This window comes from Amblyomma maculatum, chromosome 1 (assembly GCF_055883805.1).
Source record: "Amblyomma maculatum isolate TAMU_Amacu chromosome 1, ASM5588380v1, whole genome shotgun sequence".
Lineage (NCBI taxonomy): Eukaryota > Metazoa > Arthropoda > Arachnida > Ixodida > Ixodidae > Amblyomma > Amblyomma maculatum.
Window position 1 is genome coordinate 338,468,452 of NC_139344.1, and position 56,008 is coordinate 338,524,459.

Genomic DNA, 56,008 nt, shown 5'->3' on the forward strand with positions numbered 1-56,008 from the left:
GTGTGTGTGTGTGTGTGTGTGTGTGTGTGTGTGTGTGTGTGTGTGTGTGTGTGTGTGTGTGTGTGTGAGAGAGAGAGAGAGAGAGAGAGAGAGAGAGAGAACTCTTTAATTAAAAGTAGAGAAATTAGTCCGCGTTTAGGTTTCGCTGACGTGCTACTCTGCGTAGGAAACCATGGTCGCGCTGTTAACAAGGGATCATCAGCAGCTAGAAAAAAAAAACGAATAACTTAATTTGTTCTGAAGAGATTAAAGAGCATGCCGCGAGAGAATTGATGAAGAAGAGAATGAAAGAAGGGAGAGAAAAAGAGGCGTCATGGTAGAAGCTTCGCATAAATTTCGCAGCAACCTCTAAAGAAGATGCAGGGGAAGACGCCTGGCGCAGTTACGTTGCGGTTGCGCTGGCGAGATCTGTGGTCGTTCTTTAGGGTGATAGACTGTAGACATTCTTTAAGGTGATAGACTGTAGACGTTCGGGGTGGCGCAGCAATATTATCTTATTAATAAACACCTGCGCTCCATGTTGCAAGAGGCATCTCCGGGTTCCGGCCTCACTTCATTGCAGTACTGTCCCATGTGCCATTGCATTTCGTTCTACATTACTGTAATCGCAATGTCATTATATTTGGAATGCTGGAATTCTGTCTATCCAACTTGCAGCGTTAGCTGGGTGTAAGCTAACATGTTTAATGTAGCTTTAAATAGTATGCTGCTAATAGCCTTAATTAAGTGGGGCGCAAGAACGCAAGCGGAGAGCACCGACGATCATCTACAACTAAGAACATCTCCGTCAACATCTTCGTCCTGCATTTTGTGCAGTGATGCACTGTGACCGCTCAAAAGCAAAATCAAATATAGAAAAGAAAAGGACACGGAGCGGGGCAGTGAAACTTGCATCAGTTAACGGCCATGGCTGAGATGGTATTCTTCATACGGGTGCGCATCCAATTTTCTTTTAGTTGTTACTAAATGGCACTGAAAGTAACACATTCTCTGTACTCCGAATGCTTAAAAAACATAAATTGGTTCTGAGTCTACCAAGTGTCTTAATTATTTGCCTTTCGCTGGAATCAGCCAACTTGTTTTAGCATCTGTGGGCTGCCTGCATGTAACACTGACACGACCGCTGGGACGCATATTATGCTTTAGCAAACAGCATTTGATTACAAAACAAACAGTTTCGGTTCCTTCAGCACCATTATTTTCTCTGCTAAGGCCGTGGCAGGCCAAAACCCTTCCTCGCTGAAATTTCTCGCGACACGTTTAAATACGAGGCGTGCCCTGCTTCTCGCAGCAGTGCCTAAAGCAACGAAAACGGCACTTTAGTGGCGGGGGTCGTACTTAAGCACCGCGATTGCTTCTGCTTGTTTTTGTCGTTTTGTATAAATATGGGTTTCATGCAAGCTCACATACTTCCGTCAGGACTGAGAAAGGGTGTGGCGCCTGGCATCGCATATCACCGCAAGGCCCACTGGCTGCCGCGTGACACTAGCGATGCGTAGCAGCGGAAAAGGCTACTGGGAAAGCCATGGGAAATCTGGCTATACATTACAAAGCATCTACCGGTGATCACAAGTTATCGGCAAGGTTACGCGTACGTGTCATGCTACTCTGCCCTTTTAGACCCCTAAATGCTGATGTGGGATACAGGGGTCACTATTAGACCGGTTAGCAACCTTGTGACATGACATTAGGTGCTTTGACGATGCCAAACACCTCGTTCGTTCAATGTGATGATTTGGACGAAGAGTTCATTGATCATCGAACTTAACAAAGGGGCCCGCAACAAGCTAAAGGGCATGAGACTAAAAATGGAATTGTAGCATCGCGAAATGCGCGCGCCCATTTCTGTTAGCATCAGTGGAAGCAAAGTAAAGGAAATAGAACACGATAACCAAATAACTTTAGTCAACGTCACCCAGCCGCCCATTTACAACGCAGATGCTGCAATTGGTCTATTAACATCGAGTTTCCATAACTTCGCTGATATTCGTGATGACGAAGGTAGTGCATGAGGTACATTAGCGAGCTATGAGCTTTGCTGTGTTTATGACACATGTCTCCAAGACCCATAGGAACTGCAGAAAGGATTGATAAAATTGTTACATGATTTTGCAGTGCAATACAAAAAGTCACGAGCTTGCCTTTGGCAGTTAACATGGCCTGGCGCTGATTAGCAGGAGGTGCACTGGCACGCAGACAGTCTGTTCTCTTTCGCTCATGATAGAAGCCGCTGAACGTGTAGCGGTCTCTCCCCGTCTCCGAATCTGTTGTATTTGTATGCGATGATCGATGTAGGCGTGTAAAAAAAAAACGGTGATCGTAGATTAAGCAGTAGTAAAACTGAGATTTGAGCTAATTGGTATAACTTCGAACTTCAACAGCTCCTTTTAAAAACGACCCTTAACGTATATGTCACTACTTTATGCAAGTGATAGCATATAATTATTTAGTATAATGTATGAAATTAGCGCTCAAGCGTATATACCGCATTAAACTTATTGATAGTCTGCGAATTTTTAGTTCTAAATCACTGCTTCTTGTGGTAAATACGAAATACCAAGAGAATTCCGAACTAGTATTTTCTAATGTTATACTAGCCACGTTAAACTTCTGCATTTTTTTTTTTTTGTACTTTTCCCGAAGGCTCTCTCAAACCGACTCATCTGCTGTCGCGCTAAAATTACCGCCTGAGCCAGTGTGTTTTTACACCAACGATCAAATAACCGTAATACATTCTGGTTCATAAATGGGCATCCCGCATTAAGCATTGAGACTAGCGCACTACCAGAAGTGTTTCATGAAATCTTTAAAATCCAATGATAGAACTTTAGGTGGTTTTAAGCGCATTCGCCGCATTTATCTTTAATCTTACCAGAAAACGACCGGCCACGACGCTTACAGCAGTTCCTTGTACGAGTGTTACCCTCTTGCAATCATCAGTGATCTGAAGTAACTCCCGCTTTGCTCATCTGCTGTTTTGCTTTCGGCCTTCGCGAGTAGACGCTTTTCGCTTTTCAGAACACAGACACGGAATGCTGCGCGACAACAGGTGCTCTTTGGTGGAGGGGCATCTTGCTTTGGACTCGCCGAAAAGGAGACTCTCGCAAGTGTGCACCGATCCTCTTCGCAACAATCACGAACGCGGAAAAAAAGCAGCAGCCCCATCTCCTCCCCGCAATCTCTCCTCGCCTTCCGTTTCTTCCGCTGCCCTCACCGCGCCCCGACCTGGAAATAGCGCGCTCGCGGATAGCGTGGTCGTACGACGGTTCTTCTCGCGTCGATATCTCGATCTCCGGGCGACGTTTTTCTTCTTCTTCTTTCTTGTACGAACCGCACGACATTTGCATTCTGCTAACTTGCGAGTAGACGGGAAAATCCAACATCCGGCCCACTTGCAACTGCCTACTCTGCACACATTGTAGCCCATCAGAAAGATGCTATTCTTCCACGGCCGCGATGGATGCAAGTAGTTTTATAGCTTTAGCGAATTGGAAAAAAAAATTGTTGGGGTTTAAACCTGGTTAACCCTAGTTGAATTGCGATAGCAAACGGCGGAAGTTTCTTTTGCCTGCTACATTGTTCCCCTATCACGCCCTATCAGTGTAAGGTGCTACATTATTGGGGACACCTAAGCTCATCCTTTAAGAGTATGACGCGAGAGCGTAAGCTACCAGCCCACATATAAATGAGAAGGGTTCAATGCTGCTGAGCCCAATGTGGAGCGAAAGCATTAGCTACAGGTGACGGAACGTTCTTCTTGGCTGTTCAAGGTCAAGCATGGCCCTTCCCGGGACGACGCGACGGGCCAAAACCTAGCGCAGTATTGCTATCGCAATCAAAATGCTGATTTTAAGAAAAGGAGAGGTTTGGTTTGGTTTGGCTAGTGGGGTTTTTGAGTCCTAAATCGGCTCGGTCTATGAGAGGCGCCGTAATGGAGGGTTCCAGAAATTTCGACAACCTGAGGTTCATTGCTAGAAACTCTCAGTTCTCCGTTCACATCTCAACCTCACCGCAAAGGAAGGAGGCATGTAAGGTCAGTGTAGGTACGCGGTAACGTGGTCAACGTGCCAAGCGTCAGCCCCCAATGTAGTAGTGGTTCCTTGTGTGTTCATTGTACAAGGCGCCTGTCGACAGTGACGTAATCGCACGGGGCGAGGTGAGCGGCAATAGCAGCGTTGACATGGACCTCACAGGAGCGGGCTGACTTGAGTTTACGGGTCGAAGTTCATGTAAACGCTGTCGGGTCGGGTCGAGAAGCCGGATGATTGAGTGAACTCTGGCACAGGGGGTGGGTCGGCTCGAATGGACCCCCTGCAGGAAACATGTAAACGCGGTCGAATTGAGCCGGGACATAGTGAGGGACGAGAACAGTACGGAAAACGCTAGAGATGCGCGGAGAAAAAACTGTAATCGAATGCCGTTTGCTAGTTCTTCGCCTCGGCGCCAGACGCCGCCGTAATTGCCGCCTGTCGATTCAGGTTTATATAGATCCGGTCGGGACGAGTCCACTCAACTCGACTCCTCAACTTGACCCTCGCAGTCGGATCCATGTAAACAGGGGTACTGATGAAATACGTTGTAGTGACAGGCGTAACAGGCTCTAACGAATCGTTAGTAGAGGTTGGAAGGACCAGGCTCCTGTATTACAAAGGAGAACCATAACCCTACTGGGACGAGGTCCTTTGCGTCTCTTTTCGGCAAATATAACGCGCTCGCCGGGGAGAAGGTCACCGAAGTGATAGATTTTGTGAGAACCGGCGGGCCAATACGACGGCCACTTATGCATGCAATGGCGCCAAGAACTACTGGAAGGATGTGTCGAAACGACACCCCCAATGTGGCATTGACAAATGGGGCGTTGAAGTAACCAGGCTCGATGTTGACTCGTGGGCGACACGGTGCGAAACTGCGTTTTTGTGGTAGCTTGGGGTAACTGTCCTTTGTGGGATTTAACTGTTTGATGCTCTTTTTACTTGCATGTATTCATTAGAAGAACGTGCCAACCTTCAGTACAGTTGAAGGGTTACGGTAAGCAGTAAGAAACCAGTCAGGTTAATATTTACTTCAGTTGACTACGATTTGAGTTTGGGCTGGGCCCTGAGGCATTAAAACTGGCCCCCCAGAGCCCCAGAGTTCTGTGTATAAACTTAAGTTCATCCCTTAACTCTCGTTAAGTGTCGTCGTCTTCCATTATCATCGGTTCTCACATAACAGTCCCGGACAGCGCTAGAGAATTCACTTGGGAAAAAATATAAGAGGAGGGAGAAAGAAGCGCCGTAGGGGAAGGATCTGCTTAAATTTAACCACGAGAAATTATTTAACATGCACTGATTTTGCACAGTACAGGGGCATTTTGTGTTTCGCCTCCATTGAAATGAGGCCGCCGTCGCCTCAACTGTGAAGTAAGGAAAGGGATGACGTGGCGAAAAACATAAAATGGGTAAAAAGAGCCGTTACAGTCTTGGTTAGAAGAGTCCGATCATGCAGTTCAAGGGTAGTTAAGACAACCCTAAAGTCGCAGTACACAACATGGGGTGAATGGAGAGAAGTCTGTGCGCCAGATGCGGATGAGGGAAACCTCCCTTCGCTTGCGGCAAGGTACTGAGGCAGCAATAAGTGGCGGTCTTTACTTTCTTTATTTTTCTAAAGTAAAAGAAAACAAGAAAAAATGACATTGTTGTTTTCGGTGCTTAAACTCAGAATCTAGCATGAGTCTAAAATTGCAGAATTCCGTCTGGTAACATAGTGGCAAAGTAGAAAGAATATTTAGTGTCTGAACTTGACAAAACCCTTCGAACCTTTTTATTACGTAAGTAAACAGTAGGACTGCGTCAACCTGAGCCAAAATCACTGACAACCACTCATTATTGAAATTCGAGATATTTTTATACATGAAATGCTTTTAGCTCTAGATGACGGTGACCTTGAAGAGACATCGAAATAAATCCGAGAGCCAACATTCAGGAAGGAAGAAAGTATAACTTTATTATTGAAAGAAAAGGTAGGGGATTGGGAAGGTAACCAGCACGTGCATCCGACACAATGAAGATCCCGGGCTACACAGGTTCATATCTGGGAACCAGTTCTTTTTCATCCTGGCACATACTATGCTTCATCCGGGGACTGATTTCCCTTCGACCGGGCATTGAAATGTGAACATCACGGGGCACCGAATTATATTTCCCTAGACAGGTTGGCTCTTCAGGTTTCTGCGCCTTCCTCAAGGGTAATGCCACGGCAGCGGACGGTTGTATGTACTCTTAGGAAATACTTGAATGGGCTGTTTCTCCTGAGTTCTTGCCAGGCCAGCGACTCTTCGTGGCCGCATACAAATCTGCATTTTTCTGCATTTCAATGCCGCCATCAAAAGTGCTGAAGCCGAGCAATAGAGCCTGATCAAAGGAGAGGTAGGAAGCGCCCTGCGCACAGAGGTCGCTTTGAGAGTTATATGCCAAGGCAGAAGACTGCTGCTCCGCCGGGGTGGCGCAGTGGTTACGGCGCTCGACTAATGTGCCCAAGGATCTGGGATCGAATCCCGGCTTTGGCGGCCGCTTTTCGATGGAGGCGAAAAGCTAGGCACCCGTGTTCATTGCGATGTCAATGCATGTTAAAGAATCCCTGGTGGTCAAAATTTCCGAAGCCTTCCACGACGGCATCTCTCATAGCATGAGTCGCTTTGGGACGTCAAACCCCAAAAACTGAACCAGAAGACTGCTCGCCTCTTCCGACAACGCCTTGATTATGTGGTGACAAGTAGACATAAAGGTGACAAGTAGCCACGGACCGCAACTGCATGCCTACTAAGGCCGCACACTTGCGGGCGATCGCTTCAACACGACGAGATAAACGTGCGACAGACGCTACGCTCTCCCTGTTGGAAGAAGAAAAGCTGTGGTATAGTGGGCTGTGCTGTTTACGAAACCCTTTTCTAGGTTGTGGATATAGTGCCATCTACAATCAATGCGTTGTAGGCGTAACCATTTCATTCTTACATCTACTCTCGACTACGGGAGAGGCAGTAATGTTGAGTGACAGACATCTAGCATGGTCATAAGCCCACCATTCCGCTAAGCGCCGATAATAATTTGTTAAGGCCAAAGCCCTAAATAGCTTATGACTTGCGAGCGTGTCCGTGCGTTAGCAGAAGTGCCCGCGAGATTCCGCGGGATACCGCAAGACTGGTACATCACCTGGTGACGTCATAATATGTCATGCACTGACGTCATGATGACGTTACGAATTATCATGACGTCACCAGGCGATTCACACTGACCCCGGATTATATGGTCGAGGGTCCCTCTCTTCCCACAGTGCTTGCATTTATCGTTTTTTCTATCGTCTATCTGGACATAATTTGCCCAGACCGGGTTTTCAAAGTTCCCAGCTTGCAGGCACCGCCATGCGACTGCCTCCCTATTGTTTAGACTTTTATCCGGTGGTGGCACCAGTCTCCTGCTTAACCTGTAATTTTGAATAATCTCCATATAATTTTGCAGACGAGCCATACTTCAGGCTTCAATTCAAGTTTTCTGGGGATCGGTGTTTTTGTGTGATATACTGATTTCTAAGGAAAACAGCTATCTAAGCAGTGCATTGCAAAATGCCAGAAAGATGTAAATTTTGCTTCTCCGACCTAACATGGAAGATAATCTTGTAAGGAATGCGCACATACTCAATATTTCTAAGCGCATTTTATAACATGAGATTATATTGTCATAAGTTGTGGGAATTGGCTCTAGTTGTCAACCATGGGTGTATGGTCCGGACGGTTTGCCGTGCCGGGTGCGACGTTGGATACTATAGGATGTGGCCTAGCGGCAGGTGGAACCAACGCAGTCTCCAGGGATGCTTTCATTTCTGCTGGCGTAAAGAATGCCGTTGCAGCCGGTGCCGGAGCGGCAGTTGTACATTCTGCCTTAACCTCACCCACAACCAAGTATATCGTTGGAGCCACGACTATCCTTACCTCGCTACTAGTTATGCATAGAATAATCAGGTAGCACACCGCAATAAACAATAGTTGAACCATTTGCCGTGGCCAGAGTGAATCACTGCATAAGAATAACCACAAGCACCACAACCAGCTACACCACCAGCTGAACCTAGGCATAGCCATAGCTATTGCTTTCGCAATTACCAGGATTAACCAAGCTAAGCCACTGCCAATTTTGTTTGCTATAAACCAATTATATAACGCCGGTGAACTTTGATGCGTTCCACGGAACGCCGGTTGTGTTCGACAAGGGGCGCGCGGTGCACCGTGTCCAAGCAGCAACATTCAGGCTTTAGCATTTCTTCACTGCAGACTCTGTAGTGCTCTAGAATTTTTTTTTTTTTTATGGGGGGGGGGTCTGGCTTAGTTCTTTCGAGCCATACTTCAGGCTTCAATTCAAGTTTTCTGGGGATCGGTGTTTTTGTGTGATATACTGAATTCTCAGGATAACAGCTATCTAAGCAGTGCATTGCAAAATGCCGGAAAGATGTAAATTTTGCTTCTCCGACAGAACATGGAAAATAATCTTGTAAGGAATGCGCACATACTCAGTATTTCTAAGCGCATTTTATAACATGAGATTATATTGTCATAAGTTGGGGGAACTGGTTCCAGTTCGCAGTATTGGTCCGTTATCCGGATAGTTCCATTTGCTGTGTAGGTATTGATGAACACTGAAGAACTATTATATGTGATTGTTGCTATTATCGCACCTTTCGTTGTCCTCCCATGTGTGTACTACAGTGCGCGTGTGTGTATATACAAGTACCTATGTTTGTGTAAGACAATAAATTCTCTATTCTCGCAATGCCGGCACTGCTCTATTGAGTGTCATCGAGTGTCGTGTGGTGTTTCTTCTGAGCGTCCCCCCACCCCCTCCCCTCCCTCCCTTCTTTCCCATCTTTTTTTGAGAGGGATGTTGAAGTCTTAACACGTGCATGTTGTGTGCTTTCTAGAATGGAATTAGTGCAATGGTCATTGTGCAGGACGGACCTGCAGCTTGTATATCATTGATATAGTGTCGGACAGAGTGTATATGAGCATGCATCTTCAGTTTTAGGAGTTGCAATCAACTTCTCTTCATTTCCTTGACTGAAGTACCTTACGTCCTACTTGGGGATTTTGTGTGCTAGACTCGTGGCGCGACATCCGGGGGCCCGATCAAAATGACCTTAATTTGTGGGATCCCTCGGCTTACAAGATGCTTGGGTCGCCCTTCATGGAGGCGAATTTGTGGCCACGCGATTCAGGATTCAATGCCGAAAAAATTAGCTCCGGTTTAGCTCTGGTTAAACCTGGTTAGACGCACGCACTTTTGCGTTGTATGTGGCGCGGGTTGCGACCATTCCACGTCGTACGGCCGGTCGCCTCGCGTCTCTCTTTGGCGCATGTGTGTGAGATGGCGGCACAGCACTTGTCGCCCGTCGTTTCCCGGACTATCAGCAGTGGTTGCCTCAGGACTCCCTGCTTCACCACGCTGACGCGAGTGCTTGCTCTAGAGCTTGTAAGCACCATTCGGTCGAATGAGCTGTAACCCTGAGTGGTCCCTGATGTTATACTGGATGAGCACGGCACGGCGCGTATTCAATAACAGAAAGACACCTTGGTCCACAAGCGGAAACACCACATCCCTTTTAAAGAGTGGTCGCCGGATTGAAAGAATCTATTGATTCTGAGTTATCGAATGTCAATTTAGCCGACTTGCTTGCCACACGTATTAGCGAATTAGTTGCCTGCTCCAGGCTCACGCCAGATGAGCAAAGTAAGACCGCTGTGATTAAATGAAAAGCGTGGGCAGCCGCCTGCCAAATAGTGTAAGAGACTGACTTGCAGAGGCGTTGGGTAGTTTTGCCGGTTGGGCATCGTACCCGATAACCAATGTGTGAATTGTGGCACCACCGAGGCTGTCAAGCATGTGCTTTTTGAATGTGTTAATTGTAGCACGGACTTTCTGGCGGCTTGAGTACCGTATGTTTCAATTTCGACCACTCTGCGACAGAAGGTGCCGAGGCGAACCATTTGTCCGTTCAATTATTGCAGCCGCAATGTTCGTCCTGTGGCATCGTCGTTGCCTCGCTGGGGCTCGACGAACTCCGGCTCGTGCAATGTACCCGGCGCTGCATAACCTGCGCCTTGTCGTCTGGAAATACTTGTCTGGCCAACTCGTAGCAGTCGGAGAGGAGCAGTTTCTGCGGCGCTGGCCCACTTGTTTCTTTGGTATCTATGACAACAAGCTGGAATTGGGGACTCTAGCATACTAAATGAATCCTCCCTCACTCTCTGTAGCCATTGTTTCTTTTTGTAACTAAACTTGTTACTTTGACTTTTTTTTGTGTGCCAGGATATATACAATCTCTAATATAAGGACTTGCGTTTCGTCATAATTAGACACCTGTGTGACTGCTTGGCCTGATTCTTTGGTAGAGCAGTTACCCTTGCTTTCTGTTTGCTTTTTCGGGCATTGCCATGCCTTTGGTTTGGTTTTGTTTTGGGGTTTAACGTCACAAAGCAACTCAGGCTATGAGAGACGCTGTAGTGGAGGACACCGGAAATTTCGACCACCTGGGGTTCTTTAACGTGCACTGACATCGCACAGCACACGGGCGCCTAGTTTTTCGTCTCCATCGAAAAGCGTCCGCCGAGGCCGGGCTCGATCCCGCGTCCTTGGGCACAGTAGTCGAGCGCCCTAACCACTGCGCCACCCCAGCGGGGGATTGCCATGCCTTTATCTTTGTGTGTACCCGTGAAATATTTGTCGCAGTCTTTATCCATTGTCACATGTTCGTACAAGATAAATTTTCTATTTTGTGTCGTAAATATTATCTAATACATGTCTCATCACCACCACTTCGTTAGCCTTTTCCTGCAGCTGATGTATTTGTTTGGTACTCATCGCCGTAGTCTAATGCTTTGCTCCGCGGAGAATGGTGCGCCCTCTTCATAGACGCCCTCACCATTCCTTGTCGCAGCCAAGACCTACTGTATACTCTATTTCACCACTTGCTTGCAGCGTTGTGTAAGCTAGGAGCCCTGTTCAGCCAATCACGACGGATTATAAAGTGTGCTCATCCGCGCCGCATCGCCTTCTCGTGGCATATGCAGATGTGGCTTTAAAGGGCATAAATAGATCCTGCCTATGTACCAAACCTTGAAAAGAGATTTGAAAGTTTTAGAATAGGTTCTTGAGTAACTTACACTGTTTGTCATATTTCCGCTTTTAGTTCATCGTACGCATCGAAGCCGCGATGGCAACTTCAACCTAGTAGTGCCGTCCGGGTTTAGACTGCAACCATTTTTTCACCGGCCCGACTTTCAGCGTGAGGGCCTGGAAGAGGTAGAATCATAGCCCGAAATAAAAAGAAAATGAAGCGAACTGAATGCCTATTGATGTTGCAGTGAGATGAGGCCACATGAACATCGGGCGCACAATTTATGACCAAAGCAAAAAACCCCTGTAACAACTGCAAGTTGACTGCGAAGCGACACAGCCTGCTTCGAATTCGCACGCCGTCATGTTCAAAACGTGATTGCAGCATACTGAAGAGCCGTAAACTCTAAACTGGGGAAATAGCGTATATAACTCGGGTATGCGTTAAGGTTCGATTATAAATACCATTTCGCGAATGCGTGCTTCAATACGCGTCATCCCATGTGCTTTAGGGCCAATTTATACTGGCAATACACTCCGCAACGACATATCGTCGCCTCTGCACGCAATCGCAGCCTCGGTAGTGCTGCAAATAAATACTGATATAGAGTATAGAAAGCATGTTTTCTGATGAAAGATGGCGCGAATTGAGCGCTTCGAGGTTGGGCGATGCACTCGGTCGCGCGGCCGCAAAACTACAACTCCCTTTATCTAACGTGTCGCCATTAGAGTGGAGGAAAATCTAATGCCTTCCAAACGTCGTCAGTGACTGCCGCTCGCTTATTAATGGGGGCGTCTTTTTGGCAGGGAAGTCGTGCCTGAAGAAATGTGCGGTAACTACCACGGATCAGAAACCCAAGCTCATGTCCTAGAAGAGGGTGTAGTATCGCGCCCTTTTTGCTACATCACCACGCCCGCTTTCTCTGCGCAGGTTAAGCAACCATGAAGGACGCGAAGCCCCTTTTAGCAGTTGGTGGTACACTGCGTCGAGCCACATTGACAGCCAATTGTTTTTCTTGGGAGAGGAGGTTTTCCTCAGGCGGTGTTCATCCTCAAACATAGAAACGTTTCACGGCGTAGTGGCCGTGGTGCGGGCATCGCAGAGGAATATTACGCTCTGCTGAGCTTGCCCGCTCTTCCTCCTCTTTTGCAACAACTTTATTTATTTGCTTTTTGTCCTCTCCCGCGTTCTCTGATGACGGAATGTTGTTCCCTTTTGTCTAGAAATTTCTACTTGCACTGGAGCCACTCCTAAAGCCTTTGTGAGCCAGAAGGACTTCTTGGTTGGCAGTGTCTAGGACGCTGAGTATCAAAATGTTCCGCAGGACTTCAGTTTATATGCTTATGGTCGTAGACCATCCTATTAGTTTCTGATGATGACTGCGGTTTTCAACTTTGTATATCATCTATGCCGCAAATATGAAACCGTGAAGCTATGTGCTCCTTATCCTTCTGTTACAAGAGTAACAAGGATGTCACAGTTTCCTTGGAACATTGTATTGTAGTTTTGGCGTCTGTAAATAAACTTCCCTGAAATATTTTCCTTTCATCTTCCCTCTTGCCTGCTTGTGCATATAAGAAATCTCCAGTTTGTTTTTAAATTTCCTTTAAGAACATGATAACTCTTTCATGCCCGCACTTGATAATAAAATGCGATCATTAATGGTGTTTAAAACCAGCGTGATGCACGCAGTACAGAAACAAAAAAGGCAGCCTCTACTAAATCGCCGTATAGCTTCAGAATAATACCCACGATTATATTCCCCACTCGTACCGTACATCGTGCGGATGAAATTAAGCGCTTATTTATTTATTTTATTTATTTCAAAATACTATCAATCACTAGAGGGTTTGTAACAGGGGTGGGTACAAAAAAAATGGTAGACTGGTTAAAAAGAGCAAAAAGTAAACAAATATACCACAGGACCTAAGTTGCGACATTTAGTAAAGTACATGAATGAGGCGACCTCATCGTTAATAAAACATAGTCAGCTCCTCACTAAGCCGACTTCCTTTTGTTAATGGCGGCGCGAGTGAGTGACGATTGTATTTTTTTTTTTTTGAACAAGGAACCCATATTGGTTTCGAAATGTCAGCTAACATTTTGGCACAGCCAGCAACGAAGTATTCTTTCCACGCTGCTATTATCGCACTAAATTTTCAGAGTTATTTTCTTTGTTACTGTCACCGCTAAAATAGTTGTCGTACTGCTTTTCACCGATTGGATTGAGGAGAAGGACATTGTAGCCTGGCATTGAAACTTTCACCTAATGGCCGATGAGCCTGTACCTCAGGTAACCCTGCCTAGGTCATAGCGTTTACGGTGCCTCATTAGGGTCGCGAATTCTTATATAAGTAAAGTGAAAATCAATTGAAGCTGACCTCATTCATAGAATGCGGTATTATATTCACAAATAGGCTCTTTCTGAGTATTCTAACGCTTGTAGGGCAGCTAAAGAAAGCGTTTAGGACTAGAGAAATTTTAATTCAAAACTTTTCCGTCACTTGATCTGAACTCGCGACATCTGCACTTAGCTAGGCGGACTGATAGCCACCGTTTTCAATTAAATGGTGCTCTAACAGGGGCTCTCAGATATGATAATTGTTGGCGCACGCCGTTTACTTGTGAAATCAGACGGCAATGAACGCTCCGGTATTTTGTTTTCTACATATTTTCTGCAGTTTATAACGCTACGTACTCAGTTATATTGACCTACCTTTCGTTAAAATACCGTAGTATGTCAGGCTCACTTCAAATTGTTCTCAGTGTCTTTATAAGGAGCGATGACCTTCATAAAGCCCCGTAGCCGCTACGATCGAGGATTATCTGCTACGTGCTTATTGGCCTATGGAGGCAGGCTCGAGTTTCTGGCTACTACATACCTGTACTACGCCGGTGTCTCTTTAAACACATTGTTGTTGCAGGACCCGTCAGACATTTGCCATCAATAGAGAAAGCAAGCCAAGAATCTGACGGTCAACTTCCAATGTGAAGTCTGATGCTTTGCCAACTGATCTACGCGGCCATCAGAGCCAGCATGTGGTCGGGCTATGAAATGCTACCGGTTGAGTGCGTAATGAACCCGTTGCCGAAAGCTGAAAATCCTCCGAGTTTGTTCTGTAGGATAGAAACACGAAGGTAATAAGAAAGGAGTGCTTAATAATGTAAAAATTTAGTGCGTAGTTCTACTCGTAATTACGGATTAACTTTAACTCGTAATAAGGGGGTAATTACTGACATCCACCCAAGCGCATCCACAAGGCTACAAAAATCCGACTAACTTTAACTGGTTTTATTTTTTATTTTTGTCTTCTCCAAAGAAGTGGAGAGGGGTCTAGACAAAAACGCGTAGCCTCTCGAACAGGTTTTGCGTGAGCAGACAGAAACTTTGCTACACACCATACTATGGAACAACAGAGAAAGACACATAAGAACATTTGTACCAAACCAACACACTTTGTGAATAAACGTCATGTACGCTTAAAGCTGTCCCGACGTTGACGCCTACATGCCATCGGTGATCGCGACCACGCAGCCGACTGCTGGTACGGGGTATGGAGAGCGTGAGATGTCCGTTTCACTACCCAGTGTTAGCAAGGAGGACACCTGCTTGCTTATCTTTGGGGCCGAGTACGGTTCGGCGCCAGGAGCTTGCAGATCTGGACCGCGCCACCGGAAATAGCGAAACGGCCGCGCCGGCCCGAATGTCGGACGCGCGTCTCTTCCCCTTTACGTGTACCCTCCACGACGCTTCTTCGCACGGACACCAGCGCAGCCGAAGAAATCGAATCCGCGTATGCCGGTATCGTCCTCCGGATCGCTCTGCACTCTCTGGCCCTTTCCGGCGCCTATAAGATGGGCGACAACTAAGGCGACACGGCCCAGTTCGACACCAGTGCGCGCGCAAAAAAGGACGACGGTCACACTCCACTGCTCACTGTTGGCTGCCATCGCACGCACGAAATCGACATGAACGCCGTAAGTGCGACGTCGCTTTATTTAGCTGCAAATGGTCGGATCGCGCGCAGTTGTTGGCCTCCTATTTGCGTCAGTGAGGCATGTTTGTGGAATCCCGGGCATCACGTGGTTGTTGCTTTGGTCTATAATTGCTCTAACACGCGTGGAGACATTTATAGTGACTTTTCTGCGTCAGGGTTCTCCATATGAAGGCCCCTTACAAGACTGACTGCTATAATAATAATAATAATAATAATAATAATAATAATAATAATAATAATAATAATAATAATAATAATAATAATAATAATAATAATAATAATAATAATAATAATAATAATAATAATAATAATAATAATTGGTTCACGGGAAAGGAAAGGCTCAGTATCTGTCACACTTGTTCCGTGAACACCTGAAGCGCGCCGTAAGGGGAGTGAGGAAGGTGGGAATGAAAGCGGAAAGAAAAAGCGGTGTTCTATTGGAGGGCTCCGGAGTAATTACGACCACCTTGGGATCTTTAACGTGCGCTGACATCGCACAGCACACGAACGCCACTCTGTTTCGCCTCCATCGAAACGCCAGCCGCCGGCGGTCGGGGTCGAACTCGGGTACTCTGGCACAGTAGTCGGGCGTCTTACCACTGCACCAACGCGGCGGGGCTCTGACTGCTATGTATGGGCTGAAAATAAAGCCGCCGAAAAGCAGGGTTCTAGGATTTAGTTTAAATTGATTGATTTATAGGAAAGGAGAGGCGCGGTAACTGTCTCACTTGTTTTCTGTGGACACCTCAACCGCGCCGTAAGGGGAAGGGAGGAAGGTGGGAGTGAAAGTGGAAAGAGAGAAAGAGGAGCCGTAGTGGTGGGCTACGGAGTAATTTCGGCCACCTTGGGATCTTTAAACGTGCGCTGACATCGCATAGCACAGGGACGCCTCTTCGAGGATTTAGTTTAACTGAGGAGTAGCACTGAGCTCTATTGTGAGGAGGGATGGAAGGTGGAAACAAAAGAAGGGAAAGGAATAGAGAAGCTGTAGTGGAGGGTTTCCGATGAATATCTACCACCTACCCCGCCGGGGTGGCGCAGTGGTTACGGCGCTCGACTACTGTTCCCAAGGACGCGGGATCGAATCCCGGCCTCGGCGGCAGCTTTTCGATGGAGGCGAAAAGCAAGGCGCCCGTGTGCTGTGCGATGTCAGTGCACGTTAAAGAACCCCAGGTGGTCGAAATTTCCGGAGTTCTCCACTACGGCGTCTCTCATAGCCTGAGTTGCTTTGGGACGTTAAACCCCACAAACCAAACCAAAACCAAACCGAATATCTACCACCTGGGAGTCTTTAACGTGTGCACATCGCACAGTAAATTACCGTCTTCTGAAGGCTTAACGTTCGCTTGCTGTCAAACTCTTTCGGGCTTACTACACGCGAGAAATAGCCAGTGCGTCCGGGTAAAAAAAAAAATAGAAACGTGTCACTGGTGCGTTGTACAACATGGCTACTTAAGATTTCTTGCTTGTGTCTCATAGCAACCCCTCGGTTATATCAAGAACGTCCTTCTGAGACGGACCACATGATGGATCTTTATTTCATGCCACAGGTCGCCGTTAATTATGCACTCAATTTAAACATTGTCAGTTAATTATTTACTCCCCGACAGCGCTGTGAAACCGTGGACCACGCTAGAATAGGTGGCACATATCATTAATAGTCATGTCTTAATAAACCAATAGACCAGCAATAAACGATCTAATTGAGTTCCTTCGAACGTGTGCGCCGTCATACAGACAGGCAGCCACATACCACTATTTAAGTCAGCACTGTCGATGGAAAACATATATTTAGCGCTTCTTCCTAGTCACACCTACGAAAGAGAAAGTAAGGAACGAAGGTAACCTGTCTTCAAGGATATATCGCCCGCACGCTCGTCCGTGCCTTCGGCTCCCCCTTTGGAGGAAACATACTCGAGGCGCTGCACTTATCTTTCTACGCAAGTTGGAGAAATGGCCGGCCCGCCCCAAGAAGTTCATCTCGCGAAGGATGCACCATGTAGACCTCTCGATCGCCTACTCGAAGGGCTCGCCGAGGTGAACGGCACCCTTGCTCCAAACGAAGGAGCACATATTGAGGAACCCGCCGCGCTGACTCAGAGGCTTCGGCGCTCGACTGCTGATCACTAGGACATGGGTTCGAGTCTGGCCACGGTGGCTTCTTTTCGATGGGGGCGAAAGAAAGGCGCCATGTGCGATGTCAGTGCACGTTAAGTGGTCGAAATTAATCCGCAGCTTTTGAGTGAGGCATCCCTCATAGGCCGCCTTGTGTCGTTAAACACCGCACACCATCCAAAAACTACTCATTGTCACCTGTTTTCTAGAACCCTTCAATCCTTATTGTTAGATGGAAAATGAAGTGATTTGATTTGATATTCAGGGGCTGGTGAGAGCCCTCTCCGCTGTTTGCGGTAGCAGTGATATCTCCTCCCTCCGATAATAGTAGATGTAGCGGAATTGCTCGTATTGTGTATGTTGCTGATAGGTGATCTTGCCTTTCTGGAAGAACGGTAGAAGACAAAAAGTTCTCACAATCAGGCCTCTTGGTTAGGAGGCTTCAAGAGGAACAGTAAGGTCTGCGTCCTCGGTAATAATCTGAATGCGGGAGATGAAATAATGTTGTACAGATAAATACAGCCCTCGATAATGTCAGTAAAATCAGAGACCCCTGATCGTCAGTAGCGCTGAAAGAAAAGTGTTAGCCACTGAGACGGGATATTGCCGGCATTTTCGTTGCATTTAAATACTACAAACGTCTTTCAACAACACATCAATGGCGCATTTGTCTCACTATAGTGTGGCTCTTAACTGAGGCTGTTCACGCGCGGTTACCTGGGGAGTAGTTCAACAACTTTGAGCCTTCACCACTGCTGAGTACGGATTTTCTCTTACATAACCTGCCACTGTAGACAGAGAGAGGGCAGTGTCGTCTGTAACTTGTATTGATGACGTCCTGGAATCAGTAAAAAGGAAGAAACCGGCAGGGTGGTACATGTGCTGCAGTGAGCAGCAGGTAAAAAAGTGGATTCAACGAAATAAATACATAGGAGGATGCAGGGGATGAAGTACGCAGATTCGGTAAGAAAATATGGCGGGGTTTACTCTTATTTCGCCTTGTGCACGACAAGTCTAATTAGAGATCTTTAAAAAAGGTGTTTGCCTCAAAGTATACGTAATCGGACGAGGGTGAGCATTCGCCTGGATTTAATTCTTTCATTTAGCTTCCTGCGTACCTTATCATGAAGTACTGTGTTTCTCTTTTCTTTCCTTTTTTCACTTCCAGTGGGTCCTATTGGCAGCCTTCTGCGTACTGGGCAGCGCGCGCGCCCAGTACACAGCCGTACGGGGCCACTACGGCCCGGCTCTGGCCCTCACGCACGGGTCGGCAGGCCTTGCAGGGGCCAATCAGTACGCCGCCTTCGGTGCCGGTGGAGCAGGTGGCACTCAGCTGACGTTCGCCCCCGCGGCCGCCATCTTCGGACACGCGCAGCAACAGCCGCGTTACTTGACTGCGGCACCTGGCCTCTCCACGGCATCAGTCCTCGGTGCGGGATACGGTGCCGGATACGGTGCCGGATACGGTGCCGGATACGGTGCCGGATACGGTACGTCTGCCAATCAGTTACGAGTGGAACGCAGCTGACCATGGATGCTACTGCGGTGCTAAGACAGATCGGTGCTACAGCACATTCTCAGAGCTGCTTTAACCTTTCCTTCGCGAGTGCAGCGACCCCGAGAACCTGGTGCGCAATGCACCAAGGCCAGATCAGAGGCTCCCGGCTCTAGCATCCGGCTTGTTTGCTGGAGGTAGCGGGCTTGATCCGGATGGTGGTGGCTGCACTTCGATGCAGGAGAAATGTACAGGTGCAAGCGCAACTTTTGTGTTATGGCATCATAAAGCCTACAGCATTGTTCTAGCATAAAAATCGATGTCAGCGGTCCTTCAAGAAAACACTGAATTCTCACCAAGACATGCCAGAAGCAATGTGGATAGCAGTACGCTGCCCCTTTGATCTCTTCTACCTTGCTCTTTTTCCAGGAGGTGCCCCAGGAGGGGCATCCGTGATCGTCAGTCCCGTGTTGCACCAGGAAGGAGTCGCCGGACTCATGCCTGCAGGCGTTCCCAACTTTGGTCGCTCCGCGGGGACTCAGTACGCCAGCACCCAGGTCAGGACATTGCAGCCTTCGGCGTACGCGTTGGGCGGCGCACACGCCGCAGCCGCTAATGCTAGGGCCCAGTTCCACTCGGCCGCTCAACTTTCTTCCGGCACTCAGGGTACTCTGTACCGTGAGCCGAAGGCACTGCCTTCGCTCAGCTCATTGCACCAACTTCAGGGGGCGGTCCAGGGCCCTGCGGCGGCCACTACCGTCGTCCAGGAGGTGGGACAGGCGACGCAGTTCGGCGCCCTGCAGGGCTACGGAGGGGCAACGGCGGGTCTCTACTCCGGCTACGGTGGACAAGCTGCCGTCGCGCAGAGGCCTGCTGCCTACTCCTTCGGGGGTGGCCTGAGGACCTACCACTGATGCAGCAAGGCTTTGCCGTGAGTTTTGGAAGGGAAAGCGTTTCGGGGCAGTACTGTGGAGAGCAGAACAAAATGCTTTGAACAACTCGCCCTCCTTGTAAAGCACCGCTGTAGGCGGCCTGGAGCGTTTTCGGTTAATGTAGGGGTCAGTGAACACTGAGATAATAGAAAGAAGAGGGAAGGTAAGGTGAAATGAGAGGTAGAAAGGAAATGTTTATCCCAAACACCCAGTCCAGCTTCCGAAGACAGCATTACCGCTCATATATCGGCTTATAATACTTATGCCGGATTAGGAACTCAATAAGAGATGTTGGAAGTGTTCAGTTGCAAGCGAAATAGAAGCTGGAAACATTATAGAAAGAATCATATCTGTATATAAAGTAACCTGCCCAGTCGCAGCTTCCTTGTAGTAAGCTCACCATCACCATTATGCAAAATTATTCGTCGAAAAATGAACATACAAGAATTCCTCAGAAACTATCATTCATTTGCTTTTCTTCTTTGAGAGACGAGAGTACAGAGAAGGAAGGGAAGGGCGACTGAAAGAGGTCTTACGGCTATATGAGTGGCAGTTTTTTCTAAGACGGAGGCATTGCGTTATCTCTCGAAGCAAAAAGCGCTTTCAGGAGAATGTGAGCAACGAACTTTCGATGTAGTCACACACCTCCTCGTTTTACAGAATTAGCCGACGTGTTTATAGCAAAATAATATACATTGAGAACACAATAAAGAGTAAACCGCAGTCAACACTCAAATATTATACGCATTGTTGTGGCGGATCAACGAGCATGATGTTCCCAGTGTCTGGATCTGATCTAGACATTACGTATAATTTCCCTCCGGTGCAGAGGCGTATGAGATAAGCTTTCGAGCGTTTACGCGAAAACATTTAACTGACGTCTAGAATGAAAACAAGCTGCTCTTTATTAGCAGCCTTCATAAGCTTCTTTGTGAATTGGGGCAGTTGTTTCGTCAACCTAATGCGTTTAGACCCTATTCATTATCAGGTTTAGCAGGCGGCAGTTGTGGCAACCCTGTATTGTGGAGACTCCATAACGTTGGGCGGTTCGAAACTCGGCGCAGGTCTACCGGCGTCCTCCCTGCTGCGCGCCATTCATTTGTCGGACACTTGAGAAGCCGTTTGCAACGCCGTCCATGCCAGAGCTCGGATTTCACCGACGCCGTGTCATGATTCACCACATGCCTTCTCTCTCTCTCTCTCTCTCTCTCTCTCTCTCTCTCTCTCTCTCTCTCTCTCTCTCTCTCTCTCTCTCTCTCTCTCTCTCTCTCTCTCTTTCCCCCTCTCCGATGTTGCGTTGTGCGTACCATGGTTGCCAGCAAAGCTGCAATGACGTCACGTGAATAACCTCTATAAGTTTCACTTAAGTGGAGCGTAATGTGTACCAAAACCAAAACCGCCGCTGACAATTTTGTGGCCTCCCTTATGGGATGCCGCAAAATTGTCAGTGACGTTAATGCCAAATCAGAGTCCATAATGAAACGCCATTGCCTCCGTAATAGAAGTAATACCTTCTTTTTTTGCATGCTTTTTATTTGTTTTCTTTTCAGAAAGGAGCGTGAAGAGGACTGTTTACGGCAATTATTTATTGACCACGGACAGCGAATGCAATAATGAGCATCACCTCACATCGACATTGGGACGCAGCAGTGTGCGAACACTGGTGCCTGGGTGCTGCTGGGAAACCGTGATAATGTTAAAAGCAAAAGGACATTAAACCCGACATTTTCTCGACAAACGCACTTCTGTCAAGTCTCTCAGCTTCCTGCCCGCAGGAATTTCTTGAAATGCACAGCCGGGCACCGATGTAGCCACGATGATTACAAGAAGACTTAGGAGGGAAACAAAAGCGCCCGACTACGTTATTTTTTTTTATTTAAGCTTTTGATCAAACCTAAACTCCATCCTTACGACCCCCAACAAAAAATAGAAGCCTCAAATACAATCATTCCTAGCGATCGTGCGAGCTAAAACATTCGTTTGTATGACCCCCCCCCACAATATGGTCTCGGGACACTCCGTAACCATTCTTTGCGCAGCAAATGTCCGTGTTCAAAATGGGCAGACGCCTTCACTCTCATGATGCGACTTGAGCCTTCATGGAAGATGACTTTTTTTTTCTTTCTTTTCTGTGTGAACATGAGAAGGGCAAGGGACAGTGTTGGGGTCGTATCTGCAGCGAAGAACTCGTGTGCAAATAACGCGCCAGTATGTGAAATCTGGGCATAATTCAGCGTTGTTTGCTAACTCTATATATACATCGAAGGAGTTCAAGGCGTCAGAGCTGCGTCTAAATGAAAGTGACCTCTCCAGCTCTAAATAAAATAATAAAGAAATGCAAACGATAATATATCTGCTTTGTACACGCAAGCGCATAGTTCGCAGGCGTGGCCGTTCTAAAATAATATTTTTTTTTGCGAAATCAACCCACCTGCAAAGGTAAAATTGATTATAATGGCCCCTAAAGAACGACAAGTGATATTTCGCACACCTTGAAGTTCTGATATGGAGCAACCAGCTCGTTTTCCCACCCTGCTCCATTTTTAAAGTGCAGTGCGGATCTTCCATGTGATTTTACTTTATGTAAAACCTTGTGTTGCTATATAATTACTGTACTGTTCAAGCACGTTTGCTGTTACAGAGCTTACCATTGATTTATTTAGCCTCAATTATGCAACTTTAAAACAGTCGTTATCTGACGGCTCGATGTGCACTGATGTCGGACTCCATGAGGATGCAAAGCGCAGTTACACTTATAGTCGGCATGAAGAGACAGCTTACGGTAACGTCATCGTTGATGTTGTTGTGGCTGTAGGAAGAAAGAAAAGAAAATGCGCAGGCCTGCTACTGGCTCTATAGCTGAGCCACCTCAGCTGCCTCGGGAGGACAGAAGAGAAAATAGAGAAGAAAGAAAAAAAAGAGGGAGAGAAAGACGCGCGCCGCAACAACAGCCGTCGTCCACCACCGAAACGGTGGTAGGTGCAATAACGGCCTACAACAGATGAAAATTCTATGGCAGGCTGGCCCCCGCCGCAGTTAAGCGGCAGTGGCCAACCTGTCCCAGCCCCAGACTGATGGTAACCTAGCCCTTTCGTTAGCATCCTATTACCAGATCTATAGACTTCCAAAATGGTCGTATAACGACTCGTGTCCTAGGAGGAGGAGAAACGGAGGGCGGAAGGCAGGGATGTTAACCAGAAAGAATGAATTCCGGTTGGCTATCCTGCACTGGGGAAGGGGAAATTCGCTGCGTACTGCACAGGATCGTCTGGACGCTCACCCTTTAGAGGAAGGGAAGATCTTGGGACCATGGCCACAAAAGTCATCTGCGCTAAAAGCCTACAAGGCACTTCTTCGCTTTTTAAAAGAGACTAGCCTGATTGACAGACCGTGACTCGTGTGCCTGTATACACAGCCAGCAATAATTAAGATACTTTTACAAAAACGAGTTCGTTACACGAGTTGTGTACACACAGGTCACATTTTATTCGCACGCAACAGTATATTTTTTTTTTCTATACAACATTTACACACAACCTCTCACAGTTTTGAGTGAGTATTTTGTTTTTTATCTTTTCTTTTTTTTTCCCAACTCTCAGTCGACGCCATCGCTCACTCTTCCTTTCACCTGGCGAGTGGAACTCCTCCTCCCGTTCTCTGCGCTTCCGCCTTAAATTCTGCAATGAAAAAAAGTGACGAGCAATAGAAACAGTTATTCGCTGATGATTGGCTGCAAAAGATTGGCACGGAACTAGCACTTGTGCATAAATGACTCGGTCATTGCTTTCTAGTATACCCTCAATGTTGGCAGCATATCCAGCCGTTCATCAGATGTGTACAGGCGTCTATGGCATACAGAGCGAAATACGAGGCAATGGTGTCTAATGTAACATAAAAGTATTTCATATCTAAAGAAGGATAGAAGGTGCTTAATGCGCAGTGGTTGGCTTGTTGGTTTATGATGCAGAAGAATACAGCTCAGCCGTGACAGGGACAAGAGCGGCGCAAACACAGGCGCTGATTAACCTTAGTCAGCTTCATGTTTGCATCCCACTTTCTTGTCCCTCTCACTACTGCGCTGTATTCTTCTATATAAGGATAGAATCTCTGTGTCCATAGATAGACCGCCGCAAAAATGTCTAATGGTAGCAAAATACCAGGCCTACGTCCCAGCTAACGGTAACCATACTTTTAAAAAAAGACGAAGTATCCAATAACCTAATGAAACTGACTAAGGGCTGTTGAGAGGCCCGTGGTCTAGCCTGCAGTATATTTGTTTTGTTTTTTTGTTCTGCAATGTTAGTAATGACTAATCAGCCAACTTATTAATTATTGTCTTCAGGATAGAAGCTCAATTCTGAAATTGAAGATCGTCTCAGAATACTGCTGACTGAGATGTTTGTGATGACAGCGTACAAGAAGACTTTACACCTACCGTCATCATAGCAGTATGTATCCACGAAACCCCGGCGTACCAAAAACATACCGAAAAGTGTTGGCTTGCTTTTCTCTGATATTTTCGTCAGATAGGTTTTGTAGCACCTATACGAACTACTCAGGGCTTCAAGAGCGTTTTTTTTTTTTTTTTTCTGTCTTCCTAAAACGGTGCGAAGCACGACAATGTGCTTTGCTGTGCCGAATGCGACCGCTGGACGCTGGAAAAGTAATGCGCAGTATAGGAAAGCAGGTGATGGAAAACGACGGCCACAGCCTCTAGCGACCTTGGTTTTACACGCCCTTGTGACCCAAACTACGGTGTGCGCAGGTGCTTACAATAGTGCTTGTATCCACCGTAGTAAGGACCCGCGGCGTAGGCCGGTCCGACGATCTTAGCGGCGGGGGCTGCGTAAGCAACAGCGCCGTACGGTGCAAGGCCGTAACCGTAGCCGTGACCGTAGCCGTGACCATAGCCATGGCCGTAGCCATAGCCGAGAGCGAGAGGGGCGGCCACGGCCTTCACAGCAGGAGCGTAAGCCACGGGAGCAGCGTATGCCAGAGGAGCGGCAACCTGCGCAAGAAGGAAAACGTTACACAGACCTGTTGCAATCTGCTGGTGAGAAACAAACCAGAACAGCAAACTGATACCACAGTACATATGTTAAGGCTGGTCTAGCGCGCAAACGAATTGCCTAAGTGTCATTTTGGAGCGGAAGCGTTAGTACTGTCATCACGCAATCTCTTGGCAAACCTTGAAAGAGTACATTTTTAAACCCTGTACACCGTTATAATTATAGAAACAGAGACCGGTATCACACGGGAGCAGCCTGCCATGCTCTCAAGAACATCAAATCTAGTAACAGGATCGACAGCTGCATATTTTTACGGACTTCTGCAGTTTATATGAAATAACTGTCAATATTGCTAATATCGCAGTAATTAATACTGTGAGTGCTTCGAGGAACAAATCCCTTGGCGCATCGAAGTTGGAATATAGGCACTGGCTCGAATAAGCGTTTCGCTCCGAGTACATATACGCGTAGGTTCACATGCAGAGGGGCAGTCGCTGCAACCCTCCCCTGCACACCCTCGCGATTTCTCCGCTAACCGTGGCTGCAGCCCATATGCTTGTATTTCTTGGTAACCGATCACAGCTCCGCGGAACAAATAAACAGTATGCTTGACTGGCAGCAACTATCCAGTTCTTATGATTCCAGGTAATACCACGATAGGAGCTATTACCATGAAACCGGAACTTACAAACAACATTCTCGCAATGTATTCAAAATCGGAGTCGCTTGCAAGGTCAAAAATATCCTCTGTGCAGATTTAAACGCGTATTGAAGTAACAAGTCCTTAATTTCCTTGCGAACGTGAAGACGCTCGATCGCGCAAGCCCTTCTTCCGGAATTTGCCCCGGAGAAGCTGCTCCCTCACCTTGACGGCGGGTGCGGCGAAGTAGGCCGGTGCAACCACCTTGGCCGGAGCGGCTGCCAGCACTGGTGCCACCGAGTGTACCGTCTTGGTGGCATACGAGGTGGCCACGGGGGCTACCGCGTAGCCATGAACCACGGGCGCTGCGTAGGCATAGGCCGGGCCAGCCACCACGCCGGCACGCACAGCCGTGCATGAGACGGCCAGCAGGACCAGGACGCTGAACTGCAAGCGGGAACAGGGATAGATAGCAGAAGATAAATGAATAATGGATGTGGTAGCCTGGTGCAATGCCGGACTAACTACTCCAGGGGAGCATGATAGCAATCTACTGATAAACACCTCGCAGCAAACTACACACACATTGTTTTCATACAGAGAATTAATATTGTGTTTCTCAGAAGCTTTAAGAGTGCCTCCATTGCACGTATTGCTAAGGCCTGATTGTCCAGGGAGAAAGCGCGCTAGCCAGACTGTGTAGCGTGCGTGCTGACATGAAGTTATTTATTGCCTCAGGGCAGATTTTAAAATCTTAAATTCCGAGATGAAGGACTACGGTTGCAAATTAAGTAGACAACGTTTTCGCGTACTGTACGTACGCATTGAGCACACTGGGGTTATCTATCTTGGCTTGGGTCCTTGAAAAGACCCGAGGTTAACACAGGGGGGGGGGATTCGTGTCCTGCCGTCCACTTAAAGCGGGGAGGAGGGAGTGGGGGAGGGGTAAGTAGGAATTGACGCTAAAAAATATTCTCTCCCGCATACAAGGCTCTCTGATGGAGTGCAGTGATAGCAATAACTACTTAAGCCTTTAAGTACCCCCCCCCCCCCCCCTCAAATATATATATATATATTTTTTTTTTTTCACGGCGCAAAAGCTGCTGAACTATTCATCTTATACCCCATTTTATCATTGCAATTCAGTCTAGTGGTTATAACAAACGAGGAATTGCGGATATTAAACTATGACGACGGGATGTCGAAAATGTTCTCCTGCTGCAAACGGATTAACTAAGCCTCATCATCACCATGAAAATGTCCTTAATGCTTGATGCTGCTCAAGACGAAAGCTGGGCTGATATTTTCCTTTGCCTTTTATATAAAAACAAAATGCAGCTATTGGCGTCAAATGCGCATCCACGAAGAAGAGGGAAAAAAGTATCGTGCCCGTTCAGAATGTCTTCAGCCTAGGAGCGCTGCTCACTCGAGCGAAACGAAAGGTCGATGCTTCCTACAGGCTCGCTTCTAAGTTGACTTGGTCGCACATTCGGAAAGCCGTGTGAACGCGCCTACTATACGCACTCGCGAGGAGCACCCTTCATCGCTGGAATCTATTCGTCTGTGACACATTCTTCGACATGGATCACTGGCTCCGTTCATTTTCGCTTTCCTTTAAGGGCTCTGATATCCAGCTGCAGTCTCCCGGTTGGTATTCTCAAATATTTAGGGGACTGAAAGATTTAAAGACTTTCTCGTCGCATTTTAATTGCTTCAGTGAAGATTTTACAAAAGGTGCCTAACTGGATGTTATCTCCAAACCTTGAGTTATATAGCTGAGCTATGCAGATGACTGCATTATTATGCTCCCCCCTTCACACTAAGACCTTTGAAAGAAAAAGAAAAATGAACACGGAGGACTATTACAATGTGGTGACAGGCACTGTTGTGAAGGAAATAAGCTTGCGACTACTCATTGCTGGTGATAATTTTTTCAGTATCGATATTTATAAGCGACCAGTGATGTACACCACTAAGGAGATTGACGCAGGTCACTAAGGGAGTCTCATTGGCCCTGTAAACAATACCGCAGATGCTGCCACAACGCGTGTTCCAGAACTGTCCAGGTACGCGATTTGAACGTCTCCCTTACTACGCCAATTTCCATTTTTCTACGTAGTTACATAATTCTCGTGCGTCTGATCGGATGCGCTTAATTACCCAGAATGACATTTATAATTTTGCTTGTGTCCTAGACAGGCGCCTTTCTTTTTTTTTTTTTCTCGGGGCCTTGAGGAACATTTTCTACGGAGAGGAAATATATTGCCTGAAATTCCAACCACTTAAATTCTTGCTAGCCTATTTTAAGAAATACCGCGTATGCATCCACATGGGCACCGCAATTCCTGCTGAGACTTCGTGGGATACAAGGCGAACGTGGCATGCCGCTTAAAAAGGTGCGGCTACAACGAAGGACTTGTCCCTCTAACGTAAAGCTGTGCTTGTCTATATTCGGCCACAGCGAAGTAAGGCTTCTAACGAATAAACTGGTTAGTTCCTTTTGAGTCGAGATCCTGCGTACCCTGGAGGAATAAATACTTTCGTTTTACGTGTAAATTGACGCTGGGCTTACTGCATCTCTTTTTTTTTTACCCTGACGGAACCTAATTTAAATTTCAAGCAGTGCATCCACCCCCTTCCTAGCGTTGAGTCATAAGTTTGATCAACTTGTATATTTCTATCATCGAATACTTGAGCCCCCTTGCTCTATAATTGTGGGGTGCTTTAAATAATATGAAAGCTTAACCCATTAAAAGCACCGTGCAAGTTCTATAACGGCTGAGCTCTTCTCGGAGGACACGAAATCCACCACATCGTATTAATATGATAAAATCCATGCATGGTTCCTCGTGGCGGCATTCCTACAGCTGGCATTCCTACACAGCGCGGATCCCGCATACTTACGCTGTTCATGATGACGGGACTGGGATGCTGATAGCCTTCCGTGTAAAAGAATGGGTGGCGGTTAACACACTGCGGTGGGCGCGGGGTTGGCTGTAGTCACACGACTTGCGGACACTGAGGTGGCGATGTCAGAGCCTCGCTGATGGGCCGCTTTTATACAAAGCCCCGCGCTCGTGCACGGTCCTTACGCGGAGGGGCCACCACCACGTGACCTCGCACCTCTTTCCTCTGCACCTTCCCCTTTCTCTCTTTCCCGCTTTTGGTCTTGGCCTGTCCGTCTTGCGGCGATGGCCACTCCTGACGCGGGGCACACCATCGGGAGGAGTCGGACCGTTAGAGAATTAAAAACCAAAAGAAACAAGTCACCTGGCAGCAGCGCTCTCGGCAACTAACGGGGGCGCCCCTGGCCTTCCCTCTTCCCCCTCTCTTCTTCTTTGCAGCACTGTAGCGAGGAAAGTGAAAGGAGAAGGAAAGAACGGAGGGGGGGGGGGGGGGGGGGGGGGGCTGCGCGTTCTTGATGACCCGGGTCGTCTCTGGCGCGAAGGTGATGGTGGCGTTGGGGGTGGAAGTCGGGGAGTTCCTTCCTGGCCCCGCGAGAAGTCATGACCTACTCTCGGGCTTCTCCCTTTCTCTGCCGTTGAGGAATGACATCTCACGGGCTAGCTCGCTCGCTCGGTCGGTTTGGCCGTGTTTGTTTGCTGCTTGTTTACTTTCTCGTGCGTCGCCGCTTAGTCGCCATCGCGAGGCGCGTGCGGAAGGATTGCTACGCCGGAGAGCGGCAGGAGACACGACGGAGCCGGTGATGATGAGAGCGTAAAAAAGGGGGGAAAAGATTCAATCATGCCCCCGTGCTCCCATACATCAGGGTAAGTGCCGTGGCGGTTGCGCGAGGAACTTTCGAAATCAAGGCAACCGCTTTCCGGTGGCAGAACAGGAGGGTCGTGACAAGTGCACGGGCGGGGTCAAACATCTGTCACTTATTCAACGTGGCACCCGAGGAGTTGTCACAAGAAAAACATAGCTCCTCTCTGCATAAGGATCGTCCAAAAACGGGATTAGGGATCTGTGGAAGGCGATGTCTTGGGTGGCATTAATTAAGGGATAATTTTGAAGTCCACCTCCACGAAAGTGTATGATCATTGGTATCGTTTTGTGGTGGTGGTGGTGGTGGTGGTGAAAAACTTTATTTTGTAGAGCCGCGAAATACTTGTTACAAGGGCTGGGCCGGCTCCTGATCACGGGTGGTGGCCGACAGGCCGTGCCTGACGGCGACCGCTTCAGCCCAGTCGACCAGTTTGCTTTGTGAAGCCGGTTCTGAGCTAGAGACCGCGATGTCCCAAGCCTCGTTGTCCCTATGGCCCCATTCGGCCGGTGGTTGAAACTCTAGTCACCTGAACATATTTTCGAATGTAGCTCTCGGGGCCTAGCAAAGGGAACATTCGGATTGATGAGTAGAGGGGGAGAAGAGGGCCAGCAGTGCTGGGGAAGGAAAGGTGCGAGCTTGAAGGTGTCTCCATGTTATTTGTTGTGGTTTAGTTAGGGAGGGGTGTGGGGGAGGGTAGTGAAGTAATGTCGTTGTACGTGATCAGCCGATCTCTGGCGCTGCCTAGGTCCTCGGTATCTGTTACTCGGTATGCTCGAGCAGCAGAACGGGCCGCTTCGTTACCGGGGTTGTCCGAATGGGCTTCAGATCATGTGCAGCACTGTGACGAGGGCCAACCTTTTTGCAAGCGCAGTATTCTATAAATTAGCACTTTCGTTTTCGAATGCCCTTCTGGTCAGAGGCGAATCTTATTCCAAAGCGATATAGCTTTCTGTTCCTCAATAAAAGTTTCTCATCCAACCAATTATGTCAATTAATCATTTTTGTACTTTCAAGCCAAGTCTTTAAAAGACAACATCCTCGGAAGTTTTGACAAGGACTAATACATGTTTTCTCTGTTTTGTGGGGCATTCGGAAACAGTCACTTTACGCAGTCGAAGAGTCGATGTAAACTCGTTTATTCATGACTCCGTATGGGCCCACCTTGATATATATATATAAAAAAAAAAACTGTCCACTTTTCTCACGTTGACCCCAAATGAAAGAAGCCTGCTTCAAGGATAAAATCAAGAATGTAGACTGCCACCAGCGTCAAGTTCTTAAATTATAGTTCATCTATCTTATAGGGGAAAACGCACAATTGTCAAAAGTCACATCACAGGAAAGAAATTAGATTTTCTTCGTATTAAAGCTTCGAAATTTAAGAAAAAGACCTTACCTGGGGTCTGGGCCCGATACCACCGCCACACCGGGAATAGTTCCTCTATTAACTGAAGTTAGCAGGGCAGCTGCTACAAATGGCACAACGAGGAGAAATAGTTAAAATCTGGTAGCAGAGCCGATGTTAGAACAAAGTATCTACTGGGAAGAACTCCGAAGGTCATCAGAGTCTAAACAATCAGTATAATTATAATTTACATCCAGGCCTTTGCACATCTGTTGTGTTGACGTCTCACGCTGCTATTGTGGTTAGCGTTAGTCTTCACGTTTTCCTTTCTGTCTTATATGTTGATGCACCACCACCGCTCGAGCAGCGTTTAGAGCACGATTAATAACAATAATAATAATAATAATTGCTTCACAGGAAGGGAAAGGCTCAGTATTCGTGACGCTTGCGCTGCGGACACCTGACCGCACCGTAAGGAAAGGGAGGAAGGTGGGAGTGAAAGGGGAAATAGAGAAAGAGGAGCCGTAGTCGAGGGCTACGGAGTAATTTCGACCACCTGGGGATCTTTAACGTGCGCTGACATCGCACAGCACACGGACGCCACGTCGTTTCGCCTCCATCGAAACGCAGCTGATCGAACCCATGAACTCCGGCACAGTAGTCGGGCGTCTTACCACTGCACCACCGCAGCGGGGCCTAATGAACTGACCATTTCATTCCGGCTACCTCGCTTCCACGCAGAGTCCCAAGGGATCCCTGCTGACCTCCTCTAAGCAATGCAAGCAGTATTTCGGCTGCTTCCCCTATTTTGGGAGTAAATAAAGAGCTTATCATCATCATCATCCACGCCAGCCTCATATATCGCTTAAGGTCTATTCACACTTGCGACTTGCGAAGGACGCGCGACCGGTAGTCGCATGCGACCAGAGAGCAACCGATGTTCACACTTGCGAATGCGACTTGCGGGTTGCTTTCCACATCGTGTCTGCCTTGACTGTTCACCACATAGAGTAAAGCTAACTTACGTTCACGTCAGCTGAGCCGCTGATTGGTTTAACGGTTTGCGACCAGCAGTCGCGCGACTGGAAATCGAGCAGTGTCCGAACGGCCCGTGGCAGTCGCTTTTCGACCGATGCGACCATTTGCGACAAAAACGGTCGCGCGACCTCCGCGAGTCGCAAGTGTGAACGGGCCTTATCAGCGACTTTCTTTCTCTTCCCTTCATTTAGTTTTGCCGAACACAACCAGCGTTCCGTTGAAAGTTCACCGGCGTTCTATAACTAGCCATAGGTCCACGATAATTAAAATACACGAAATAGAGTCATTACCTTTTCGGCTAGGGGGTAGAGGGATACCGCAAGGATCAGTACTGTCACCATTTCTCTTCAATCTCTCCCTCATAAAGCTTCCACCCCGACTGGAAGCCATTCCTGGGCTGAGACATACATTCTACGCAGATGACATCACACTCTGTACCACCAACGGGAATGACGGTCAGATAGAGGAAACGTTGCAACGCGCGGTAGACACTATCGCAGAGCTCGCACGTCATTCAGGCCTATCATGCTCACACCCAAAATCAGAGCTACTGGTCATCAGACCCAAGCCCAGGGGTCCCGGTTCCAGGAGCCAAGCGCCCCCAACTCCGCTTAACGTGTGCGTGGGGGGACTTCCAATCAAGGAGGTGCAGCCAATAAGGATCTTAAGGCTGTATCTACAATCTAACAGGAAAAACAAAGAAACCCTGCAAAAGCTGAAAACATCAGTTAATATGTCAATTAGGCTAATCAGAAGAATTGCCAACCGTAGAAGAGAAGTCAAAGAAAAAGACCTCTGCAGGATAGTGCAGGCATTTGTCCTGAACAGGATGGTGTTTGCGCTACCATACCTAAAACTAGATGCTGCGGACAAAGGCAAAACCGAGACTATAATTAGGCAAGCATACAAAGCAGTCCTGGGGCTGCCGAACTACACATCGACAGAAAGACTCATGGGACTGGGAATACATAATACACTAGAGGAGCTCAAGGAGGCTCACCTCACAATGCAAAAAGAACGGCTTAAGCGCACTAAGGCAGGCAGAGTCATACTGGAGCGCCTAGGTATAGGCGTAGAACTTCCACCCGAGGACACGAAAACACAGCTACCCAAACTCCTTCGCAAGCGACTGACGATCCTACCAAAGAATATGCACCCTTCTTACCACGAAGGAAGGAGGAAAGCTAGGGCAATAGCTCTACACGAAAAATACGCAACGAGCGAAGGAGCTGTCTATGTTGACGCGGCAGAATACGCAACAAGAGGAGCGTTCGCACTGGCGTTGGTGGACGTGCACGGGCGGCTGCAGGCATGAGGGTCGGTAGTGACAAAATCTTCGGAAACCACGGAAGAGGCAGCTGTGGCACTAGCCATAGCTAGCACCGACGCCGATGCAATCTTCTCCGATTCTAAATTTGCTGTCCGTAGCTTTGCAAGGGAAGGGGGGGGGGGGGGGGGGGGGCAGGATCTCAACTGCAGCGCAGAAAATACTGAAACTGACCAGGCAACCATACAGAGAAATTGAGGTGATATGGGTGCCGGCTCACTCGAGGAATCCGGGAAATGAGGCGGCCCACAACATGGCTCGAGGTTTCGCCAACCGAGTTGGTGGGTCCTTCGTATCCATGGGTTACTCCAAGGAAGGGCTGGCATCTTTTCACGATATCACAAGTCATTACAGATTGGAACGGCACAAATTTCCGTCACCTGACAAAACGTTGGATAAGGCACAGGAGACCGCTTGGAGGAGACTCCAGACGAGATCCTTTCTTAGCCCTTACCTATTAGCAAAAATGTACCCGGATGAATTTAACCCCGCGTGCAGGTTCTGTGGTGAAACAGCCACGTATGATCACATACTATGGCAATGTAAAAAACCTCCACCGGAAGATCTAGTACAAATTCCTTCTCTTGAGCGATGGGAGGCCGTTCTGGTCAGCTCGGACCCGGGCATTCAAGCCTTGGCCACCGAGTGGGCCACTAAGGTCGCCGCCAGCCATGGACTGGAGGCCATCTGCATTTTGACGAATAAATGTTTTCCAATCAAAAATCGGACAACACGGCAACGCTCAGGCTTACGCATTTCTCCAGTCCAGATTCTCCAGTGCTCTCGGAATTTTTTTGCCCTTTCACGTCCTAATCATATCTTTATTTGATTAATTGACACTTATTACAAACGTGTGACCACTTTTAAGCATTTATTTGGCTCAGTAAGTCAGAAACACATACACTTCCGGTTGGTGTCACGTCCCATCCCTGGACGTCGACATTAGTCATATGGCTATTTAGACGTCTGGTTGATTTTACTTTTACATATTTTGCTCCAATTAGTTAACTAATCATCCTACTGACATTTTTTAGCGTACTCATACCATCCTCTTTCGATTACAACCACTCATTTGATCCTAACTCTTACGAGAACGACACAAGGCTCTACACAAGTTTTGCACACACGACCTTGCCGACGTAGCCTAGAAATACTTTCGCATTAATAGCCGCTTCACCATCGGAAAAAGCTGGCGTGCAGTTTTGTCAAAATGCGTGGATCTCTCCACTTTTGCGCAAGGATGTGCATTTTACCTGACCATCGCGACTGGGATCTCCCTCTCCCATACGTCCTATTCGCTTACAACTCCTCCCGCCACGACTCTGCTGGCTATTCTTTTTTTCTCCGTCTGTACAGCAGCGATGCCCAAATGCTTCCCGACATGCTGATTCGTACGTCTGCTGTTCCACCTTCTTCTTAATCCCGCGAAGCTATATACTCGTGCCGACCACGTTCGTCAACTGCTCCACTCACGCCTGCTTGCCTCGCAAGCCTCGAAGAAGGACCCCATACGACCGCCGTCACCGCATGGTCTCCTCTCCAGAGGCGTTCGTTTTGCTTTGGACTCCATCTCACAGCATCAGATCTTCTGAAAAACTTCATTGCCTGTATAATGGGCCACACCGTGGGCTTCGTCAGGTCACCGCCGTTAACTATGAGGTAGCCCCGGGCTTTTTGGAATCTACATCAAGTTCCTCACTGCCTGACATCGTGCATGTCTCTCGCCTGAAACCCTATATACCGCTCGCCTTGCCCTGCAAGTGGCTGGCCGACCCCGGGAAGGTTGTTCTTTTTTTTTTTTTCTGCCAGGGCCACGCATAGGGCCAGTGACGAGGACGAAGTTATTGTGCGTGGCACGCTCGCTCTGGCCCGGGTTCTTTCTCGATGTGATGTTCTTATGTGCTGTGCTTTGTTCCCTGGACATCCGAGCCCCGGACAGCGCAACAATGTCAAGAATAGGCGGAAGGAGCAGGCGCACCGATTCTTGTAAGTACAGTGAACGCAATCACAATATTAAGACGTATTTCAGTAGTTTTCACAGTGTGCTTAGACGGGAAAGTAGCCACTGAAATACAGAAGAAAGGCACTGCAATTTTTCTTCCCGATCTCGGGTGAATAAGTTACGGCCACATTAAAATGTCAGGTGTCAGCAATGATGGATAATGAACAGTGCCCAGACGAAAAGCCCACAGCTTGAAAAAAGCTTTTTGTTTATAATACACCTCATCAACTTCGCCGCTTCCCTATCTACATGTGCTCTTGAAAACAGCTCAGCCAAAATAACAGCCAGTAAGAGCAAGAGGTCCGGAGACCTCCAGAACCGCTACTATATCTCGAAAAAGCCAAAACAACATCAAATTATTCCCTGCACGATCATCGTACGTTGTCTTCGTATTTTTCTGCCCCAGCTCCAAAGGAGCTAGTGCGCCTTCATTAGACGAATACGACGTGCGACCCAGTAACTGGAACGTGTCAAGGGCTATCGTCACCTGAACGCTTCTACAAAGACGGCATCGGGGCTCCTGCGCGTCCACTTGTCTATAAGCACGACAATTCGGCCATGACGGCACGCTGACAGCGACGAGTGACTCGCACGTCAGCGAGCGTCGAAACTCACGTGAAAATTGCGTGTCGAGGCCAACTATGGCGTGATTCCCCCGGGTCAATCTTTACCCTGCTTTTCCGGAGGTCTCGTGTTGCCTGACTGTCAATGGGCTGTCAGCGCGGAGAAACAAGAAAGATATCAGCCGCCTGTTTTATGCTGTATCGGCGGCAGTTTAAGTAACGTTTTTTTTTTTTTTTTTTTTTTTTTTTTTTAGACTGGCAAACGACAGTGGTAAACTAATCGTCGCCTCAGGGAGCCACGACACACACGAGTCCGTATGTGTTAGATTGTTTCGATAAGGGTGTTTTCGATAATGGTGTTTCGATAAGCCTTCCAGTTATACAGAACGCTGTCTTAGCGAAAATGCTTGTCTGGAGGAATGAGGTTGAATCTGTGCTCTTACTCATTAGCGTAAAACGTGACCGCGTCATTAGTCTATTAAACGGTCGCCGTTCGCTACAACTGTGCCACATAGAGGCAGTGTCATTACCTTTGTTATACTGTCACGCATCATGCGACCCGTTCTGCCGGGGCATAATGTGACACTAGACGATCACGTGACACGACCTGCATCCATGTTCTCGCGGTCTTAGACGACGCTACATTAGGCGGCCTCTATTCTCGCGCCAGAGGCTCCTTAATGCGCAAAGTATATTTTTTGGTGAAATGTGGAAGATCTGGCGTGCCTTACGGTCTGGCCGTCTATTCTACAGAATAATGGATGCTAGTTTTGCTCTGCTGCTTAGGAAAGGACATTGTCGGTGCGAAATCTATATAAATAAATAAACTGAAGGCGTTTGAGTTCCATAATACTCATTTAAAGCAGTAGTGTTTCTGGTCTTGAGGGGTGCATTTTCGTGCCATTGAATTTTCTCCTTATCGTCTTGGCAAAAGTACCACCTGCGAAATCAAATATTCGCAACATTCACATTACAATGAAAGGATATTAAACAGTAATTGAACATAGGAACTGTAATAAAGCGTGTTGTTGGGATAGGTGGTGTATGTATGTCTTGGAACGCCGAAAGCAGCGCAAAGAAACGTGGTCGGAAGGAAATAACGGGGACACGCTCTGACACGGATAGCACATGGCCTTGTCACTTCCTCCAATCGTCTCTCTGTGTGTGTGTGTGTGTGTGTGTATGTGTGTGTGTGTGTGTGTGTGTGTGTGTGTGTGTGTGTGTGTGTGTGTGTGTGTGTGTGTGTGTGTGTGTGTGTGTGTGTGTGTGTGTGTGTGTGTGTGTGTGTGTGTGTGTGTGTGTGTGTGTGTGTGTGTGTGTGTGTGTGTGTGTGTGTGTGTGTGTGTGTGTGTGTGTGTGTGTGTGTGTGTGTGTGTGTGTGTGTGTGTGTGTGTGTGTGTGTGTGTGTGTGTGTGTGTGTGTGTGTGTGTGTGTGTGTGTGTGTGTGTGTGCGCGTGCGTGCGTGCGTGCGTGCGTGCGTGCGTGCGTGAGAGAGAGAGAGACTTTTGGGACAACTCTTTTGTACGCAAAAGCAAAAAAAGAAATATTCCAAGTAGACACGCAAAAGAATGCACTCGAACTTGCCTCTTCCTGTTACCTCGAATATTCTGGCCACTGTCTGTAAAGGTCCCTGGCTTCCAAGCACGGAGAAATCTAGACAAAGGTTGCGTAGCGAACGAAGTGTGAACTCCACTCTGACCTTTCCGCCACTTAATCTACTGAAGGATCTCCCGAAACAACATTCGTAATTTCCCAGTCAGTCCCGGACGATGAACGCATTCACTTTCGACTGAATGACCCGTCAATCAAGAATCGAACAATAGTTCATCTCCTTCAGAAACAATCCTGACCTGCCAGCCAATTCTCAGCCTTCAATGACAGCCAGTTGTAAGAGCGACACAAAAGGACAGCGTTTACCGGCAACTCAGCAAGGGGCATGGTCGGACCCACCCCTATGGACAAGGACTGCCACCTGCAAATCCCAGCACGTGCTTCGAGGTCATTATGAGGCTGCGGAAACAATCCTGGGTGAAGCCTTCTTTAGCAAGCCGCACCATTGAAACTGTTGCAAGTGCCACAATTCAACTACACCAGGCATAAAGCATCCTTACGCCACAAATGCTAAGCAGTTCCCAAGGCTGGCGTGGGACAGCCGCGCAGCCCATGCAGCGGTCGCTGTTTTAACAAATGTGACAGTGACCGTTCAGTTTTTGAGTCCGTTGAACACAAAGAGCTGAGAAGTGCCTGCATTGACCAGTCTCAGGACACGTCTGAAATAGTCGAACTGGGTGTGCGCCTGTCCCGAATGATGTTAGTCTTGTCGCGTATCCTTTGTGAATCGTGAAACGCTTAAAGTAATGCTGTGTAAACCAGACCAGTATGCGTTTATTGTTTTCACGTCACACGCCACTCGCTTTCCGCAGTATATAACTATCAAACCCTGTATCGAAAGTTTATCTCTATGCGAGGCCTAGACCAAACCTACGTTTCACTGAAACCTTGCAATGGAGTCAGCCAATATATGGCTAAACAGTGAGCTCTTCTCTCGATAAGCTGACGCCCAGCCTGATACTGTCAAAGCTGCGTGGCAGTGAGGCATCGAACGCGCGAACTTCGCTCAGAATTGTGGTAGTTCGTGTAGAAACAGGCTTCACGCAGAATTGGTAACCATCGGGCTGCGGCTGCACCCATCCCAAATAGGCCGAAGATGAATGAAATCTGCCAGCGGACTTAAGTTCGATAAGAAGAAAACCAGGCGAAAGGAGCTGTATCGGAATGGCGGAAGGACATCGCGCCTTGCCGTCCATCCGTTACTCCCGGCCGCATAACCACACTCCGAACGGCGGGCATGCACCGCGTTTGTATTTTACATAGGCACACCCCGTTGGTCTGACCCACGCAGTATGATGCCGTTTCCCCTCCGAGGGTGAGGATAAACGTCCGCCTTGGCTGTGCGCGCTGCTGTGGCTATGGCTGCAACGTGTAGGCGGCGCATTAAAGAAAACAGTCACCGTGCAGAGCGATGGGGTCAGGCACGCGGCCGCCGCCTCCATCGCAGGGTGTGTCCGCGCTGTCTGCGCCGCGTGGCATTGAAGTGTCCACTCTTCCGATGCATCGAGGGTCGCTCGACTGGCCGCGAGCTACCCGCAGTCCTGCACGGCATTCATGCTGGCCAGCCTCAGAGGACACTTGTCACGCCGTTTATCATTTGTACAGACAGCACACGCCTGGTTCGTTTATGGCTGAGCGATATGGTGTGGGCAGCTGAGTACAATTCTCTGGAGCAAAGGTATGCGCGCGAATTGAAGGTTGTGATTGCATCAATAACTGCATACCGAAGGACTAGCTCCTTTGGAATAAATGGCGTCCGTCGTCATCCGAGATCTAGTATGTGATTTAAACTTAGTGAAAGGTTTATAAGTTGACGAGGTTTGCTTTCAGCCGTAAGGTGGAGCCCTTGCTGCGCCGCGATAATAAAAAAGCAGTCTTGAAAGGTGAGAGCAATGGTTCGTTTCACCTTAGACATTTTGAGCTTGAGGGCTCAATTAAACTCTCCAATGCACTCTTGAAAGCCAGCTATCACCTTAAATAGTTTTGACCGGCGCTGTACATGATCATTATAATATGGCTTTCGAAAAGAAACATGTGGTGTATGTAAGGGCCGTTGTTGAGGAAGGACCGTCTGCGATCATAGGCTTTGCAGTGTGCGAACTTATTGGAGCGCTGTAAACCTGTATTTTTATCCCAGGCTACGATCTAAATTCTTCTTTAAAGATACAAGGCATTGTGTCTAAGAATCGCGTTAGTTTATCTACGTCCACACATCTGTTGCTGAGCAGATGGGAGCCCTCAGCGATAAAGAGAAGTGCCGCTATTATGAAAGATATTGCAGGGCCTAAGACAGCCGCACATGCATGCATGGTGCATGATGCTGACGTTAAGGTGCGGAAAATGGTAGCCTGCATCTTCTAGTGCAAGACGGTGCCCTTTGTGGCAATAAATTTATTATCATTTTTTTAAGTGCCCAAAGTGCACTTATAAGCACTTTCCTTCTGTAGCTTCTACTGGACTACTTCGATACTTAGCTGATTCTATACGCACTGCTAAGTGTTATGTACCAGCTATAAGATATACATGTACTACCTTGCTGCATGACCTAAGGAGAAAACAAAACATTCTGACGCCTTTGCTTTCGGCTTGCTCTCGCCAAGTATAGGGCTTCGGTAAAACAGCTAGCTGGTTCAGAATTGAGAAGTCGGCCTAAGAACATTAAGAGCACGTGCTTAAATTGTCAGAAAATAGTTAACTGCATAGCAAAGACACGTTCTTTGGTGTTTATTGCTTCCATATAAAGCGAGTGACTCGCTTCATTTTGTGGAATAGTTAGCAACAGATTCCAGAAGAAAACAGGCCAGGCGAAGAAACCATAAGACGTAGTAAAAATTTATTGCATTCGCCAACGGTGGGTCTTCGAGGATGGCTATGTATCACAGCTTCAATGCGGTTCTGACGCGTTTGCACTGAGGGGCGCACTTGGCGTGGTTGAGCGCCGTGGACGATGGGAGTTCTAGTTGGACTAAAGGGCAACCGGGTGCGATCAGACAAGATCCCCGACAGGGACACTCTGAAAAAAGAATCAGAAGATGCCAGGAGAAGGCGATGACCAAGTGAATCAACCACCATGTTAAACGGCATCGAATACGCTATAAATTGCGTGACGAGTCAGATTAATAGTCTGTTTGCGTTGTACGTTATACCAAGGATAACACAAGTTACTACCTCGTTCTAAGTACAGTAGACCTAACATTTGGTGGGCACGCGCCAGTGAGTGGGTGTGAGTGGGGAGGGGGGAGGGGGAAGCGGGGCACATGTGTGTGTGTGTATGCGCGCGTGTTCATATATTAGTAAAAATACATTAAATGCCTCAATTCATGCAATTAAACCATTCAGTCCTCAGCCCACATAGATGGTTTAGTCTGCAAGAAAACCATTTGCGTCCGGCGTTCCTTTACTGCTAGTTTGTAGTGGGATTGATCGTTACTCTTCATAGCAGCACAGTTATTCACCAAAAGACGTATTCTTGTCGCATTTTCAAACATAGCACGCCTCTTTTCCTTTCAGCTAGAAAATGAATTTTCTCTCATGTGAAGCGAGGGCAAGGGAGGTGTTAAAACAACGTACATCCGTAGTACTTTCCGTAGTGTCCCACGGCATAACCGGCAGCGGGAACAGCAGCATAGGCTGGCGCGGGCGGAGCTGCTACCACTTTGGTCGCCGAGGCAGCGTAAGCCACTGGGGCTGATGCGGAGAACGGGTTGGCGAACGCCTTTCGCAGGAAAGAAAACGGCAAGGGGAGGAAAACAAAAATGCAAATGATTTAACTATGTGCACACACAGATAAAACTTTACTTCGCTTGAAACAAGTCCGAAGGCTGAACGATCAGTTGCACCGCATGCTACCCGGACAATTGAAAGACTGAGGGCGGTGGCATAGCCATGAGCTGCGTTAGAAGAGGGTCTAAAATTAAATGGTTTTTTGGCTCCAGGCAGAGAGGAGGTCGCTTGCGAACGAGCTGTCTGTCACAGCTGTCGCTATGTGCATCATTCCCAAGCACTAGCACATCATTTAAATTGGTCATTTGGTCGTGTCTCTCTCCTTCCCTCAATTGCCTACGAGACTACGCGTGAGGCTTACCCTGGGCGCGGCGGGTGCAGCATAAGCGGCTGGTGCCGGAGCTGGCGCCGGAGCAGCCGGGGCTACTGCATATGGTGCTGGGGCGGGCGGAAGCGGTACTCGGGCTACGGGTGCTGGTGCGGCCACAGGCACGTCATGGACCGTCTTAGTCGAGTACGAGATGGTGATCGCCACCGGACCCGATGCCGTGTATCCAGGCCTTGCGACCGGGCGCGGCGGGGCAGAGTAAGCAGCCGACACGGGGGCCGGAGCGGGGGCAGGAGCCCGGGCTGGAGCTGGTGAATACGCTGCTGGAGCCGGGGCTGGAGCTGGCGCGTATGCTACCGGAGCCGAGGCCGGAGCTGGTGCATACGCAGCCGGAGCTGCAGCAACCGGAGCTGGCGCGTAGCCGTGGACCGCGTATGGCGCGGGAGCGTAGCCGTACACTGGAGCGGCGGCGGGCAGCGCGTATCCAGGAGGTGGGGCGGCCAGGGATCCGGCGCTCGCCGTGCACGCGATAGCGAAGAGTACCCCTGCGACTACCTGCGGGACAGACCGGAATGTGCTGTATGCTTGCAACATATATCAGCAGGGCAGACAGGAAGTCGTTGTATACTTACAATATGTAACAGCAGGGCAGACAGGAAGGCGTATACTGACAGCAAGCAGCTCCCAGAGGCCAAGCTGATTACAGAGGCCGAGCTACACAGATATTCACTTCAAAACAATCGCAGCCCGTTCTTTTCTATGAGGACGTCACAAGTGTGAATTAAAAGGCGGGGCGATTGATAAATAAAATCTCAGCTATTAATGCGTCTTTTGCTGTCAGATAAAACGTCAGCACGCCTAGAAAGAGCCAGAGAATCCATCTTTACTCATGAATGGAGTTGTCCTTGGTATCAATTTAACCGAGCTGTGTTTCTTCGCTCTAAGCCAAGAGTGCAAGCTAGCAACGATCTTACACCGAAAATCCAGAACTCAAAGCCAAAAGTACTTTACTGCAACGTTGTTGCATAAAATTCTTATTACTGGGGCCTGTTGCAATGAATCACCTCTTTCTGTGTTGCACACAGAGCAAATTAATAAGAATCCCTCCCCAGTGATAAACTAGAAGTTTTTAAGGTCCCAAAGCCAAGGATATTGCTTGTCATAAATCAACAGCCTTTCAAAAATAATAGCGCTCCATGTGTAAACGCATGGACTCACTGCATCAGCGGGACGTCGGACTCCATTTTTACTCACTGCAAGCATGTTGTACGTCAGCTGTGGAGCTTCGCAAGGAGTAGGAAGGCTGCTGCTACTCGACGACTACGACGACACTTGAAGGAAAACCGAGCCCGCCACACAGTTGCTCCCGCTCGTCTTCTCAGCTCGAACAGTGCTGCGCATCGCTTTACGGGGCGGCCAACTTTTTATACGCGACCGAAATAGGGCGTGCACTACGCTTGCGACTTACAGAAGTCGTCAAGCAAAAAGAACGGTAGCAGTGCGGGCGTGGAGTGTCTGTGTGTTTGTGTGTTTGTGCGTGTCTTGTTGTGGAGTGAGAGCTAAGGGAGGTGCGACAGTTTCCACGTATAAATGTCATCTCTCGCGTGCGTACCCGTGTCACACTGCCGCACACATGGTGTCAAAAACCCCGCAAAACTCATGCCTCTTTTTCGAGAATTGAAAGTGATATACTTTGCATCTCGGGCCCTTCTTCTGGTCGGTTTCTGATAATTCACCGCGATGCGAAGCCTCTGATATGTGCTGTGGTCTGTGAACTGCGCTCAGCTCAGCTCGTGCTATTCTGATCTCCGCGAGCTAGAACTCTCCTAGGATATTTATTTCCCCCTAGTGTCTTCGTCGCTCAAGGGACAACATTCACAACACATTGCAGCGCTATTAGAGGAATCGATGGCGACATGCTGGGATGTTGAACTAAAATTTCTCCCATGTGCAAACGGTGGCTGTATGGCGTATGGCGAGGCGGCTGGAGCCTGGAAGGCGTGGAACAGACTACTGAAAGGTGGCAGTGAAGGCATGTGACGGCATGGCCAGAAATGTGTGGGCTGTCGGGGCAATTTTCGCCCAACGCACTAGCCAATTGGCTCCCTGATCTTCCGTAATATGGTTCAAGAGCGCAGTGTAAGGAGACCAGGCTTGGATTCCAAGCTCCAGTGTTCAGAACAAGGGCTGTAGGCATCGCTTGAGTATGTATGTCGGCTGCCTCCTGCTATGATTTGTCTGTCATTTCAAGCACAGCCTTCGTTCTATAGGGCCTCACGAGGTGCGATCCCTGAACGCTCTTGTCAATGCTGACAGCCTGTGACAGCTCGCCATGCCTCTAACGGCGGCTCTGTGACGAAGCTGTCAAACATGTATTCTCTCGTGACCGCCTCAAGGCTGTCACGGCGATTATGCAGATGGAAAGACGGCGCGAACCCTAGAACAAGCTATAGGTGAATTGATTCCGTTACGTGCCAAGTACAACTCCGCGTTTTCTTTTTCTTTTTTTTTCCATAGCCATGTCCGCTAGTTACACATATCTCCGTATGAGATAGCAGTTTGTAACAGCATAGAGAAGTTTCTAGGGAGTCCGCGAAATATCAAAAAATTTTGATAGGTGCTCCTCGCTCATGTGCGTATATACAAGCTTTCTGTGTTGTCTTGAGCATAAAAACACGAATAAGTCCATTAGTGAGTGAAAAGGGGGTAGCATATCTTATAGCGCACTCTCTTGTAGGCACAACATTCCCTCCAAGTTCTGGGGTAGAGTTTTATCGCCAGAAATACAAATTACCTATGATCGGCAATGGGAGTTGGTTTTCACTTCAAAACATGCGAAGTTGTTGCAGTACAAATATTTTAACAAACGTTTTATTATTGTCTTCTAATTGTGGACCTCACAATGCTTGGTGCAGCCGATAGAACTCTCCTACCATTGTCAATTGCATGAAACAAATATGATTTCAAAAGGGGATACCCCTCTTTTGCCAGAAGTGTAGCATTCCATACATTTATGATACTCTACCCCAGAGCTTGGAGAGAATGCCTCGCCCCTGCAAAGGGAGTACGCTGTAGAGGACATGCTACTCCCTTTCTACTCTAGTTTGTGCATACTCCCCCTGGTCAGCCCACTACATTCTTCAGAGCAAAGCTCGCGACAAAAAAAAACGATTTGTTTTTCAGGTCAGTGCACATTTCTCTAACCTATTTATTGTACTTACTTGGCAATGTTATGCTTGAACGTGGAGGGGAGTTCTCAAAAGGCAAACAGCCATCAGAACATACATTGGGTTCTACATTATTATGTTTTATCCATTTTTTTATTTTTGTTTTGAGTAGAAAGAAGGGGGCTGGGTGGATGACCCAGTCTATTCTCCGTGACGCCTATTTGAAGAAGCGATAGAAGCAGTTTCACTGCGGCCATAAAATAAGAGGTATAAATTTGACCAGAGGATTGAAGGATTAAACGAGAAGCAGACACTAATACGGATTGTAATAAGGGAGTAATTACTCTTTGACATCCGCCCAAGCGCAGCAGGATGGATGTCAATGAGTAATTACTCCCTTATTACTCCACCTTAGGGGATTCCCCTAAATATTCGACCAGCACTAACACGGATTCTTGACGGCGCAAAAGACAGGGCACAGACAGGTGGAAACAACGAAACCTGCGCCAACTTACCAACTTAGTAAGTTGACGTCGGTCCCGTTGTTTCCTTGTATCTCCGTATCCCTGCCTTCTGAGCTGTCAAGAATCATTATGAACAATGATCCAACTAGCCCAAACCAAAATTCTTCTTCATGGGGAGGCAGATAGTGAGCCTTTGTTCGTCTGTCTCATTCCCTCGATAGTCTTGAGACACAGCGTATGTCTAATGGCCACAGTAATTTTCATACTTCACGGTATTTTTATTTCGTTCCACACCTCTTAACGAATCTTGAACACAGAACTAACAGATCAAAGCGAGAATTCACACCTCTTTGTAGTTCGCCATGAGCCCCTAGTACAGATTGTGGCCACAAACGATAGTTTTTATTTTTATTCGTTCTCTCTTTCATCACATTCGAGCAACACTAATATGTGCTGTGGGTAAAACGCGTTACAGAGCGGAGCCTACAAGCTTGACTCAACCAAATGTAACCAAAACCAGACTTGCATTTAGCGCCATTAGTACTGGCAGCAAAAAATACAGGACATTCTTAGTCTTTATTTCTACTTTTTCGAAGACACCATGACTTCGCTCACACATTCTGACCCACGGACAGAATGACTCTCCCCCGAGTTTCCATCATTTTGAGACCAATTTATTCTCCTCGAAGGTTTCAGTTACACGCTTCAGTCGAAGAAAACTTTTCGTGCGGCCTTCAGTTTTCCAAATCGGTATCGCAGGCAATGCGCGAGGTCTTTAAAGCTCTCCCCTCCACGAAATCCCTGCATTCCGTCTCCATCGCATTGTTTCTTTGTTCGTATCCGCGCGCCGTTGTCTTTCGCCCAAAAACAAAGCGCCTCCCCCCATCATCCGCCCATGGGGAATGAAGGAGCTGACGCTAATGGTTTTCTGAATACTGCCGATGGTGTTCAGCGCCTCGGTATAGTGTGCGTGACGGCTCGAAGTCTAGCGTCGCGGAGTAAGAAGAGGGGAGAGGGGGAGGTAAAGAAACGACGCGCTCATTGTAGACAGCGCTGGAGTGCACGCCGTTACGCCAACGGAGTTTCCCGCGACTCTGCCGAAGCGACGCAACTGCAGCCGTCGTCACGTCACCGCCACGCGCATTCGGCCCGCATACGCGTCACCGCAGCGCGCGGAGTCCGATGAAGAGACCACGCACACTACAAGAGTAAATCGAAGAAAAAGAAAGTTCAAGCGTTCGATGATGATGACGCCGACGACTGGGCCTGCCGTCGTGAGAAACCGGCCCGCGACCGCGCGCGCTATGTGCGACGACGAGCGATGGAAGTTGCGCGCGGAGTGGGGAGGCCCGTTAACCCTAATCATTCTTGGTCAGAAAACGATGTCGGCGCTGCGATTGCCTCCGCGGCTGTCTCTCGCCTTCGCTCACTGGCGTGCCGTGCGACGGTGCGGCGACGAAGCGCGTGCAAGCGGCGCGGAAACGTGTCTAGAGCCCTTCAGTGGCGCGTGCATGTGCCTTGGGGTCGAGGAAAGGAAGTTAGGAAGTCGCGCCGACAAAGACAGTTCGAGGTGCGCCCCGCGCCACCCAGGCGAAGTGGGGAGAGAAGCGCTCAGACTACGACAACAAGAGGCGTTCGGTGAGAAGGAAAAGCGAGCGAAGAAATTAGCGTCGTCGCGTTGTGCGCGACCGTGTCGTCACCACCGCCAAATGATGATGCCGCATCAAGGGGACGACGCTCGTGTAGCGGCTGTATCGATTGATGCAGTCTGACCTCTTTGATTTGAGCTCTTGCGTAACACCAGCCGTAGTGTAACGCTGGCGGCATCTTTCGATTCAGAGGAAGTAGGTGGTTACATGCGAGCCGGCGCAAAACACTTCCGGTGCACTGTCATCGAGACGAATGTATATGATGAAAGACATGGGCGGTTACGCGTTGTATATGCACAACCGTTTTCCCCCGCGTTCCTTTTGATAGTTGTGATAATTTCCTTTATTTTCTTCCTTTCTATCAGCGCGAACTGTTAAAGGGCAACTCCGGTGTTTTTTTCATCATTATGTTTTTAGTTGAATTACATTCCTCGGCATGTCCTGACTCCAACATAAAAAAACACGTTTTTCTAAATTTCAATTATAAGTATTTTTAAAAAAGAAAAACAGCAAATCAAAACCAAAACTGCTTTCACGGCCAGAAACGACGTCCCAATCGACAAAATGGTGACGTCACACTCAGCGTTAGAAAAGCACTCGTACGTGCGCTGGATGGTGAAAGTAAAGTATGGAAATCATGACGCACTGCATAAAATGTCTGAGGTAGTTCAATATAAGCCTCAATTTCATAATCACGCGGGAAGTGGACAATGACGTCGGTATACCAGTATACTGTTTGTGACGTCAGAAACTCAGTGTTAGCCGCAGAAATACTCTCAACTTAAGCCATGAAAACGGCATATTTTAAAGCCGTGTTGCGCATGAACGGATTATCGTATGGCGCCCAAATTTTGTAGAATGCGTCAGGACGGAGAGGAGAACTTATGGTAAACTTTTTACTAGAATATTCGAATGTCAAGAAACCTCCGGAGTTGCCCTTTAACGCATATCGTAAAACTGGTGCGACTGAGCACGTTGCATCATCTCTGAATATCTTTCTAAGGCGCTATCCGTCATGAGTCATTAATGTTTCAGCAGGGTACCTCGTTTCTGATGGCGTCTGTATACGATGGGGCTCACTGAAAGAGTGTAGAAAATTCGCCTTCCCAACCGGTGCATCGCCATATTTCTCAATTGTTTCATCGCACTTGCCCCAAGCGCACAGGTCAGCCCGGCGAGCAATATACCGTGATGCCCAGGGAGCGCTAACAGACCATCGAGCAATATGGTTGCGCTCAGGTTGAAAAGGTCTTCATTGGCCCTTGTGGTGGTCCTTGTACCGATTTCGATTGATACACACTGGAGATCGCAGCCAAATCACTCTGCAGCGCACCACTTAAGCGACATGCTCTTAAGACATTCATATGAGGGCGCTCGTGCAGCAAATTATATCCTAAATAAGTCCTAAATACATGCTTTCGGCAATGTCCAGCCAGTACTATGTATGTACATCTGATTCGGGCAATAATAGGACTGGCAGATCAGTACAATGTGAGATCGAGTCATGAGTCATTTCATCTCCCTGTCGTTTCCGCCCAACCAAACGTGTGCGACACAGACTTGAATAAGACTTGTTTGGTCTTACCCATTTCCATGACTTCAGCGACATGACTGACACCCTCTACTGTTCACGTGGGGTTTGCGGTGATTTACACTGGTGTAATCAGGCCGGTCCTGCTCGCATCTCAGAAGAGAGATGTCACGCGGTTCGCAAGACATATTGTGCTTCCTCGCTGGAACCGTAGATTTGAGGAGGGTGGCTTCGCGACTTCTCTTCCTTTATGACTCTGAACTGGGCTTCAAATGGTGAAAGTGGCAATTATTGTCGGTACTCATGTGATAGTCTAAGCCATCACCTCTGCCAGATCCACCAGTTGATGCTGACCGGTGGCCGTGTGATCGATCAACCTCTCCTCTCCTCCCAGGGGAGTCGGTCAGCAAATGGAGAAGTGCTGAAGAAAAGTATAGACAACGCGGGGAGCCAAGGGCGGTAAAGATAGCTGGGAAAGCAATGCAGGAGAAGAACCTGTCTGCAGACGAGCTCATTGCCGGAGATGCCAGAGTCCACGCGGCGCCCACATACGCCGAAAGGTGCGTGTGGCACTGAATACAACTCAGATTTTCATTCTGAATAATACTCCATTGTTTGGGCTTTCAAGGATATTCTCGTCATCCGGCAGCTCAAGCCACGCTTATTGTTGACAAGCGAGTCGAAAATGGAAGTTTTATTTTTTTTTTTTTTCGGGCTCCGTTAAAAAGGCATCGGCTGAATTATAGACTCTGTGGTCACTGTGGAAGTGAATGATGGTATGATCTAGCCTCAGAGTCGAGCCAAAAAATAAATAAATAAATAAGAAAGGTAGTTCTGAACGCCCCCGCAGTTTACTTGTGAAAATCTTCCCGCGATGTATCTTAATATCACATTTATAACCTTTTCTAGCCCATAAAGACTCAGTTTTCAATTAATATAACGTCTCTGTCATTAAAATGAGGTGATCTATCTACACATATCAACGTTAACCCCGACCCCCTTCACTGTCCTTTTAAAATCGGTGCGGTATGTCATCCCCTTGTCCTGGTATTGTCTAGGTAGCGTAAACTTAACCGCAAAGTGCGCATCGAGGCGTCCGCTGTCACGCAGGGCAGCATTTATTTATTTTTTCAGAAGCTCCCGCAAATAGAAGACAGCGCACGCAAGAGGTATGCAACCTCCCGCAGCTCCTCTCTTCATGTATCTGGGTGGTTGAGTGGCAGGAGGTCAGTCGCTGGGCGAACTTACTCCCGCATGCATCGAGGCCTGCCACACCCGGAGAAAGGGACGGGAAATGCACGAGACGGAGAGCGTGCACATACGAGAGCGGAAACAGCGCGACCCCGAGCGGCACGCGAAATGCGCGCCAGAGAAAGCGCGCGCATTCGTGACACGGCGCGTGATGCGCGCAAATTCCGTAAAAGAGGAAAACATGCGTCACCGATAGGCCCACTTTCTTCACTCTTCTTTTTCTCTTACGTTCTTCTTTTTTTCTTTCTTTTTTTTACCTACTAGAGCTTTCACATAATGTAACAGCCCCGCACGGTCGCGATATCTCGAAGAAACAAATATATTAAAGGGATAATAATGAAACTCGAGCATTCTGCTTTCATTTCGACAGGTTTCCACTTCCTGCATGTACACTAGGTACGGTTCTCACATTTACCGCGCATCTCTTGACTGGGTACATGAATACAAGACCCGATTTGGCAGCGTGATGAAATTCGCACTTGAAAACGACAGTTAACCGTGAGAAGCTGGGTTGTCCGTCACGCTCTGTTAAAGCTCATCCCGACCATGCAGCGACGCGTTCAAACAGCAGCCTACATCGCGTCCCTGCACCCTCTTAAGCCCTGTGCACACTGCGCTGCGTTTGTTAATGTCAGAGAGAGAGCGAAACTAGGAAGCGTTAATCTACGAGGAAACGTGAGTAGCACAGCGGCTGTCAAACATCAGTGTCATGCGTTCGGTCTTGGCACCCTCATCTTGAGCGTGGCTCACTCCTACCCTAGAAATTTAGCTGCTCGGTGCTGCGAATTTTATAAGGCATATTGGTGAAAGAAGACACGGGATGGCGCCATTGAAAAACGCCGACAACCAGCGTCATGTGTGTCCCACTGTGCCCCATATAATTCACTTTAAAACTTGTTGATGCCCGCAGTTGGAAGTAGTCGAGACCAAATAGGCAATAACCGCTCTCGATATGTTCCCTTAAAGAGCGACTACGGATTATTCTTTTTTTTTAGGGGGGTACGTTTATAATCGTATCACATTCTTTAGAGCCGCCTCTTCCCGGTACAAAAACCACTTTTCAAAATATCAAGTATAAGCATAACTAGGAAACGGACAGTAGGTTTCGACCAGCTGTGACGGCATGCCGGCCAATTATGGCCACAAAAGCTGTCGTACGTTTATTTATTTATTTATTTATTTATTTATTTATTTATTTATTTATTTATTTATTTATTTATTTATTTATTTATTTATTTATTTCACTTTTTAACAGTACAAGAATGCAGTACCTGATGCATGAACAGAAGCTAAAGGCGATTGGTGCCTGACGAGGCCTCTGTCCCTATGCAGTTCGGACTGATGCTGCAGCATATATTTAATAACAATATTTTCCTTAACAAGACCAGGTATGTAAAGCTGTTCTACAAGTACAAAAACGCACAATAGCAAAAAAACAACACGTCACACATTACATGATATTAGCTTAATTTCGATTACCATATGGCAAATGTAGCTGTTATGTAATAGCACAAACAAAGACGCATTGCATTTGTACATTGCGAAAAAATTTACACATAACGTAAAATGAACACAAAAACAAGGTCATAAAACAAACTTTCTGTGTTACACAAGGATTATTTTACAAAAGGCAGGAAGTTCATTTCTATGTATATTTTATATCAGAGGACAGCAATGGTATCAATAATATGGCGTTTAAACACACGTGCTGTATTCAAAGTTTAACATTCCTTGAAATTTATTTAGGGTGGCAGTTATTTGATAGGTCATTGATTGCTTTAAATAAGGTGTCCTTGCTTTTTGTGTGCGGAGTTTCCGGTTTCTTAAAAGGTATTGAACATTTTCAGTCTTTATTTTCGTGAAATTTCTTCCGTGGTGAAATAATATAATTTATCTGCCCTTAGCATGCTGTATTTTTTTAACAGAGGAGCTGCTCTTAAATCATGTACGCTTCCATGAAAAGATTCAAAGCATCCCAATACTTTATTTTGTAAAGTAATGAGGTTAGTATAATTGTATTGCGTAGGGGTCCCCCAATCAGACTATATGTTAATCTGGAGTAGAAAAGGGCAAAATAAATATTCTTTTCTAACCAGAGAGGTATAAGCTAAGCTGGCTGCTGTTTACAGCTGGAGCCACTATTTGTCTTAAATGAGAGAAACGGAGCTTAAACTTTTGTCTTCCAGCGAACGCAGAATAAATATAGACAGCCGTCCAGCGACTAAGCACTTAAAGTTGCCCGTAGAAATTTCCCTGATTAAAGCCAGAATATGAGAATTTTCAAAAAACCTTTTGTACGGCAACAAAACTGTGAAATGCGGTGAAATTAGGCAGGCAACCAATAAACTAAACAAAACGCACTGTGAAACAGTAAAATCCGAGGAGGTCGAATACACACCGCTGTTGTTAAAGGGCATTGAATTCTACTCCACATTATCGTGCCCGTTGTCAGCAAGAGCTGTCGGCAGAAGCTGTCGGCAGAAGCTGTCGGCAGAGGGTGTCGCGCTTTCGAGAGCGATAGTTAAAAATAAATTAATAAACCTTGTCACCACCGGGAATCAAACCTACATCCCTTGGATCTCCAGCCGAGCGATTTTCCAACTGCACCACGCCCCGGATTTGTTTTTCTTTATTGACTGACTTTGGCACACGACATAACACGAAAGGAAATTCCGATCAAAACATGAAAAAAGACACAAGGCAATGTAACATGAATAAATATCATGATCAGCTAGTGTTAGACTGACCTCGTCGCTTTAAAACTCCCGCAGCGACAATACAGGATCTACCCGTGAGAGCTAATCGGGAGGTTCTGCAGCCACTTTTTGAATGGCAATAAGCCACTCTATACACTCTCGAAAATAATTCGAGCAGGTCTGACATCCCTGTCACAGTGATAGCCTGCCATTCTGGAGCGCCACATACAGTGGAGGCCCAACGTAGGGGAGGCCAGAAATTACGTCGAACAAAACCCTATCCTCATTCTCTATGTTTAAATATCGAATGCCCTGTGAGTCTAGTGGAAAATCCATCTTTATGGTACGTTGTAATGCGTCCCAAAAATAAACCCCTTCCCAACAATGTAAAAAACATGATTTATTGTTTCGGGCTGCTTACAGATTAAACAATGTGCTCCCCACGGATAAAAAAAAAAAAAAGAGAGAGAGAGGGAGACCCTTTTCCCCAAAAACTTCTTTACTGTTAATGTTCCGGTATATAATTTAAAAAAAAAAAAAGGTCTTAGCTCCTGGCGAACCTTGCACTTTCTTTACTCTTTTTAATACATATGTGCCAGGGCCTCCACTGTATATGACTGTCTGCACAAGGGTTCAGAGAACACAATATAACACGGATCGCGGTACAACTTTTTCCTCTGTTGCTGCAACTGTATGAAGAAAAAAAAGAATATGCACCGGCCTGCTACTGGCTCTGTAGCTGACCCACCTCCGCTGCCTCGTGCGGATAGTAGAAAAAATAGAGAAGAAACAAAAGAAGAGGGAGCTTGATTGATTGTTGTGGCTGCAGGAAGAAGGAAAAGAAAATGCACGGGACTGCTACGGGCTCTGTAGCTGAGCCACCTCCGCTGCCTCTGATTAATTGATTTATAGGAACGGAAAGGCACGGTAACTGTCTCACTTGTTTTCTGTGGACACCTCAACCACGCCTTAAGGGAAGGAAGGTGGGAGTGAAAGTGTAAAGAGAGAAAGAGGAGCAGTAGTGGAGGGCTACGGAGTAATTTCGACCACCTGGGGATCTTTAACGTTCGCTGACATCGCACAGCACACGGACGCCTCTTCGTTTCGCCTCCATCGAAACGCAGCCGCCGAGGTCGGGTCCACCCCTGCCTCCTCGTGCGGACTGAACAGAGACCTGATTGATTTTATAGGAAGGGAAAGGCGCAGTAACTTTCTCACTTGTTTTCTGTGGACACCTCATTCACGCCCTAAGGGAAGGGAGGAAGGTGGGAGTGAAAGTGGAAAGAGAGAAAGAGGAGCCGTAGTGGAGGGCTACGGAGCAATTTCGACCACCTGGGGATCTTTAACGTGCGCTGACATCGCACAGCATACGGACGGCTCCGTTTCGCCTCCATCGAAACGCAGCCGCCAGGTCGGGTTCGAGCCCGGGTACTCCGGCACAGTAGTCGGGCGTCTTACCACTGCACCACCCCGGATTGATTGATTTATAGGAAGGGAAAGGCGCGGTAGCTGTCTCACTTGTTTTCTGCGGACACCTCAACCGTACCGTAAGGGAAGGGAGAAAGGTGGGAGTTAAAGTGGAAAGAGACGAAGAGGAGCCGTAGTGGAGGGCTACGGAGTAATTTCGACCTCCTGGGGATCTTTAACGTGCGCTGACATCGCACAGCACACGGACGCCTCTTCGTTTTCACCTCCATCGAAACGCAGCCGCCGAGGTCGGGTTCGAACCCGGGTACTCCGGCACAGTAGTCGGGCGTCTTACCACTGCACCACACCGGCGGGGCGACAGAACAGAGAAAGTAGAAAAGAAGGAAAAGGAGAGGGAGAGAAATACGCGCGCCGTAACAGCCGTCGTCCACCACCTAAGCGGTGGCGGGTGCAATGACGGCCTACAACAGATAAAAATTCAGTGGCGGGCGAGTCCCCGCCGCAAGCGGCGTTGACCTACCGTCCCAGCCCCGTAGGGCCAGGAACAGCCACCCTCCCCCCCCCCCCCCCCCCCCCCTCTCTGAAGGCACTTGTCCCAGTTCGCCCCACTACCGGTAACATGGAAAACGCACGGACGCATTTGACAGCCTCAAGTAAGCTTTCCTGGTCAACCTTAAATAACAGCAACATCGTCCGCGTACGCCAACAACTTCACCTCGGCTGCTGTAACTTAAACCCAATAATGGTGTCGTTTTTGATTATTTTCATACAAAATGTTTCAACGTAAATAGAAAACAAAAGAGGGCTGAGGGGGCAGCCCTGTCGCACCGAGGCGTGATTCCGTTCTTTTAACGGTAGGGTCGAGGAGCCTTAGTAAGGTCTTAGTATGATGATGATGTTCGGGGCCATACCTTTTGAAACAGGTCACCAAAACTGGCAGGGTCTCTGAGCAGCGTCACCTGGCGACAAGATAGCGGAAATATTGTCAAAAATGAATAAGAGCGCAATTAAAGCCTGCCGTATTCATTGCTTCAGTCCTGTAAGTCTTTTTCCTTAATTTTTTTTAATCGCAACGTTAAAATAAGCTACCAAGATCTTTCCTGGGGGGTGTTCTCCTTTAGGTTGCATTATGTGATGTTTTTAATTCTTAATTCCGCAAAACCAGCCGTGAACAGAGCCACGAGGGGACGGTATGACAACGGTAACACTATTCAATTACCTTCACCGTAATCATTTCCTACCTTCAGTAGAATATTGGGCAGTGTGACAACCGGCGTCGGAGAGCGGGCCGCTTTTGCGATGACAGGAACCGAGAGGGCGCGACGTGCAACAAGGGTGCCACGTTCACCGCTCGGCGCGGCGCGCGCTAAGTGTGCCATTGCAGATGGCAGGGACGCATCCCGCATCCCGTCTTGGCCAATCAGAACGCCACAAAAGCGGTACACCATTTGTCCATGACGGCATGAGCCATTAAAGGTTTTCGCCTTAATATATAATTGTCTCCCATCGTTAGCCTCTTGTCGGGTTTCGTTGGAGTGCTACATATAATTATAATTAATTTACAGAGAAGGAAAGGCGCAGTATCTATCACGCTTTCTCCGGCAAGTGTGAGTTTGGACGGCGCACCATCGCTACATTGGTCCTCTAGGCTAGGGCTTGACAGCAGGGTCTCCCACTGCTCTTCCGGTAGGATTCTGGTGGTTATGGTACCATGTGGTCCCTTGTAACCCAGCACCATATGTTGCAGGTTGTTTGGCAAGCTGAGGACCATCGCTTCTGTCGCGTGGCGTTCCTTGCCACCCGCCGCACGCGCTCGCGCATAAGTGGGCGTCCGGACGGCTGACACACCAGTTGCTGGTGGCAGCGCAGAGGGCGCCACCAGCAACTGGTGTGTAAAGCCCCAGCCCTCCGTGATCGCAAAAGCGGCCCCCCGCTCCCATGCCCCATGCATTTCGCGGCGCGGTCGATACACTGCCTAATCTTCTATAGCACTAGAGCACTATACCTAGAGCACTATACCTTCAGTGAGTGTATGTTACCTTTAGGTTGCGTTCAGAGACACCTCTCGGTAACAATCGCCGTTTAACCCGCAACTTGTGACGAGAATGAAGTGGCGGGACCCTACCTTTAAAAAAACGAAATTACGCCCCGAGGACCAGCAGGTGAAGCTGCGCCTGCATTGGATACTGCACGGCGTCGCTGACGACGACATCTGCGCTGCTTTCGCGGTGTTCGGGAAAATGACCGAGGTGACGTGGGAGCACTGGCGTGTTGCCAGCATGAGAAGGGGTCCACTACGAGAACAGTGCTGCTCAAGCTGAAACCGGGCAAGAAGGGGGAAGACCTGCCCCATCAGGTTCGAGTTGCCGGTGAGTTGTCTCCAGTGGTTGTTCCCGGGTGGCCGATGCAGTGCCTGCCTTGCCACAGCACGGGTCACGTCTGCGCGCGACTGCAAGGTGCCGAGTTGCTCCAAGTGCAAGCGCTACGGGCACGTGGACGAGGATCGCACTCGCGGCAGTAGTAGTGTGGCTTTTGCCTTCAGTCGAACTGCCCGCCTGATTCTAACTGAATTACAGAAATTCTGGTGATGTAGATTTCTTTTTTTTTTATTTTTTTTTATTTATTTATTTTTTTTTTTTAAGCTGCGCGGCTTTTCACGGCGAGGCGCTTGGCTCGCTTTGGCGCGCGCATGCAGGCAGAAACTTAAACTGGGACATCAGCTCACACACAAATAAAGGAAAAGGTGCAGGACGGTTTAGTTGATGAATGCTAACAAGGTTCGGTG

The 56,008-nt window shown here is 47.9% G+C and overlaps 3 protein-coding genes across 3 annotated transcripts; 1 reads left to right on the plus strand and 2 right to left on the minus strand.

Annotated features, from left to right (window-relative positions):
- The first annotated feature begins 15,111 nt into the window (after window positions 1-15,111).
- Window positions 15,112-19,664, plus strand: LOC146207544 (uncharacterized). The gene is made up of 3 exons (XM_084576939.1): window positions 15,112-15,120; window positions 18,424-18,697; window positions 19,183-19,664. Exons 1-3 carry the CDS (start codon window positions 15,112-15,114, stop codon window positions 19,662-19,664), a joined length of 765 nt encoding a protein of 254 aa, XP_084433065.1.
- A 4,768-nt stretch (window positions 19,665-24,432) lies between these two features.
- On the minus strand, window positions 24,433-28,244 carry LOC146207545 (uncharacterized). The gene is made up of 3 exons (XM_084576949.1): window positions 28,236-28,244; window positions 25,557-25,778; window positions 24,433-24,690 (listed from the first exon to the last, which is right to left on the minus strand). The coding sequence occupies exons 1-3, from the start codon at window positions 28,242-28,244 to the stop codon at window positions 24,433-24,435; spliced, it is 489 nt and encodes a 162-aa protein (XP_084433075.1).
- Window positions 28,245-39,862: 11,618 nt separating this feature from the next.
- LOC146207546 (uncharacterized) lies at window positions 39,863-48,398 on the minus strand. Its single transcript, XM_084576960.1, has 4 exons — window positions 48,386-48,398; window positions 41,071-41,588; window positions 40,557-40,701; window positions 39,863-39,951 (listed from the first exon to the last, which is right to left on the minus strand). The coding sequence occupies exons 1-4, from the start codon at window positions 48,396-48,398 to the stop codon at window positions 39,863-39,865; spliced, it is 765 nt and encodes a 254-aa protein (XP_084433086.1).
- Window positions 48,399-56,008: the final 7,610 nt, after the last annotated feature.

Bases quoted from the DNA above. Each gene is read 5' to 3' on its own strand.
- LOC146207544 (XM_084576939.1), top strand. The intron at 18,698-19,182 runs GTGCCGGATACG...TTTTTCCAGGAG, and splicing joins AGTCCTCGGTGCGGGATACG to GTGCCCCAGGAGGGGCATCC.
- LOC146207545 (XM_084576949.1), bottom strand. The intron at 24,691-25,556 runs GTGAGGGAGCAG...CTTCTTGCGCAG, and splicing joins TCGCCGCACCCGCCGTCAAG to GTTGCCGCTCCTCTGGCATA.
- LOC146207546 (XM_084576960.1), bottom strand. The intron at 40,702-41,070 runs GTAAGCCTCACG...TTCCTGCGAAAG, and splicing joins CTGCACCCGCCGCGCCCAGG to GCGTTCGCCAACCCGTTCTC. The intron at 39,952-40,556 runs GTACGTTGTTTT...GTTGCCCTTTAG, and splicing joins CTACGGAAAGTACTACGGAT to TCCAACTAGAACTCCCATCG.